Raw genomic sequence first — 72,089 nt, forward strand, 5'->3', positions numbered from 1 at the left:
TTCCTGCCTTAACTGAACTGCTGGGATCACAGGTGTGTACAACTGTGCCTGGCTTACTCATTACCTATTATGAAGGGACCAGTATATGCTGATGACATAAAATGTTATAGAGGTTTCTCCCTCACTGGAATTCAAGAAACAGACATCAGTGATTGTTGCTAATGAAATTTTCATCCCTATAAAAAAAGCAAAACAAGCAGGCAATGTCACACAATACCCTACCCTTCTTTCATATTAAATAATTTTTGAATGTGGAGAATCGATTATGTTATTGATGAGATGAAGCCAATTTTGGCAATGTAGATTCTCAATTCCATTATCTTTGGTGTCCAGATGCAATTATTTTACTCTAGGGAGAGGGGCTTTATAAAAGATTCAGCAAAAAGTGGGCCCTCTTCATGAATAGCTATTTGTTTTCCCATTAGCAAAAGTTATAGCATAAAATAAGTCCAACATGGTACAAATTACTACAAACGTCTCTACTCAAGTTTTCAGTCTTGTTTGTTATCAGGATAATAATTTCCACACTTTACTTCCTTTTGGGGGGCATAAAAAAGTTTTTGAGTTTTTCTGGGTAATTTTTTCAGCTTCAAAGTTTGTTTGGCCTATATGGTCCCAATCTTTCTTTGAAGAAAGGACAAGACTCCAGCGACTCTTCACATATTCATGTTGCTTATCACCCCATAAATGAATCTGCTTGGTAGGGCATTTTGGGGCTTTGTGCTGATTATCCCCCAAGTCCAAGGTGTGTGTGTGTGTGTGTGTGTGTGTGTTTTCAGGCTTTCTTGTGAACTCATTCTTTTTGTGGAAACTGTTGGATAACTCAACCCTCCCTTCTGAGTCAGTTTGGTTATTGAACTACAGTTGTAATCAGCAGCATATCCATTTCTCCACTTGCTTTAAGTGCCAACAGTACTTTCTAAGCTTGTATTACTCCACTAGGCAAGGGCCAGATGTTATCCCCTCTAATAGCAGCAACATCAACTCAGCTGAGGTGAGGTTCAGCTTCAGAATTCCAACCTCACTAAAAATTTGGATTAGAATGGTATTTGAACTCACTCTTTCCTTCCTTCCTTCCCTCTCTCCCTCCCTTCCTCCCTCCCTTCCTTCCTTCCTTTTGATGGGAGTCTTGCTATGTTGCTCAGCCTGGCCTTGAACTTCTGCCCCCAAGCAACCCTCCTGCCTCAGCCTTCCCAATAGCTAAGACTACTGTGTAGTCCATTGTTGAACTTTTTTTTTTTTTTGAACAACCCAGCAAAATAAAATTCCGATTTATTGTTGGACAACATTGTTTCAAACATACATCAAACAGGCCAAAACAAAACAAAAAACAACAACAAAAAAGAAGTAAAAAAGAAAACTTTCATCTTTGGCCTTTTTAACCATCTCATACAAACCAAGTACTTACAGCACAGCAAAAGTACATACACAAAATGTTACTGGAATGCTCAGAATAAGTTTTTTGTTGTTGTTTGTGCTTTTTTTTTTTTTAAACATAAGTGTCCCCCTCCCCCCCCCCCCTGCAGCCCCTTTGAGATTGTAAGGAACATGGTCACATCACAAATCAAATCAAAAGTAGGACAGAGAACACTCCAAAGGCAGGTTATCTGAGATTAATAAAATTGTTGATCCCTAACAATATGTACAAAAATATAAAATGTAAATAAAAATTACAAAGTTTCCTTTTTAAAAGTACTTTAAAGAAAAAAAAAAGCAGGGCTTTGGAAGTTTTGTTTCTTTTTTGCTTTGCTGTTGCAAATTCACGCTGTGGTTTGGGGCAGGGGTAGGGGGTGGGGTGCCATCTGCGGCTTCAGGGTGACCGGGTTTAGATACTGAGATTCTGAGACTAGAAGTGGAGGATGAATAGATGAATAGGTCTCAGCGGCTTTTTTTTTTTAAGTTTTACTTTTTCTGTTTTGCTGTCTAGTCATCCTCATGGTCTTCTGCTTCTTGGTATCAATACTGTCACGCTTGTCATCTTCAGCTGCCGCTTTGCCTGTAGCTGCCCCAGCTCAGTATCTTCACTTCAATCCTCTTTCTCTTCTGCTTCTGCATCTTCCTCTTTGCTGGGCTCCTGCTCCTCAATTTCCTCAGTAGCATTCTCTTTACCATGGCGTCTCTTTCCATTCTCTGCCTCCTGCAGACTTCCTTCTCCAGAAGTCCTTGGGGGTGACCGGGAGCTGGTGACGGGGAGTAGGCATGCGCGTGAGCCCAGCCATGCAGCAGGTTTAGAGGAGAACCAGCGTGCGGGGATTCTGGTGATCAAGCCTGCTGAGTCTGCGGTGGCGGAGGTGGTTGTGGCGAGCCGGGAGCTGAACCTGGGAACCATGCCAAGATGGCTTTTTGGAGTGGGCTGTTGAAAAGTTTTTTAATTGTTATTTGCTATGGTTTGGATTTTAAATGTCCCCCAAAGGCTCTTATGTTAAAGACTTGGTCATTAGCCGCTGGCATTTTGGGGAGGTGGTAGAAGCTTTAGAGGTGGGGCTACCTGGAAGGAAGGTGGTCTTTGGCTCCCTGCCCCTGGAAGGAGGGTGCTGGGACCGCTGTCCCTTCTTGGCTGCCATGTGGCTAGTGGCTTCTTCCACCACTTACTCTCTGCCACGTCCTATTGTCTTGCCACAGGCCCAAAACAATCAGGCCAGCTAACTGTGGACTAAAACTTTGAAACCAGGAGACAAAATATACTTTTCTTCCTTATGAGTTATTTATTTTTGTAGTACTGGGGATTGAACCCAGGGCTGCTTTACCACTGAGCTACATCCCCAACCCTTATTTATTTATAGTTGTAGATGGACACAATACCTTTATTTATTTATTTTTATGTGGTGCTGAGGATCAAACCCAGTGCTCTACCCCTAGGCCACCCCCAGGCCTCCCTTTTTATTTTTTATTTTGAGTCAGGGTCTCACCACATTGCCTAAGTTGACCTTGACCTTGAGATCTTTTGCCGCCTCCCAAGTTGCTGGTATTGAAAGAGTGCAGCTTGGCAGTAGGCATCTCAGGGCCCAAACCAATCAGTTTGAATGTACCCCCCTTCTTAGGATTGACCTATCACTCCCGCCCGACCTGTTCCCTTCAATGAATGTACTAATCTTGTTTAAGAATTGTTGTTTGATTTTCCCGCGCCTCATGATGATTTGCTCTGATGTATGCAAAGCCTCCGCCCTCCCCAAAAAGTGTACTTAAGCACTGCTCAACCCCTGCTCCGGGCTCTGGGCTGCTCTCCCTTCTTGAGTGAGCATGGAGTCCCAGTGCGCTGGATCCTCAACAATAAACCCCCTTTTGCTGTTGCATGAGCCGGTCTCTTGGTGGTCTCTTCCTCCGATGTTCGCCGGACCCTTACAGTATTACATCTGTGCACCACCACACTTGGCATAAATTGTCTTTCACAGGTTGTTTGTCACAGTGATGGAAAGCCAGCACATTATTACTATTGAAAACAGAGTATTTGGCTTATCCTTGTTCCTGGTACAAGGAGACTTAAATCTTGGAGTTGCAGGATTGATAGGAGTGTTTCTGTAATTTTTCTTGGTCTTCTTAGACCACTACTGAATTAATGCTGATGAGGTGACTCAGGGTGGGGCCCTGGATATTTTCAGAATGGACTGGCCATGCTGATCAACCCTGTGATTGGAAGGTTGGGATTTAGAGCCATGCCTTATCAGTTTGACCTTTGGAATTGAAATGGTACTGGGGATTAAGTTCAAATCATGCAGCCAATGATTCAATCATCTCCACATAATGAAACCCCAGTATAAACTCTGGACTGCTAGAGCTTGGGTGTGCTTTCTGGCTGGTGAGACACACTGATGTGCTGGGTATACATTCCGAGGACATTGAAAATTTCAGATCTCCTCTGATGAGTCTGTTCATTTGTCTGATTTGTGCCTTCTATAATAAAGCTGTAATTATAAGTATAGCACTTTCCTGAGTCCTGTGATTCATTCTAGTGAATTACTGAGCCTGAGGCAGTAGTGGAAACCTCTACATTTGTAGACAATTGGTAAGAAGTGCTGCTGTACAGGAACCCCAGAATTGGGCTGGTGTCTGAAGCGAGGGGAGCCTGCTGGAGGACTGTGCTTTTAGTCTGAGAAATTTGACCTAACTCTGGGTAGTTAGTATTAGAATTGCATCGCACCAAGGAATTTTCTTCTACTTTTTAAAAACAAAAGTAGAAAAATTTCTTATATTTACATAAGAACATATGAACACTTACTCTGTCAATTGTCCAATTAATTTTATTCTCAAGGTTAGTGTTTTATAATAGACTTCCAAGACCAAATTATTATTTTTCTTTTTTAGAAGATTGAAATGTAATATGATGTTCCCTTAATGGGGTTATTTAATCAAGCCACTGTTGCAACAGGTTTGAGTTTATAATCAGCAAAGTTATTTTTAGTTTAAGTGGAGATGAAATTATCAGGTATTTTAAGCAAACTTTTCATGACTTTTCTAGTAATATCAGGTTGCAGGGATTTTTAGGGACTCTGAATATTGAAGGTCTAAGACAAGAAATCTGCAGAACCATTGGAAAAAAACAGTGGTGCAGAAGGTTCAATGAATACAAGATACAAGAGTGATATGAAAGTGGTTGCATCAACTTATTTTAGAAACTCAGAAAAAGAGAGAGGAATTTGGAAAGCACTTCCATGTCTTTCTCACAGAGTCTTATAACCAAATGCTTTGTATACAATGGATACTGAGTAAATGAGATGCTATGAATGAGACCCTGAAAAATTATATGAAAGCTTGATGTGAGTCCATGCATTAGTAGTAGAGCCAGGATTAGATTTTTTTTTGTTTTGTTTTTGCAATAGCAAATAGCTTTTTTCTTTGTGTGAACTGAAGACTTGGATACAGGGAGCTGGAAGTAGTTTAAAGAATTGTGGCTTCTAATACATGCTTTGGAAGCATCTCTACATTTTGTTTCAAATTGGTGCTTTACATACTATTGCTTCCAACATGGCCCCAGTCTTGAGGGGTGGAGGACATAAGACAAAGTCAAACAGTCTTTTCTGTCACCCCCAACCCCCTGCACTGCCCCATGAAGAATGGAGAGGAATCCTTAATAGAGAATGTGATGTTGGGATCAAGACAAGGCAAGTATTGAATATAAGAGAAAAAAAAGGTTTAAATCCAGATATTTAATAAATTATGAACACAATTATATAAAGCCACAAGGAGCTTATACCAAGTCCTTCTCATTTTCTTCCTCAAAAGTGGCATTCCAATTTGATTATGTAACTATTAATTTAGAAAGGAGGTGATATTGGAGGCTCTGAGACTATATTTTTTTCTGTTGCTTTATGTTAATAATGATAATTAAAAATTGGTATGTACCCACCACATAGTTGTATGAACTTTAGCCAAAATTGGTCTAGAAGGCAACGACAAGTGGAAAAATGTTCACTTGATAGTAAGATGAGATCCCTTTTGTGAGGAAACAAGGCATGGTGACATTTCTTGAAGTGTGTCTGTCCTGTTCTAGTCAGCTGTGTAGGTACAAAGAGTGATACAAAATGGTTACATCAACTTATATTAGAAACTCAGAAAAGGAGAGAGGAATTTGGAAAGCACTTCCATGAAGCCTTCAGATGACAGTTGTTGGCATCTTTAAAAATGCCCCTGTTGCTCAGAGGTCCTGCGTATCAAGGGCACAAACTTCAGGCAAAGTTTTTCCAGATGCTTTACTCTTTAGCCTGCGAGCATCATGAAGAGGAACCATGGAATGTGTTTGGACATAGAGCTTTAGAATTCCTTCAGCTCCACAGCATCTGCTATGGAACAAAAATCTCCAAACAAAACAAATTATGAAACACCCACTACTTGAACCAGAAGAGACTCGCCTTTTGAGGCCTGTTTAATTGAGCCATTAACACCTAGGCAGGAGCTGCTGGAAGCACTTGCAGCTCACTGGGCAGGCGAGGCATGTCATAACGGCCTCATAAACACACCCAATTGTCTCTTATTCTTTAATTAACATCTTGTAAAGTTAACAATATAATTATGATTGAGCCAAATGAGAAATGAATTGGTGCTTTTGTCTGTATGAAGCATAGCTTCCCCATGGAATTAAGGAATAGTGTAGAGATAGAAGTGGGTGGCTGATTACATGGAGAACAACCAAGTAGTGTTTTCAGCAGTTTTTTTAACCTTCTAAAGAAAAAAAAAATTGGAATTCTAGTCTTCAGAACTAGGAGAAAATAAATTTTTGTTTTTCAATTACTCAGAATCCGGTGTTCTGTTATGGCAGCCCGAGCAGGCTACCACATTATATAGGGCTTTGACTTAAAATGTTTTGACTTCATGATATTTCTATTGGGGTGTAATGCCATTGAAAGTCAGACAGCATCTATGTATTTACTTCTCAAGAGCCTGCAGGGCCCAGCTAATTTGGCCAGCCTGCTGATTTGACCCGGCCCACTTATGTACCTAGGGAATGGACTAGGAGTCAGCTCTGAGTCTGGGCTGTGCTTTTTGAAGCAACTTAACAGTTTTCCATGTGCCTTTCATCTTCAGCCTGGGACAGTGGGCTAGTTAGGGTCTATCCTTCTCACTGTGTTGGCAAGAGTACAACATACACATCCAAATTTTTTTTTTTCAGGATCAGATTTTTAAAGTCTCTTTTTGCAACACCTGTTGGCCAAACAATTCAAATAGCCAAATTGGGAATTGAAGGGTGAGAAAATGGGAGGAAGAGCAAAGTCAATGGTAAAAGGCACAGTCATAGAGAAGGCTGGAAACTTATGAATCAACTGACCTGTTTGCTTAAACTCCTTAGCAGAAGACCATCTTATCATCATTGCTGAAAATTTAGATGGACCTGGCCTTAGAAGGACTACATATGGAAAGATTTTCTAACACTGAAATTTATAAAATACAGTACCTAAGTTATGACAAAAAATTTAGGAAAAATATTACTGAGAAATGTAGTCCTTCCACCCCATCTTTATCCTTTTAATACTCTCACAAACTTAAATTCACACCAGTGGGGAGTGGATAAAGGTTAATCTGTGGTGTAAAAATTTGTATAGGAAACAAAATTTTCTAGAAAGAATACAAAAATAACCCAGAATTTTTACAAACATTTTATTGTGAAATTTTCATTCACTTGATAGACATTTTTTGCATAAGAATTATCAGAGGATAATTTTTTTGTATATGTGATCTCATTTATATCTTAGATCTAAGTCAACATGAAATTCTACACTTTCAGATTCACTTACAAATTCTGTTTTTATATCTCTTCACCTTCATCTTCAGCATCATCCAATTGATTTCTTTATAGAGTTACTGTTCACCCACAAACCACAAAATTTATATGCATAGAGAAGAACCAGACATCTGATATGAAGGAATGTTAATCAGTCAGCTAGGCATACTAAATACCTAAGTGGTTTTGCAAAATAGTTTACCATCCATGTCTTAGAATTATTATATATTGCTCTAGTTCAGGAAACTTGAATGACTTCCTGAACATTTCACTTGAGTAGTTCGGCAGCAAGACCTGGTCTGTACCCTCCTTAGCAACATTTAGTAGCTAAGGATCAACTGAGCGTGTCGAAACACTTGACATTTTTATTGTACTTATGATTTTCAGTATACTCCCACATTTCTTTTCTCATTTTTCTTTAAAACAATTCCCCTAAAAAGAAACACAAGTTTCCTAGTTTTCCTCTTAATTAGTAGGTCAGGAATCCCGATTTTACAGATTTAGTTTCATTGTACTTAACAGAATCACACTGCCCACCTTGTGGCTGAGATGTAATCTCTGACTCCTGGAAGGAGGCTTTCTCCTTGTTCCCTTGAGCACTAGTGCAGAAGACTAATTTTATTCTTCAGGTGGGAGTGGCAAATTTGAAATCAGAGCACAGAGCAACATGCAAATCATAGAAAGGGTTCATTGTGAGTAATAAATAAATATATTTATTTTCATTATGCCTGTAAACATTGATTTTTTTTTCTTGATGGTCATATGTTTTCAAGTGAATTTTTAAAGAAAGTATGACAGGAATCAATTTCTTAAATAAAATTTCTTAAATAAGCATTGCCTTAAACAATTATTTCTTTAAAGAGCTAATTTTGGGAAGCTTTTCAAATCCTGTCTTTATGAAATTTTTAAATGTAAACAATATATTCGGAGCAACAGAGCACAGAATATGAGGAAACAAATGTAATTCTGCAGAGTTTTTAGAATGATTTTTGAACTGAAACTCCTATTCTACCAAAACAAAACAAAAAACAATGACAACCATAATTAAAAGGGGGAAAAAAGGGGAAAAGAAAGAGGTTTATTTATGGGGCTATGGAGACAACAGCAGAGATGGTGATGGCATCATTTGTTTCTCCTGCCCTTGGTTTTAAGATAGACAATTCTCATGTATTTGCTGATAAATTGTCATTCTCTGGAACTTTGCTGATTCTTATAGGAAAAGCCAAATCAGATGGGGCATATTTCAGATTGTCTTCTGAACCAGCAAGTCATGATTATCATGCAGGGTTTCTGTCCCTCAGCTTCTGCCTGTCTCAGAGAAGCTTGCCCTCCTCCCCATCTCCTGCAAAGCTGGAAGATAGGGTGGAATGAGTGATGCGTAAATTTCTTGCTTTTTTGCACTTAATACCCAGCCAGAGAAGTTGGGCTGGGAGAGCGATTCAGATGCTTTGGGAGCAACGATTGATGGGTAAAGCTTTCAACTGGGTCATGTTGACCAGTTTAGAGTTATCTTTGAATTTATGTTGTATTTAGAAACAAAGCTGGTATTAGAATTCTTGATATCAGTATGAACTGTGCTAATATCTTTTCAAAATTGGGAGAGGATGGCATGGAAAACATTTTTCAAAGTAATATTTTGAATTCATAGGCTATAATCTCTGGCTAAATTTCCATTCCAGGTCCTCAGGACTACAAATGAGATCAGAAAATGCTTGGTATGCAAACAACCAATAAAACTAGACAAGGTCATGTCATCAAAGGCTCTGTTTCTCCCACCTCCCTATTGCTCATGCTTTTTTAAAATTTCAAATTTATAGACAAGCTGAAAGAATAATACAATGAACTCTCATATATTTCACTCAGATTCACTAATGATGAACCAAACACTTTGATTCATTTAATATCTCTCTCCACATATTATTATAATCAATATTTTTCAAGAACTATTTTTGCATAATTACAGACAGTGTGGCCCTCTAGCCCTAATCTAAATGCTTCAGCTGCATCTCCTAAGAGCAAAAATATTCTCTAACACATTCAACAACACAACGATCAAATCAGAAGAGACTGATGTAATACTATTATTCAATATATGATCTGTACTCAGTTTTCACAACGAGCCCCAATAATATTTTTTATTTTTTTAAAATTAGTTATACATGACAGTAGGATGCATTTATGCACTTTGTTATATCATACATAGATGAGATATAATTTCTCATTTTTCTGAGCATACATGTTGCAGAATCATATTGGTCATGCAGTCACATATATACGTACAGTAATAATGTCTGTTTCATTTTACTATCTTGCCTATCCCTACATCCCTTACCCTACCCTCCCATCACTTCCCTCTAACTAATCTAAGGTAACTCTATTCTTCCCTAGTGCCCTGCCGCCTTATTGTGAATTAGCATCCGTATATTAGAGAAAACATTTGGTCTTTGGTTTTGTGGGATTGGCTTATTTCACTTAACATGATATTCTCCAACTTCAACCATTTACTGGCAATAGAGTTTTGTTTTCAATTCAGTCTGGACATACACTGCCTTTAGCTGTCATAGCTCTTTAACTGTTTAATTTAAAATAGTTCTTTAGCTTTTCTTCCCCATAATGTTAACATTTTTGAAGCACAGGTCATTTTTTTTTAAAGTATATACTTAACATGGCTATGTCTTATATGAGCATAAGATTCAGGTAAAACATTTTTAACAAGAATAATATATAGATGATGCAGTTTTTCTTAATGCATTACAAAGGGAGGTACATGATACCAATTTGTCCCAGATGGTAACATAGAATATTTGGTTCTATGTCTACTGTCTTTTTCCACTAAAATGTTATCATATTTTACCCATGTAATTAAAAAATAATCTGGGATAAAATGCTTTGAGGTGGTGTAAATATCCTCTTCCCCATCAAACTTTCTCCCAATAATTTTAGCATCTATTGACTAGACTCATTTGTATCAATTATTATTATGACGATGTCTGTAAATGGTGATTTTAAAAATGTTATCACTCAAAAGATAGGAAACTTTTTTTTTGTACTGAGGCTTGAACCAGGAGAGCTTTACCACTGAGTTACATTCCCAACCCTTAAAAAACTTTTTATTATGAGACAGGGTCTCATTCAGTTGCTTAGGGCCTCACTAAATTGCTGAGACTAGCCTTGAACTTGTGATGGGTTTTTGGGATTATAGGTGTGTGCCACCACACTGGGCCAGAAGATAAGAAAATTTGATATTTTATTCATATCAATTGGGAGGTGATTTTGTTATTCATAACTGGAGCACTAAGATTTAAGTAACTTCTTAAATGCAAAGTCAGAATTTTCAAACTTCATCCTTTACAGTGGTAATATTGATAATACTGTATCTCTGCTACTGTTACTAATAACTACTGTTTATTAAATGATTATTTTTGTGTCATCCACAATATGAAGCATTTAGATATATTGTCTCCTTTGGCCCTCATAGTACCAAAGAAATAGGTACCATTATTTTTTTCTAATTTCCAGAAGAGGAAACTGAGGATCATAGTTTGATCTTGAAAGGTGATTTTGCAGCACAATCCATCATTTGTACTACAAAGTAATAAAATGGGAAGGAACTTGTTATGGTTCAAATGTGTTCCCTGAAGTTCAGGTGTTAGAAACTTAATTACCAATGCAGCAGTTTTGAGAGAAGGGACCCTTGAGGGGTGGTTAGGCCATAAGAGCTCTGACGTCATGTGTGGACTAATGTTCTTTTCAGGGAAGTAGGCTCATTATCACGAAAATGGATCTTTTATAAAAATGAGTTCAACACCCTTGTTCACTCCATTCTCTCTTACTCTCTGTCATTTGCCATGATGAGGACCATCAAGAAGGTCCTCATCCAGAACTGTGCATATAAATTTCTATTCTTTATAGATTATTCAGTCTATGGTATATTGTTATAGCAATACAAAATAGGTCAAGACAGGCTGATCTGCTCTGAGAATGTGACTAATATCTTTATTTTCCATTTCCAAAGTCAGCTATATTGTTACATATCAATCTCACTGTGGATAAGGGCTGGAGTATTGACTAGCACTTAGAGGTAAGTCCAGCCTCCTGATGTTGTGAAATGGAATACAGTAGTCTCTGATTATCCACAGTTTCATTTTCTTTGGTTTTAGAGTTGCACACACTCAACTATAGTCCAAAAACATTAAGTGGTAATTTCCAGGAAAAAAACCCTTATAAATTCTAAATTATGAGTCTTTCTGAGAAGCATGATGAAATCTCATGCCATCCCACCTGGGATGTGAATCACCACTTTGATCAGCATATCCATGTTGATATATCTACACTAGTCATTTAACAGTTATCTTTGTTATCAGATCTAATGTCATAGGTATCACAGTGCTTGTGTTCAATTAACCCAGAAAGCAACAGTATTGAGCAAAAGAGGCACCAAGGGGATAAAGCATGGAAGGACAGATTAACTTTGGTAGTAAGTCACAATGCTGCAGAGCATATTAAAAAAAACAAACAACACAATATAATACATACAGATGGTACCTGAGTTATGGTAGTTTAACTTATGATTTTTTGACTTTCCAATTTGTTTTTAAGGAGTAATCACAACATAAATGAAGGAACATCTGTATTGAGTTTAGTACTATCCAAGGTTTCAGGTCTCTACTGGGAATCTTAGAAAGTAGCCTGAGATAAGGGGAAATGACTGTTACAGAAACTGATGTAGCATGATGCTGTGGTTTTTGAAATGCTATCAGTATTAGTAGAAGGCATCTTTTTTCCCCCTGTAATGTGTGGTTTGGGATAACTTTTTCCTCACTTTCCAGTGCTCCTAAGGGAGCTAAGCAATACTTAAACATGCACCAGGAAAGTCAAATGTTTAAATGCACATGGATTTAAGGAGAATAAGCTATGAAGGAAAAGAATGGGAAAGTAAGTGGGATACAGTGGTGGGGAAAGAGGAAGACATTTGAGAAAAGTGAGAAATTTGAATGTGAACTTCATAAGAGGAAGAACCCCCCCCATATCTATTACATGTGGAGCAGAATCTAACACATAAGGGGGACTGAGTGAAATTATTGAACAGGTCATGGAATTATGGGCAACTGCTGAATGGATGTATATTACAAGGGTTAGGGCAGCTGAAGAGTCACATCCATTCCAATTCAGGTGCAGGAGCTGAAAGCCCCTAGTGAGCAGCATCTGTAGGATCTGCTTCAGCTTTTACATGGAAGGTACATTCTTGCCAGGCATTCTCTACCAATGACGAACATACAGTGGGGCATACTGGGGTCTGAACACAGGGAAGAAGCCATTTCTGCCCAGTGTGATCTTCTCTAAGAGTCATTTTGCTCTGAAGTTCATTTTTAGGTTGGTCGATCTGTCTGCCAGATCTGCATTATGATCTTAGGCTCTTTTTGCCCAATCCTGCTTCCTCTTTCAGAGATACCCTCCCCTTGCAATTTCTTATACTTTTAATTCTGTTTTAATGTATTCTTGCTGAAGGATCAAAATGACACAAGGGGTGACATTGTGCCTTGAAGTCTCATCATTCCTTTAATACAGGACAAATAGTCAGATTTTTAGTTATTCTGGGTTCAGTCTTCCCTGGTCTCAACAGTCTTTGTGGTGGAGGTTTCGCATCCAAGTGTGATTACAGATTAGTGTTAGAACATGAACTGTTATTTCACCTGTAAAAGAAGATGGGTGCAGAAACTGAAAATAATCATTTAGAAGCTTTCATAACAATTTCCCATTTAGTATGACATTAGTGACCAGTGAACTGGTTTTCTTGAACAGTATATAGATTAGTTTGGATGTTGTTGAATTCATATGGTTATCCCTGTTGTATGAACTGTGTATTAGGCATGTGCAGCAGGGCCAAATTCCAGACTGTGTTAATATTTTTTAAATATTTATTTTTTGTTTTAGGTGGACACAGTATCTTTATTTTACATTTTTTTTTTATGTGGTGCTGAGGATTGAACCCAGTGCCTCATGCAGGCTAGGTGAGTGCTCTACCACTGAGCCACAACCCCAGCCCGTCTATGTTAATATTTTAAGCTTAGTTTGGTAATAGTGATCCAACAATGTATAATCTGGAGTTACTTCTTTCACCAACACATAATTTAAAATTAATAACTTTAAATAAAAATTGTTGAAACTGGCAACTAATGGATAATTGATGATGAATTTTGAAAATATGGCATAATTTGTTTCATTTTAGAAAAAAGTTAAGAATTGATATTCTTAGTGCCTTGAAACAGCTTTAAAATCTCTTATTTCTATCAATGTACCTATGTGAGAGATTTTTTTCTATTGTTAATGTGAAAATAGAAAATTTAAAAATACATGGTATCCCCTGCAAACTCTTCAAGCAGCTGTCTTTAATCCAAGTATAGAAAACAAACCAGAAACAAGTTCATTTGGCACTTTAAGAACTTGGCACTTTAACTATTGACACTCCATGATTGTGTAAAGCACTAGGCATTTCATACATGGAATTGCAATTTCATGAGAAACTTTTTGTTGAATTATGAAGGTGGAACAATAAAAAGTTACGGATGTCAAATAGTTCAGTTCGAACAATATGTAATTTGGGGAATTATTTTTTTTTCTTTGAAATGCAACTTTACATGTACTGAAACGAATAATTAAAAACCTGAGATTGTATTTTGCACATCTTTTTTTCATTATTCTGGTAACTCATTTTTCCCGTATTTACGAAAGTATCTCTCACCGATGTACTGGAAAAATAAAGAACTCATCCGTCACCACGTAAGTGGCTCTGAGGCTAATTTTGAGACAGAGTGCCGTGAAGAACCAGGCCCCGGAACACTTCGGCCAAAGCAAAATTTTTAGTAACTAACATTTCTATCCTTAATTTGTATTTAGACAAATACAAGTCTAGATAAAAGTGCCCGGAGTCCCTCCTCAAAGGAATTTCACGTAGCTGGGCGGAGACACTCGAGAGCCCAGTCTTCCGGAACTGAGTAGAGGGGCGGGGCGTGTAGCGTGAGGTCATCGGAGAGCGACGATCGCCCTGCAGGCAGAGCCGGCGCGTTACTGATGTCATCATCGCCCGACAGCGTTCAGAGAGTCTGGAGTGCACGGCTCAGAGGTATTATTCAAAGTTGGGGTTGAGTCTTTTAGGTACGCCTGCGAATGTCTGCTTCTCTGTCCTGGATTACCCTATCGTTTTCTGGCCAGACCGGGAGGATTCGGGTCGGGGCTGCCTCGCCTTCCTGGAATGCGATCTGTCACGGCCGAGCTTTGCGAGTGGCATTCGCAGGACCCCCACTTCCGCTTGTCCTGGGATTCCTTGCCGACTTTTGCTTATCGTAGCCCCTCACTTTCCTCTCTGGTTCCGTTTTCTTTTCCCCCTTCGCTCGTTAACTCTGCCTTTCAAATATCGGAAGGCGAGAAATAAAAATATATGGCTTCCAAGTGAATTTTCAGCCTTTTCAGCGAGAAGGGCCAAAGTGGAAAGTGTAGGGGAGTAACTTTCCTATATTACCTTCGTTTATCAATCGCATTCATGATTGCAGATTGCCTGCCGCTGTTAGATCAGCCCATCTGAATAATGGGCTAATTTCACTTTTCAGCTGAAATCCGTAGTGAATAATTACAAAGCAGTTTTCTTTTTCAGTGTGAGTCAAACTTCTGTTAGCAAATAACTTACGTGTCTTTATGTTTGTTGACTGCAATTAAATTTTGGCTTGATAAAGATGTTTCTATCCGAATAAGATGATTTTGGTTCGTTTATTCACCTATTTGGACTTTTTAATAGTAGACTGAACCAAGACTTAAACCATGTTTTTGATTCAGAAATAATAGGTTTTATCCATTGAAGTTCAGCGAATAGTTTGTGGCTTGTGGAAATGATAGAATTCATTTTTTTTGTTGGAATATAAAATGACAAAGTGTGAATCATGGATTATCAAAATAATATGAATAGCTGCTTTCAAATTGCCTCACAAATCAGAGGCATATACTTTTTTTTATTAACAGCTTTTAACTTTTCATATGGCTCTTCATGTATATTATCTCATCTATTTCCAAACATTTGATTCTTTAAATATGACTCTAAATAGTCCACATTGGATTAGGGTTTTTGGTCATTTTCAGTTTAATAAAATAATACCAACTATTACTAGCAAATGTTTTGAGTGTTAACTGAACCAAGTACTGTTTTAATAGCATACCTATATTATTCATTCAATTTGCACAAGAACCCTGTATAGTATTATTGTTAATTTAGAGAAGAGATGATTGTAATAAACAAGTTTCATGTATTTTCAAAGGTAATTTTGTTGCTTTGTGTTTATAATTTTGAAAACTCTTTAAATTACATTGAAAAGAAGTAAATTGCTTCCAATCTGATGTAATTACTTATCTCTATTTTGAGCAACCTCCTTGTAACTTATATATTTTTTATTATAAAACTTTGGGACATATTTGTTTTTAGAATTTATTTATTAGAAAAGGAAGAATCTTTTATTTTCTCATGGATTGTATTGTATTCATGAAGGAGAATTACAGATGACACTAACATAGACTCAGTTTGTCCAAGACAGCAATATTTATTGAGAACTTGTATGTACATTTCACTATTATTTTCTAAGATAATATAGTATTTAAAAGAACATCTGAAAATGTTTCTCTAGTTCTAAAAAACAATGATATGTATGTTGAATTTTTTTCTCTTAGTTCATAACTGTGTATAACTCTACTTGGTATAGAGATGGAAACAGTCCCCAAATGTACAGTATGACATTTTTTCTTTTGGGTTCATGTAGTAACTTCCTAATAGCTGTAGGTCCAAACTACAATCTGATAAGATTCTCTAAAAGTTGGTTCCAGTTTACTTTGATTGGTTTTAATCCATAGAAACTGCTTTGGAGTTTGAATTTTAACCTCTTTCTGAGTTAGTGATCTATGATGCTGGGTAGCAGTAAGATAGTTCCCAGTCAGCCACATGATCATGAGGGTAAACAACTGATACTCCACAGTGAACTGTATTCAATGAATTATGTAAGATATGCAGCATTTTATTATAACAGAGGCATAGTATTAGAAGATTTTGCCCAATTGAAAGCTAAGTAAGTGTTCTGAGTATCTTTAAGGTAGGCAAGGCTAAGCTATGTTTGGTAGGTTAGATATATTAAATACATTTTCAACTTGTTATTTTTAACTTAAAATGGGTTTATTGGTATATAACCCCATTGTTAGCTGAGGAGTATCTGTAGTTATTAAGTACCTAGTATCTGTAGTTGGTAAATGTCTATATGTGACAAGATTAGTGATATGGAGGTAACAAATTTGATTCAAAATCCTGCCTTGAAGAAAGAGCCTAGCAAGTAAACAACAAATGAGAAGTTCTGAGCAAAGGAACAATGTGATCCTGACTTAAGTTTTAATAGGATCACACTGATTGCTGTGCTAAGAATAGCTTATTGGATGATGGGGTAGATGAAAACCAGGAGACTAATTAGGGAGATGTTGTAATAATTCAGATGAGATGATAGCATCTTAACTAGATGGAAAGAAGTTAAGGTAAATAGCAGTACAATTTTGGATGCATTTTGTATATGAAGCCAACAGAATTTGCTTACATATTGAATGTGGTTTGTGAGAACAACATAATTGTCAGTTTTGAGCCTGAGCCACTAGAAGAGTGGAATTGCCTTTTACTGAGATGTGGAAAACTGTGGGAAGGGCAGGCTTGTGGGAGAAGATTAGGAGTTCAGTTATGACATGTTCAGTTTGAGATATGTTAGTCATCCAAGTGGAGATGTTGAGTAGGCAGTTGGATATATGGAGTCTGGAGTTCAGGGGGAGTGGTTGTTGCTCCAAACATTTGGGAGTTGTCATTGAACAGATGGTATTTAAAGTTGTGACTTTGGCACTAGTCATTAAAGCAGTGAATGTAGATAGAAAAGAGAAGCAGCAGCTGAGCCCTCAGGTGTTTAGAATTTTCCTATTAGGAAGGTGAGGAAGAACCAGCAGGAGGCAGACTGGACAGCCAGCAAGGGAAAAGGACAATTTTGAGTCAGGTATCGTGGAATTCAGGGTGGAATAATGTGTTCAATTTTGTCAGATGCATCTGATGGATCAGGTAAAATGAGGATTGACACCTTTGGATTTATCGAGATACATGTGGAATATTACTGATGGGTATGTGATATGTGATAACTCTTAAGTCTGGAGAAGCAGTCACACACCAGTATATAACTATATTATGGGTGTATTCAGAGAACCTTGAGAGTGAAGCTGAGGAACAGATTACTTTTATTTGGGAGATATGGAAGTCTTTTTACAGAGGAAGGGGCATTTGATGTGGATAATAAGTTTGTTTAGGGCCCCCCCCCCCCCCAAATGAGTAGAGGTATGGGGAGGACTTTTCCAAGTAGAGGGAAAGGACTGTGAAACGACTTCCCTTCTTTCTCTTTCTTCACAGCCACACCTACCCGTCAGCTATTTTATGCTTTGGCAAGTCTTCTTTATATCTACTAGCCAATTCCCGGTTTTGGGTAACCTTGTAGCTCCAGGCCTACTAGGTAACTTGTGGGGATTTTAGTTATGTAGTTAATGACAGGAAAGAAGTTGAGTGTGATATTAGGGGGTGCGGGAAAGATGGGAATCCAGGCTGGAAGTGTGAGAGGGATAGACTTTGAAGGACCTTCTGTGTTGTGTAAAATAAGATTTTTTTCCCCCTAAAAGAATAAGGAATCATTGTAGTGATTTGTGAGGGATGCTTGTCCATTGGATTTCGATTCCATTCCACTGAACTTTACCACTTATTAGTCCTGTGACCTAAGTCCCTGTGGTGTTGTCAATAAAGTGCGGCTATTATCTGTTCCCATTTATAGAGTTGTCATGAAGACTCCCCCCTCTACTGTTTTTGTCCACTTCACTGTCATTCAGAATACTTTTTTTCTTCTTCATTTTTAAGAGTACTTTCTTAAAAGAAGTACTCAGTCTACCCTCAGATTAGGTCCCATGCATTAGTTTATAGCCTCAAGGCACCATTCATTTCATGTCATTGTTGTAATTTTATATTTCTGTGATTATTTGATTAATGTTTATCATCTGTACTAAATGTAAGCCTAGTGCAGGCAAGTTTTTGTTCTGTTATGGTTTAGATATGAGATTTTCCCCAAAAGCTCATGTGTGAGACAGTGCAAGGAAGTTTAGAGGTGAAATGATTGGGTTATGAAAGCTTAATCAGTGCACTAATCCACTTGAATGAATTAACTGGGTGGTAACTGTAGGCAGGCAAGGTGTGACTTAAGAAGGTGGGTAATTTGGGGCATGCCTTTGGGGTACATGTTTTGTTCCTGGTGAGTAGAACAGTCTGTTTTTTGATTGCTTTGTCCTGGGCTGCTTTTCTGCCCTGATGTTCTGTCTCAGCTCGGCACAAAACAATGGAGTAGGCCATCTGTGGACTGAGAACTCTGAAATTGTGAGCGCAAAATAAACTTTTCTTCCTCTAAAATTGTTCTTGTTACAGCAATGAAAAAACTGACTAAAACATATTCCAAGTTTCAGGACAATATGTCATCAATACTAAATAAATATCTATTGAATAAGTAAGTCCTTAATGTCTGGCAGGTGGTAAATGCTCAGTGGATGTTATTCATTTACAAGGCATTGTGCATTGTGTGCAGATGAAGGAGTCAAGGATCAATAAAAGAATTGCCGGGTAACTGAGAGGTGAAACCAGTGGTGGTTGGGTAGCATTAATTTGTGTTCTTTTGTGAGTTTCTTTAGGGATGTTCAGTAGGCCCAGAGCTAAAATGGTTACCAGGACTAAGAAGTAGCTAACAAGGCCAGAGAAATGTTAAAGATTTCCAGAAGTAACTTGGAAATAGCTGACTGGGAGGAAGGGAGCCAGAAGAGGCTTTTGTACCCTGGGAATAGAGAGAATATGGCCTTTTGGTGGCTAGAAAATTTAGATGTAAGGAAGTGAATACATTCATATGGTTCTTTGAATATAATAGAACTAAAGTATATGGGTTTCATTTAGCTGCTAAGTAGTGGGAAATGACACTTTATCTGGCCTATTGGGGAATAAGGTAAATTTCAAAATTTAAGATAATTGAAGTTTTCATTTGTAAACATGTAATTATGTTACTCAATTCATTTAAAAATCAATTCAGAGAATGTAATATAATATGCTCTTGTGCTCATACATACAGTCATCCTGTGTGTGTGAGAGGCCCTGGGGAGTACATCACTATGACACAGCCTACTCAAGGAGCTTGTAGTCAAACGGAAAGTCAAGTAAATAAATAAACAGACATTATAAGATAGCGTTTTAATTGACATGACAGCTTGTAGGTGTGTTTATCCATATAGAGAGAATGGAAAGAGGGCACTCAGGAATCTTCATTGGCTAAAGTGAAACCGTATCTTCAAAGAGAAGCAGGATTTGAACAAAGTGGAATTGCAAGGGCATTTCAGTACAGAGAACCACCTGGTGAAAGTTTAGAGAGAGAATATGGTGCATTTGGAAAGCTGCCATCAAGTCTTCAGTTAGAGGATTGGAGGAGGACAAAAATGAGGTTAGACATGCAAGGGCCACTTTATAATGACCTAGTATCCATGCTTAGGGATTTGGAATTATCTTCTAGATTGTGGGGAACTATTGCAGAATTTTAGGCAGGGGAGTACCATGATAGGACTATTTTTGCAGAAAAATCATGTTTTGTAATATTTTGAAATTGAGAGTGGGGAAAAATTGGCAGTAGGGAGACTACTCAAAGGCTATTGAAAAGCTAGTCAGAGAGAATGTAGGAAAGTCTATGGTGTAGGGACATTAAGAAAGCCATAATGACAGAAATGGTTGAATTTGGGGCCTGAGAGTCAGGAGTGACTTGGGGGTTTTTGCCTGGGCTGACACTCAGAATAGAGGGGAGGAGGTAGCTGATGATGTCAGTTTCAGATGTGGTGCTATGCCCCCTTATTTTTCTCCTGTGGGTACTTGGTTTCTCTAATCAGTGAGAGGAGGGGCAGAAGAGTGACAGTATGTCCTGTAGGGATACCAGCTGCTGGGCACTGTGTCCCCCCACACCCTCTTCTCCTTATTCTCAGCCAGATCTTACTGAGCACATTTTCTCATATTCTCTCCATCTCTGTCTGTCCTTGCAGGAAGAATAGGTAGAAGGGCAAGGAGGACAAAGGCAGATGAGTTCTTCCTCCTTTTTGGAAGTTTTCCTGTGCACAGCCTTAGGCCCTTCTGTGAGGAGTAACTAAGTTAAGGTGTATGGAGTGCTGAGAATAGGGCCTGGCAAGTGGTGCTTTTCAAGCTATTGCTGGATCCTAAGGTCATTGCTTGATCCTAGGGTCAGAGTTGCACAGTGAGGTGTTCCTGCACTTTCCCTGCAGAAGTAATAGATAAATCAGTAGAACTGGGAAGAATTTCTGATATAGAAGAGGCTTTATTTTAAGCCTGCCTTGCCTTTAGTTAGGAACAAAGCAAGTGGTTTAGTGTAATGAGGGCAGTTATTCTTATTGCCTTGCTCTCAGTGTTCACCCTAACCCATTTTAACAATAAAAAGCTGCTTATTGGTGCTTAGGGATGGGGAATAATAGCAGAAAACATCCCCACAATGTTCTGGAGGGGCAAACTATTTTCTAATAGGAAAATTGGATGAAAAAAGTCACATTTAAATAAAGATCTTTTGTGATTTAAAAAAAATACTTGTATTTATTAAAAATCAGATATTTTATAAAATATACCTTTATTTAAATTTGGTGGTTGTTTATTTTATATTACAAATTAAAAATTTTTTGAAAAAAAATTAAGAATTAAATGAGTCCGCTTTGATCGTATTTCCTAATCCCTGCCCCTTCTCAAAGGGTTAAGTATCTATTTCCTTTATAGATCTCCTTCCAAACCCTTTTTTATGTATATGCAAGTACAGATTTAAAAAAAACCCTGAAGACATATTTTAGGCACATTTTTGGTTATTTATAATGTTCCATGACTTTTTTCACTTCTCATTGGGTGTCATTGCACATAGACTTCTTTAATTTTAATGGTCATATAGTATTCCCATGGACCGATGGATGTTACTGTAATTTGTTTAACCATTTCCTTATCAATAAAAATTTAGGTTGTTTCTAGTGTTTTTGTTGTAGTTTATTTGCATTCAACAAATTTTATTGTTTATTGACTACCAGGAAGTGCTTGTGAATAAAATGCAAATCCCTGCTCTCATTATTAATTCCTTCTTTTGGTGGTAGACAGATAATAAATTAATAAAAATTTGATGGATGTCAGATGCTGTTAAGTAACATAAGGGGTGGAAGGAGTTGGGGAGTGAGGTGAGGGGAGTGCATTTTTAAATGGGGTGGACAGGAAAGATTCACCACTAGGTGACATTTGAGCAGAGGTCTGGTGAAGGTGGTGTAATGAGCTCTGGAGCTGTTGGTCAGGGAGGAGGAGAGGAAGGCAGCATTCTAGGAAAGGGAGAAAGAAGTACAAAGGTCTCGAGGTAGACCCATTTCCTGATGCCAAGTGAGGAAGAGCAGTGGGGCTGTTGTGGCTGGAATGAAATGAGCAAGGGGAGAATGGGAGGGGATGAAGTCACAGAAGATGAGCATTGTGTTTGGACCTCTTTTTACACTATAAGTATTTTGTCTTTTATTCTGAATGAGGTGGCAAGCCTTTGGAAATTTCTGAGTAGAGACGTGGCTTTTTCTGCTTTTGAATGGTCACTCTCCTTTCTTGATAAGAGACTGTTTTTCCTAGCTGCAAAGAGGCCATTCAGGTGGCTTTTGCAACAGTCCAGGTAAGACATGAGGGTGGTTTGCACCAGGGTGGTAGCAGTGCAGTGGTAGGAAGGGATTTGATTCTGATTTGATATATGTTAAAGATGAGGTGAGAATAAACAAGCAGGGATCTCTGAAATTTTGGGTCTAAACTGTTAGAAAGTTGGGCCTCAACAATTGAAAAAATTGTCTTGAAATGAGATGGGGAAGACTGTCATAGACAAGATTAGGAATTTGGTATTGAGCCTGTTAAAATTGAGAATTTATTAGCTATCCAATCAGAGAAATGAAGTAAGCAGTTGGAAATGTAAATTTAGAGTTCTGAGGAAAGATCAGGGCTGGAGACAAACCTGGGAGTTCTCAGTTAATTGATGCAATTTAAATCTCTTAGCTCACCTAGGAATAAGTTTGATAGAGAAGAAAAGAGGCAAGGACAGTCTTTGGGCACTTCAAGGTTAAGAGGCTGAGGGCAAGAGAAGAATGCATTAGAGAGACCAAATAACCAGCCAGCGAAGTGGAGGAGCAACCAAGAAAATGTGATGTTCTAGAAACCAGGTGGAGGGAGATGATGTCAAATGATGAGAACTGAGAGTTGGATGTTGAGTTTAACAGTGTGGCAGTATGAGTGACCTTGAAGAGCAATTGCTAGGAAAAAAGTAGGGAGTCTATTTGGAGGGGATGAGAGAAAGAAAGGAGAAAATAAGAGACTGTTAACATAAGCAACCCATTTGAGGAGTGTTTTCTAAAAGGGAGAAAGGAAATGGGGCTGTAGCTAGAGGGTGTGTTAGTCAGCTGTAACAAAATACCGAAGACAATCAACTTGTAAGGAGGAGACGTTTATTTTGGCTCACAGTTTCAGAAGTTTCAGCTCATGGTTACTTTGCTCTAAAGCTTTTGGGCCTGTGATGAGTCTGAATATTATAGTGGGAAGTAACAGAGCAAAGTTGTCACTTCATGGTGGCCAAGAAGAGAGGGAAGGAGGGGCTGGTGTCCCAATACTCCTCTTAAGGGCATGCCATGCTCATGACCTGACTAGGCCTTATCTCCTAAAGGTTTCACCACCTCACAGAAGTGCCATAGGCTCGGGTCCAAGCCTTCTAGCCTATAGGCCTTTGGGGGACATTTAAGATTGAAGCCATGACAGAGAAAGACATAAGTCATGGTGTTTCTTTTGTTTCTTGTCTTTGATGGAAAAATAAAATATTTTAAGCTTATGGGTAATGATCTAGCAAAGGGAAAAACTGATGCAAGAGAGTGGGAAAAATTCAGAGAAGAGTTTGAAGCCGATTTTAATACATTCACGTACATATTTATAAGGATTTCTGTAGGCCAGATGCTTAAAAGGATTTCCTGAGTCAAAGGGCAAGTGTACTAAAAATGCTCTACTAATTTATATTCTGCCTAGCATTGAACATTCCTTATTTTTAAAGTTATTGCCAACCTAGTAAGTGATGATAATCTGTCTAATCCTTTTTTATATTTTGGCAAGTATTTTCTCCTGGCTGTCTTTGGCCTTTTAATTTTGCTTATAGTATTCTTTTTACCATGTAGACTATTTTTCTTTCAGTTTTTATGTATTTAAGGCTGTCAGCCATTTCCTTTTAAAATATTTGAGTTTCATTTGGATGATATAAATAATTTTCCTTCTTTTTAAAAATTTTGAGCCACAGTCATTACTAAGTTGTCTAGGCTGGCCTAAAATTTGTGATTCTCCTGCCTCAGCCTCCCAAATATGATATTTTGTATAATCTTCTAATATGGTTATACATTTACATTTTTAATTCATCTTGAGTTTCTTTTTTGGATATTATGAAATAGGCATTTAAATTTTCCATTTCTTTTCTATATTCTTAAACAGTTAAATTCCATAAGAATAATTGCTTCCTAAAGGTCCTCTAGGTCTGGAGCCTTTCCAGAGAGTAGGTCTTTCACTACTTTGTACTTTTTTCCCTATAGTTAATGGTCTAAATACTTTCTTCTGGTTTTGGTAATTGATTTTTTTCCCTCCAGAACATCATTCTTTTTATTTATATTTTCAAATTTATTGGTTTCAAATTGTATGTAGAGGAAATGCTAATGAGTCTTTATTTTAATTTAATTTTATTTTTTTTATTGGTTGTTTAAAACATTACAAAAAAGCTCTTGACATATCATATTTCATACATTAGATTCAAGTGGGTTATGAACTCCCATTTTTAACCCAAATACAAATTGCAGAATCACATCGGTTACACATCCACATTTTTACATAATGCCCTATTAGTAACTGTTCCTGGGAAAGCTGGGAATGGAACCACCATTTGACCCAGCTATTGCCCTTCTCGGACTATTCCCTGAAGACCTTAAAAGAGCGTACTACAGGGATACTGCCACATCGATGTTCATAGCAGCACAATTCACAATAGCTAGACTGTGGAACCAACCCAGATGCCCTTCAGTAGATGAATGGATAAAAAAAATGTGGCATTTATACACCATGGAGTATTACACAGCACTAAAAAATGACAAAATCATGGAATTTGCAGGGAAATGGATGGCACTAGAGCAGATTATGCTTAGTGAAGCTAGCCAATCCCTAAAAAACAAATACCAAATGTCTTCTTTGATATAGTGAGAGCAACTAAGAACAGAGCAGGGAGGAAGAGCAGGAAGAAAAGATTAACATTAAACAGAGACATGAGGTGGGAGGGAAAGGGAGAGAAAAGGGAAATTGCATGGAAATGGAGGGAGACCCTCATTGTTATAGTAGAGGATAGGAAAGGTAGCTAATGAGTCTTCTCTGCATGTGCAGTAGATCCCTGTACTTTCACTTTCATGCAGGTGAGGAGTGCTGGAGCTACCCTTTGGTTTAGCTGTTTTCAGCCCTTATGGTCCTTAGGGGTTATTCCTAGATTCTCATTCTGATTTTTTTGAGAAGTTCCTTGGCTCTGCTTCCTATCAGAACTTACCTGCTCTGCTTACAGAATTTCTGCTGTTGAGGTCTGTTGATGGGTATGTGACCTTCTTAGTTTCCAATGTTTTTATTTTTATATATTTTAATTTTTTCTGTCATTTTGGAGGGATTTCATGAGGGATGAAAGGTCAGTGCATATTTTCATTTAACCTTTTGGGATAAGAAGTCACAGTTCTTTGCTGTATGGTTTTATTTTTATTATAGTCATTTGTTTAGTTGCTGGTTGAACAGTAGTTGGATAGTAACTTCACAGCTCAAGTAGTGACAGGTGATTTCATTTTTTTTTTTTTTTAATGAAACCAGAAATCTTGGTGGAATATATTCATTGAGAAGAAATGTTAATTTATTATGACTAAATATTCAAGTAGTACTTTTGAAACCTAAAAGACATAGCATAACATTTAGAACTATAAGGTGCCTTATAAAGGTCATTAGACCAACTGCCCTGTTTTATGGATGAGGAATTTGAGGCCCAGAGAGAGTCAGCGATTTATCTAAGGTGACAAAGTCAGTGATCAAGCAAGGTGGAAAACCCAGTCTTATTACTTCCATTCTGCTGGGCTCTTTGCTACTATTCACTTTATTGCTGTTCTCTTTAGCCATGTAATAAGAATTTTTGTAACCTAAAGATGTTACGCATGACTTGGAGTTGCTTCTGGAATTTGGTCTTAGGTACTTCATTTAATACATTGTGTGGATTTCACTTTTTCTCACATAAATATTAATTATTGTGATTTAAGTATGAATTTTCAAAGAATGGACTGTTAGGGTATGCTCTACTCTAAGTGAAAACCATATAGTTTATTTTTTCTTCAAGTTTATTATCTGCTTATAGACTTTATGAGATTTATGGACTTTGTGAATTTCTTATTAATATTTTAAAGAAGCTCAAGGAATATAAATATAGGCTTGAGAAATAATTTTGGTGATAAATGATCAGTGTTTTTCAGACCTAAGATGTCTAATTTTTTAGTTTAATATAACATCCTGCTAGATCACCACTTAAATTTAGAAAGGCTAAGATATGTAAGCTTTTCAAAGAAAAGTACTTTGCTTATTTTTTCAGCAGGCATTAGGAGATGTATTTTGTAAATTTCATTGCTTTTCTTGGTCTTTACTAAACTTCAACAGAAAATTTTTAAAATGTAGAATTTTGATTATTGATATCTCATATTTGTAATCAAGTTTTTTTTAAAGAGAGAGAAAATTTTTTAATATTTATTTTTCTTTAGTTTTCGGCAGACACAACATCTTTATTTTATGTGGTGCTGAGGATCGAACCCAGCGCTACGCGCATGCCAGGCGAGCGCGCTACTGCTTGAGCCATATCCCCAGCCCCTGTAATCAATTTTTTAAAAGTATTGAACATTTGATATGTGTAGCATTAGTGGACAAAAGTGGGTTATTTTCTTTTTGTCCTCCCAAGCAGTTTAAGAAGGGAAGCTGGAATAAAGTTGCTCTAGAATTGCATTCTGAGAATATTTGTTTAATTAACTGCTTTTTTTAATCTTTTAGTGCTTTTGAAATAAATGAAATTTTTATTTTTTGGCAAACTAAAGAACAAGCTCTGTTTCCATTATGAACTCTCAGAACTAATTTTTTTCCAGTTGGTCATAATGGCAGATGAAGAAATTAATGAAGACTATCCGGTAGAAATTCATGAGTATTTGTCAGCGTTTGAGAATTCCATTGGTGCTGTGGATGAGATGCTGAAGACCATGATGTCTGTTTCTAGAAATGAGTTGTTGCAGAAGGTATTTTAAGAATGTAATTCCTAAAAGTGAGTTTCATAAGACAGAACTTTGTCTTATGAAACGTATGTAAGAAACAACAAACAGATTAGTGAGTTTTGCTTCTTTTTCCTTTGATTTCAATTTTTTAAGTGTTTGGTATTTTGGGGGGGGGAGAACAATAAAACTCCAGCCTTAGGAAATACTTCCTAACTATATTTTCATGTTGATTTGGTTTTCAAAAACAAGGAGCACTTACAGCATCCTTTTTGACAGACTCTATTTTTGACCTTTTAAGTATTACAATGATGTTATCAGGGTTTCTGGAAACTCTGTAGGACAAAAAGAGTGAATTGACTTTGACAGTCTAAAACAAATCTCATTATGTTTCTTCTGTCTTTGGTATTGCTTAAGCATGTTAGCCTGCTTCTTATACATAGATGCATCATGTACAGTGTTTATATTGAAAAATTGCTTTTGACATACAAGTCCAGATGATAACTTCTGAAATTAAAATAATTCAGAAGAATTTTTCTTGGATTATATTCATTCCTTGTTTAACTAAAGATGATACTCTGAAGTGAAAATTTGTGGGCAAAAATCACTGGTTAAGAAAATTTCTTTTTGTAAATTATGTCCAGATCATATGGTTATTGCATTATAGGAAGTAAAAAAAAAAAAAGCATATTTCTTTGATATATTGTGCTTGGTGAAAGTTTGAAATGTTATCTGATGGTATTCAAAGTTTGTGTATTTATTCTTTCTTTTTTTGCTCTCTTTTTTATTAGTTGGACCCGCTTGAACAAGCGAAAGTGGATTTAGTTTCTGCGTACACATTAAATTCAATGTTTTGGGGTATGTATACTACATTGGAGTTAATTAGAAAGCAAATATATATTGTGTTAAAGATGATTTATTTTTTAAATGATAGCAAAATATATGTTTATACTGTATAGTGATTTTAATAGATATTTAATTTTTAAAAATCAGAATACTGGGATTCTATGAGCCACACATAAATTTAATACTACATAGAGGATGAATAATTTAAAATTTAATTAACCATCCAAGTTGCTGTCCTTTTTTTGTGAATAATTGGGATTTCTTTAGTTGGGGTGCTCTTATTAATGCATAACACCAATTTATTCCATGAAATCTTTCTCTTATAGTTTATTTGGCAACTCAAGGAGTGAATCCTAAGGAACATCCAGTAAAGCAGGAACTGGTAAGTTTTCAGTTAATTTATTTTCATTTTATATATGTATTGTTGTGTTTCTGAAGTTTCAGTTATACTATCTTTATCATACTAATCATGGAGAACAAAATTAGAGTCAAAATTATAGTGAGTCAGATCTTACACGTCTTTATTTTTTCTTTCTCTTACCTTTGTCAGAGAATTGGTGTTCCATATATTATATAAATCTCTGGATGGGAAAATGTTAGGGTTCTAGTAATTATTTATAACTTTCATATTATTTTTCCTATAAATTCTTAAAATCCTGTTCATCTCTAGGGCTATTTTTTTTTTTTTTTTTTTTTTTTAACTCTTACACAATTCTTAAAAGTATATTCTAGTTGATTTACTAGCAAAGACGGGAAAGTTTCTCCCCCACCTTTTCAATTCCTCCATTAATTCATTTTCTCAGCAGTAAAGAATCCAGTTCAGCAACAAAGCTAAAAGCTTTTTTGGCACCAGCTGTATGTGTACTGTCCAGTAATTCTGCATTAGTGACATATTTACAACCTGTAATAAATCTTCTAGGTTTGTCTTTGTATTCCATTTAGATGTATAAGTATAGTATATAAGGTCTGATATCTTGGAGTTTTTGCTGACTTCAAATATTAAATCAAATCATTCAATTTGAAGGGAAAAATTAGAAATCAGACTTATGGTTACCTTGACTTGGCTTTATGAATAAGAATATTAATAAATTTATTTTTTGTGTTTGTAAAACATAAAGTAGATATATATATATTTATATATATGAAATATACTTGACTTTATATTCTTGTTCTTAAGTCTTATGGTAATTGATATGTATGTTATTTACAACTTAGTGAAGCACTTGGTCATTTATTTATTTATTTTTTAAAAGTGTATACCAGACTTGTCTTCATTTTTTTAATGTGTGGACTAAGGCATTTTCTTCTTTTAAATTCCTTGAAGTAAAAATAAATTTATCTTAAAATTCAGCAATCGTGAAAAATATTTAAAGCAGAAGCAATATAATATGCAGATTTTGGTTTGACCAATGATACTGGTTTTAAACCTTAAGAAACATAGGTTGTATCATCTGTTTTCCACTTTCTAGTACAGACTTTACATTTATAAAATATCTTTTTTTCCTTTTAATGCAAAATTATTTAGAGTACTCTTTGTAAAAGGATGGGATCATTTGTCTTCTGCCTCAGAAACCACTGTGTAGAGAGTACATTAATATTCTGAACAGAGTTGGCAAATAAAAAGCATACAAAAACCAATTCCTCTTTTCTGACCTTGTTACAGACATTACTAACTGATCACAGAGTTAGTGTTTTGCTGTATATATCATAAATGGGGAAAGGGTTTGAAAATTAATCACTTTATTCATTCAACACATATTTGAATCCTGCTGGGAGCCAGGCATTATTTCCAAGTGAGATGATTCCTCATTGAACTAAACTGAGAAATGTGGCAGACACCATACTGTATGAGATGGAGGGAGACAAACAATAAACACAATAAAATAAATAATAAATGTATATGACTGTAGTATCTTAAGAAGTTTTATGTGTTATGGGAAAAAAAGGAAAATATGAGCAGGGAAAGGAGGCTTAGTGTTCTTGGGTAGGATTACAGTTTTAAATGGAGAAGTCAGGGCCTCATTGCCAAGGTTAACAGTTGAGCAGAGAAGAAGAGAGGAAGTGGCTGTGTGGATATTTGAGAAAGATCATTTTAGGCGGTGGAATAATCAGGGTGAAGGCCCCAAGGCAGGGCTGGGTTGTGGGTATGCTGCCCTTGGTGTCTACTATTGTAAGACTGTGACTTTTATCAGAGAAATAGGGAGCTAGTAGAGGATTCTGAGCTGAGTTTCTAGCCTTTTACAGCGAAAAAATGTAAGGTTCTACATTTTTCTTTGTATGTTTATGTAACTGTTTTGATTATTTTAGTGAAACTTTCTTTTAAGCAGTGATCAATCATTTAATATGCTATTTTATGACTGTCATCAACTTTATTTCTCCATTTGAAGTATAGGATAGCCATTTATGCTGATTAATGGTCTCAGAAGATTCAAAGTGGCCCAGTAACGTATTATGTTTCTCACCTTGTAAAGTCTGATTAGAACCGTATATTTTATTAGAAAATTTCATGCACTTATCAATCAAAATCATGAAATTGAATAAAAGAGCTCGTATTTTCTTTCTTCCTATTTTAATTGTGACACTGGACAGTAATAAAAAATAAATGGCTAAATACTGCCTCATCTATTTTCTGTTTAGAAAAACCAAAGGAGAATTTCGTTTGTATGTTACAAATATATGGGAACTCAGATTTTAGATTTTAGACTTTAGATACAAAACAGTTACTATGTACATTTAATTTAATACTAATTTGAAAAATTTATAACTACATATGAACAATTCAGTGTGTTAGTAGTGGTGTGTATGGTTCTTTCTCTTTGAAAACACTCAGAACACTTCTGAAATGACTTTTTAATGTCTGTCTTTTTCATAGACTGTGAACTCCAGAAAGCATGGAGCATGTTTATCCTGTTCACTTGCATTTGCTAGCACCATGCATTAATAGGCAATAAATACCTATCTGTTGAATTTAACTGAGGGTATAGCATGATAAAACTTGGTGGTGGTGAACAGCTCAGTAAATCCATTGCCTTTTTTTCTTTTTGTTTCTAAGGAAAGAATCAGAGTATACATGAACAGAGTCAAGGAAATAACAGACAAGAAAAAGGCCGGGAAGCTAGACAGAGGTGCAGCTTCAAGATTTGTAAAAAATGCCCTCTGGGAACCAAAACCTAAAAATGCATCAAAAGTTGCCAATAAAGGAAAAAATAAAAATTAAATTTTTAATTTTGATGTACACATATACAAAAAGTACATCATTTTTATTGTTTCACAAAATACATGATTATGTGACAATGTAAGATTTAAATGTATTCCTTTTTAAATTCACATATAAATTTAAACTTTAAATTTGTAATGCTAAATACATTTATCCCCCAAAAGACTAAGTTGTCTTTATTGATTTTCCTGTAGAGCACCATGAAGTTTTTAACACTGTGATATATATTTTATATTTAAAGTTTACCATCTCTTTTGATGAGATACTTATTTCTTTATGTTGCTCAATCTTGAAAATATCCCTTTATAAGCAACTGTGAAATTTAAGTTAAATGTTCTTTGTATACATTTGTACTATTTTAAATGAATAATGACCTATGAAGTATGTATCTGTAGGCTGAAGTTATAAGTCCATCTGTTTTCATTATATGATATTAAGAATGAAATGACTTAAAGGTCTACTTTTGTGTGTGTGTGTTCTTAATTCATCATGTTTTCATGATTTTAGGAATTATTGCTTTTTTGATATTCAAAGAGTGAAATTAAACTAAGGTCGTACTTTAATTCTTGGCTTGTTGCCTCTATGTCCCATTTAAAATAAAATATATTCTAATTAACTTTAGGTGGAAAATAAGGTTGTATGTTGATGGCTGAATTTTGGCCTGATGGTTGTATAATAAAGGTTGTCAATGGTGTGTAGTCGACCTGGTTATTTTTCTCATTTGAGTAAATATGCCCTCCAAATTAGGAAGATAGGTTTTAGAATTCATTCTTCGGTTCTCCTGATCTAATTCTTTCAGATTATTTGATTACATGTGGCTAAGGCAGCATTAAGTATATACAAGTGTTTTGGAACAACTTTCTTTGTTACATAATGGCACTTAAGCAGAGGAGAAATCCAAAGGAGATTACACTATGTTCATGTTCTGATTTATTTTTCTGATATATTTGTTACAGAGAATTCTACATATTAAACCTTTTTTGAATGTCTACGCCCATGAATTTTAATTATATGCCCTTAATGCTTTCATTCTTTGAGTCCACATCATTATGTGCAGGATTGCCAAGTCTAGTAAAGTACTTTAATTTTTGAAAAAAAGGAGTTGTTAAAATTTTCTGTGTAATTAATTCTCTATAAGTAATCTTGAATAAATGGATTTCTTGATTTATGGTAGCAGATATTGGAAATGGTCTTAAAATATAATGGATTTTGTGAAGAATGTTGAACTCTTTCTGTGATCCGCAAAGAAGTCACTGATGGATGCAGAAAGTCTTGTGGCTCTGATGGCAGACACTTTTTGAAGTGTAAGAACATTTTTGAACATTTTTAGTTATTTCACTCTTGCCACCTTCACTCTCAAATTTCTAGCTGCTTTTATAAGTAACTTCATGAGAAAAACAGGTGTTAAGATCAAATGTAGTATGTATATGGTTTATTGCAAAGAAACTTATAACTTGGAATTTCTGTGTAATTTAAACTTTCTTAGAAAATGTTTTAAGTGGAAAATGTCATAAAATGGTAGAAAATCATTAGCCAAATTATTGGTTTGTGAAAGTCCAACTCTACATTTTGTTAGGTTGGAGATTCTTAAGTAAATAATTATTTTAATGCTTATTAATAGGAATAAAAATAGCTTGAGCATATTCCATTTTATTAAATGTAATTTAAATTTAAATTTATTTATAACAAGGGACTAATTGATGGTAGTGCGTTGGTTATGTATTCACTCGTTGTTTGTTTATTCCTTCCACAAACATACTTAATGACATTTGTATTGCCGGAATCTGTGCTAGGAGCTAGGTTCCAAAGAAGACAACTCCAGCCTTTATCTCATTTTTATAAAGTATTATAAGAAAATTAGTCTTTTATTTCAGTGTTTCAGAATTACTGGAAAATTTATGACAAATTGTGCTCATTAGCCTTAGTCAGAACCATAAAGGGTGATGGGTTGATCTATTCAACTATGATGCAGTTATTGTTAACACAGTTTCTTCCAAATGACAATCCACTTTAAGTTTAGATGTTAATTACATCTTTTATTAATCTCTTTGGGAATTGAGAAGTTGGAGAGGTCACGACTATTGATATTTTAAAGTTTAGAATTATAGACTATTAATCTCATCCTGAACAATGAGATCTTGTCTCTTAATATTATTCTAAGTAAAAGTTTCTTGTTCATAGTTGCAGGATGGGAATTCATTTCAGCAAAGTAGAATATGCTAAGAGAAAAATTGAAGCTTGAATTATGGTTTACATTCCAGGAATTAGGAGGTTATGTCAAATTGATGGGTTTTTAAGAAACTGCAGATTAAAAAATTTTTCTACTTAGCTATTAAATCTGGATGGGTATTATTTCTAAATAAGACTTTTAAAATCGACTTGAATGTAGGAAATGCTTAAAAATGGACAATATATTGAGTGTAGATACCTTTTTCTTAAGTGAGTCATTGGAAAAAAAGGTACTTGAGGACTCAGTTAATGATACAGTTAAATCATAATTTTATGTAATTATCAAAAATTCTGATAAATTTATTTCTGATAATTTATACAAAGTGACATGAACTGAGAAAATTTAAATTTGAGACTCATGAATAAGTTTGGTATATAAAGGGAAGAAGAAAAAACACAGATGTCTCATTTTTTTCTTTTATAGCATAGTTAGTAAACTTGTTTGGGTAAATTCAGTGGCTCTTTTACTGAATGCTCTTGGAAGCAACCTATTTTATGAATGTGATGTGAATATATTTTACTAATGTAAACATTTCTCTTGTATTCTAATGTAAGATTCTTCAGTTTGGAAATATTAACACTATTTTATTTATATGTTAACATTTTATAATTGTCATTAGCAATCATGTTAAGGGAAAAGTATAGTGGACTATAATATAGTCCATTATATGAATTTGTTCTTCTTGATTAATTTGCTATTATATCACTTAATAACAGGGTTTTAAGAAAATGCTTTGAACATTTTTTGTTTGCAGGTTTGTTTTCCTATCAAAGGGAGCTAACAACACAGCATACTCCTTGAAACAGCATCCTCTGACTTGATGTGCTTTTTTAAAGTGCTTATTTTTGTAAAACTATCCAGAAAAGGGAAAGCTATAGTGGTAGCTATTGGCAATTGAAACTTCAATTTTTACTTCCACCCTCCTCCCATCAAGATTAAAAACTAACCTGCTCTGGTCTTAAAAAGTAGAAAGAAGATGCTGGATTTTACTCCCCCTTCTTCCAATAAACCTAGACGTTTAGCAAATGTATCATGGCAGAATAGCTACATGCAAGATGTCAATTTCACAGTGATTTATTTCAGACAGTATACCAAATTTGATGGTAGAAAAATAAGCTTTTATAAATGAAACATTTAAAAGACTCTTATTATTTGCTTTTCAGTTTAGTGTTGCCTTTAAGGTACACCATTTCAGTTTGGCAGCTACAATAAATGACTGGAGGAAATTGAAGATGATAATTCAACATTTCAAGATGCTGCTGCTGAAATGAATATAGACCTACCCAGGGCTTGGATTTAAAGTTTATAGTCATGATATTTTAAAGCCAAGTACCCAGGAAATTCATGGTGATAAGATTTGAATGAGATGATTAGGAGAAATAGGGAAGATTACCTTCAGTTCCTTGTTATGTAGGTATTATCTATTGAGGTGCCATGTTGAAAAATTTTATTGCTAATAGCTTGTTATATACAATTTGCTATAGAGGACAATTCATCTTGGTTCTCCTTATTCAAAAAGGTTTATTTATTAAAATAAAAAAAATATTAGAACAGGAATCACCCCCAATTTAGTGCTATAGCAATGGATTACTGATAGGCCATATTATAATGTACATGGCTAATGTTTCATTTGGTGACCTTTGATCTACTTATTCCTTGACTTGTTTAAGTTGAAATCATTTGCTATTGTAGTTCTGATGCTCTAATTTTTCCCTTAAGAAAGGAATCATTATTTAAATGTATGTATGGTAGCTACAAGTTTTTGTGGATTTTGACATTTATGGCTTTTAATATTTGTGATTTTTTTACTACTTGTGAGTGACTTTTGGAGCCTGGGAAGTATATAATATTAAGTAATTTTGCCGGGGAATAGTCTTAATTCCTGCTCAATTTCATGCAGGGAGGTAAGACTCTGCTAATGAGTCTAGCCAGCCTCTCAACATGCAGTTTTTTCCCTTCCTTGTGGCCTCATTCACTCAATCACTCATTCAGTAAATACTTATTGAACACCTGTGCACCAGCTTCTCTTTTAGGCACAGAAAATTTAGAAGTTATGTAAACATGGTTGTAGTGCTTGGGAGCCGTCACAATTTCTTTTTTCTTTTTGTGGTCCTGAAGATGAACGAAGGGACTTGCTGAATGCTTAGAAATGCTTGACCATTGAGCTACACCCCTTGTTCCAAATTTTTTATCATGTGAAAAATGGTTGCTATGGGTTGAATTGTGTTTCCCCAAAATTCATATATCGAAGTCCTGAGCCTCAGTACCTCATGTTGTTTATAAATGGGGTCATTACAGATATCATTAATGAAGATAAGGTCATTAGGATGTGTCCTAATTTGATACAAGTGTCCTTATAAAAAGGGGAAATTGGACACAGGCAGACCACACACAAGGAGAATACCATGTGAAATGAAGCCAGAGATTGGGGTAATGTTTTTCTAGGTTAAGGAACACCAAAGATGCAGCCAGCAAAGTACCAGAAGCCAGTTGAGAGGCTTGGAACAGGTTCTCAGTCCTCAGAAAGAACGAACCACGCTGACATCCTAGACCTCCAGCCTCCTCAACTGTGAGACAGTGCATTTCTGATGTTGGAGCTACCGTGTGCAGCACCTATTGGATGCTCTAGCAAACAAACACAAAGCCCATTAGACGAAGCTACGAAAAACATGAATAACCTGGGTGTGAGAGTATGGATAAGATACTTTGACACAAGGTGAAAATATCATTTTTTGGGAGTGGCTGGGTGGGGGGTGGAACCTGGAACCTATATAAACTTAAGGGGAGTATTTTTGAATTTGGCAAAGATCTCAGGACTTCTGCCTGGATATGTCAAGGGTCTGTTACACTCTTTCTGAAGCCAAATGTACAGAATTTTCTAACATACTGTCAGGTGTGATTGAGTGCCATCTTTTAAACTTTGTTATCTTGTTTGAAGAAACTCATTTCCCTGAAGGAAGGAAAACCCTGTCAGGATTCCATGGAGAGGAGATTTTCACCAGCCTATTATTATCACGGGCCACATGGTCCTTGTCCTAATGCAATGCAGCAGCCAGATTCAAATAATGAGTATAAATATATAAAATATCTTACACAAGTTGTGTGTCATTTGTACTCTCAGATGAGTACATACCACTTAAAAAATTTCACATGGAACTCATCTGGATAGAGATGTGTTTTTAAAATGTCTTTTCTCCCCCTCACAATTTTTATAGTGCACTATTAAATTTTCTTTCTTTAAAGTTAGAACATTCAGAAGTGGGTTACTCTTTAATGATTTGGGCCCCATTTACTTTTTAGTATTGTATACACTGTGTTTTGGTTTTCAGCTTTTAGAATCAGTTGGTAGATAAAACATGATAATTAAGAATGTTTTAAGTGAAATGGACCTTGAGAATGTAAAAGTAAAGGTATAATAGAAGTAAATTTGAGACGGTGGAGAGAGAAGAGGGCATTCTTACATGGGGCAAAATTCAGTTGCCAGACAAAACTGATGAACAAATAAGGCTTTAAGGAGGTTTTAAATTGCAAAGGTAGCTAGGTGCGGTTGCACACACCTGTAATCCCAGCGACTCAGGAGGCTGAGGCAGGAGGATTGCCAGATTTGAGGCCAGCCTCAGCAACTTAGTGACATCCTAAGTGACTTAGTGAGACTCTGCCTCAAAATTAAAATAAAGAGGACTGGGGATGCATATCTTAGAGATAGAGCTCTGGGTTCAATCCCTAGTACAACAACAAAGCAATATTATTCTTTTTAGTTCTACCAAAAATTAGAAGGAATTTTTCTGTGTATATTTATGAAAATACTTAAGTGAATCCCACCATGTGCCCACCCACAAGAATGGGGTCCTAATTAGAATAAGATATCCCATGCTTGTATAATTTTATCAAGATGGATTCTACTGTAATGTATAACCAAGAAGAATCAGTTCAAAAAAGATCTATAAGCAAAAAAAGGAGTTGGAAGAGAGTAGTATAAGTTAAATCCTAATTTTTCAGGGGGGGGGAGGACTGTAAATGCTGCCTAGTAATATAACAATGTAGGTAAGTGTTAAGAAAGTGATGACCAGAATTAAATGCAGAAATGGTTTAAAAATGGCAATCCCTAGCATGAGCAGAAGGGAAGTAGGAACACAGGGTTTTGTTTTATTCTTGGTTTTTGCCTTTTTGTCATATATATAAAATATAAAATATATATATATATTTTTGTCATATATATATAAAATATAATATATAAAATATCTTTGGTGAAAAGAAATGAGGAAAAAGGTGTACTGATCAGTTACAAAATTCGTTCAAAGAAGCAGCATGACCATTAGATTCTCAGAGAATACAAATTAGTTTTTGAAGTTTTAGGCACAGAACTATTCAGTGATGGGGAAATAATGTAAGAACACTTATGTCCTATTGTTCTATAAATAGGATACCTATATAAACTTAAATTGAGGATTTTCATATGTGCAGGTTTTTATAGGTGTCCTATCTATAGGATGATGGGACATGGTTTAAGAGTGGTAGCAAATATTTCACTGTTGTATCTGTGCACACACATAGAGCTGCGGTACATGAAGCACAGTATCTAGACACTGAATAATTTCCTAGACCTGGGTCCTGTTTACTTTTAGTTTTAGGTAAGTTGCATTCCAGATAAAACCAGAAAACACATCTTATTTGAAAGTGTATCTCTTTTATTCTGCTTTCCTCTCTATTTTGAAAATTCCAGATATTTAAGTTTAGACACACCAGTGGTGGGGTTATCATATGTAAGTGACAGTGCAATCTTTGCCTGAGTGTCTTAATACTAACTTGGAACAGGGTTTTTTATTGGACCTAATTTTCACAGGGGGAGGCTAGTTTCTGGGATGAGTGCTTATCAAGTGTTGTCCCACTTCAACCCAATTGGTTTATAAATGTCAACTGTTTACAATCTATTATCTCACTTGGCATCAGAAGTTACACTTGGCTGAGAGGTAGTGAAATATAAAACTTTTTTAGAATTCTAAGAACAAAACAAAATTAGGGCTTAAGAAATTTGAATTGCTAGATTTTTATCTATCACTTTTTAAAATTTGTCGAAACACTAATAAATACAAACCTAATAGCATTTTCTTAATTATTGACACTGCTTAAAATTTTATTTTAGCACAACTTGTTATTTGAAGTTTCCCAGGTTCATCATGTTGCCTGCATATGTAACAGTGTAAATTAAATTTTGTTCTTTAAGCTAGGCCTTTAAAGTAATTTAAAATAATTTAACCAACATTGAAAAGAGATTTTCAAAAGCAGATTTTGGAACTAGTGTTAATGTATGTTTTGATCCTTTTTCAGGAGATACTATTTAGACAGCTCAATACGTGTCTTAAATTTTGATGTATTAAGCTTAATTCTTGTATCACTGCTTTGAAATTTACAGAAACATTTGGAATAATCATTGTAAGCTATAATTGTGTGAAAATATTTCATCTTGTATTTCCCTTCCCCATCTTATGTAATTAAAAATGAATTAGTAACCTTAGTTTTTTAAGAACAGTTTTAGTTTCATAAAGGCTGGTATAGGAAGTTCCCACGTACTTCTCTCCTTACACAGGTACAGATTTCCCCATCTTGCACTCCAGAGGTACATTTCTTACAGCTAATGAACCTACAAAGTCTGTAGTTGACATTAGGGGGGTCTCTCTTGGTGGTGTTCATTCTATGAGTTTGGATATACATATAAGGACATTCAGCCCCCGTTGCAGTTATAAAACCAAATAGTTTCATGCCCTAAAAATTCTGTGCTCTGCCTGTTCATCCCTCTCCCCTCCCTTTCTACTGGCAACTACTAACTTTTTACTGCCTCTATGGTTTTGCCTTTTCCAGAAGATCACGTCGTTGGGATGCTACCATAGGTAGCCTTTTCAGACTGACTTTCACTAAGTAATATGCATTTGATTTTCCCCAAGTCTTTTCATGGCTTGGTATCTCATTTCTTTTTAACATTGAATAATACTCCATTGTCTGGATGCATCACAGTTTATTTATCTTTCGCCTTCTCAAGGACATTTTGTTTGCTTCCAAGTTTTGGCAATTATGAATAAAGCTGCTATAAATATCTGTGTGTAGGTTTTTTGTGTGGACATTAGTTTTCCATTCACTTGGGTAAATATACCAAGGAGCACAATTGCTGGATCATATGATAAGAATATGTTTAGTTTCCTAAGAACCTGCCAAACTCTTTTCCAAAGAGTCTGTCCCATTTTACATTCCTGTGAGCAATGAGTGAGTTTCTGTTGCTCCATGTCCTCTTCAGCATTTGGTGGTGGCGCAACAACTGCCCTTCATTTTTGTAGCATTTCAATGAAAACAGATTTAAGGGATCCAATGAGATGTAAAAATCCTTAAACTTCTTATGTTAAAATTGGAATGGAGTTAGTGTATATCCTGAGATCCTGGGACCGGGAACATTTTATTCAGAATAAGACTTGGGCTGCAATATAATCTGTCTTAAAATTTCTTAATTTCCTTACTCATTGGAAGATATTTTCAACTGACTTTCTACAAGGCGCAGTATTAGAATCCTCTTCCACAAATAGATATATATATATTTTTTTTGTCAGAGAGAAGTAAGAAAACGGCTATTAACATAGTTGTAAATCATAATTGAAATTATTGGGGCTTTCTTTTTAGTAATATCTTTACCAATTGTTTTGAATATTTTTGCCTTTTATTATGAGAAAGTGAATTAAGTGGGGGTAAGCATTATCTTAAAATTCCCCCTGGATTGTCATTTTCACAGCTTGGACCCAGACGCGGTGTCTACTTTCCTTGTTTCCTGTCTGGAATTGAAGTGTAGGCTATTATATTTAAGAAATGATTTGCAACTAAGTAAAAGGATTCTCCAGCCATCCCTTCCTCTGTATAGTAATAGTGTGTATATTAATGTGCTTTGTGTGTCCACATGGGAGGATGTGTGCATCTGGGGCTGATGTCAAGCCTTTGCCCTTACCCAGGCATTGTTACCTCATTTGTGATCTTAACAACAAGCAAACTGAGATGGGTGTTCATTATTTTTTGGCTTACCGGTGAAGTTACTGAGATGCAGAGAGATTTTGTCCAAGTTACTCGAGCAGAGGCCAGGATGGGAGTCCACTCTAGAGACGGTGCTTTAAGCACTGGTGTCCTTGCCCTCAGCTTTACTGCCAACCAATGGAGCTACACGTGGAGCACGCTCTAAAGGACAGGACCTGTCAGTCATGGATGCTATTTGCTGATTGGGCAAAATTGCTCAGAATTTTCAAACACTAGCTGGTTTCAGTTTGGGTTTATGTGGTATCAGTGATAAATTTTCACACAAACATTTAAGCATACTTGGTTGGAGCTGTATCACATTTCTGTCAGTGGGTTTGTTCTCTTGCTAGTATCAGCAAGGACAAAATCATCTATCTGGAAAGCCATTTTTGATCATGTTTGACAGTTGGTCCTACAGCTCAGACCATCTTAAAACTATTCAAGAAGCATAGTATTGACACACCTGGTTATATTTCTCAAAGTCATTCTTTCCTTAAACTTACTCTCACCACCTCTGGCTGTAAAACAGGCTGTTTATAGGAAATAGTAAGGAAGTCTCCCCATCAGTAGAGAATTGACTAACATTTAAACTGTTTCTTTCTGCCTGTTTTCCATTTATACCCAACTACAAATAGACTTTCATCATCCTCTCCTCCTCTTGATGATCTTAGTGTTTTGATGGAACAGTTGATAAGAAGGAAGTTGTAGTAAACAAATGCTTATTGAGTTCCTACTTTCTACTTGCCTGGGGAAAAGAGGAAAAGAGAAGTTAAAGAGTTCCCACTCTCCTTTGAACTTAAAATCCAGGGGAGATTTTCCCCCTGTTTAGATGTATCATGAAGGAGCATTTTATAGTGTATTACCCCTTCAAAATTTATTACTTTAAACAATTTTATTTTTATACTTTGGGGTTTCTTAAAGATACACATTTGTCTTTTTCATGCCCATACACTCTACTCTATATGCTCTTCTGCCCCATTTTGGGTTTGTCATCATTGCACTTACTAGTAAGAACCACTGGGTGGCAGCAACAGAACATAGAAGCTTTTCTGTTCTGCGTTTGTGAACAAAAAATGAAGTGAAAGCTATTCTTTGGATTTCATGGGTAATGGAGAGGAAAAAAAAAAACACAGTGATTAAAACTTGACAAGTAACTACAGCAGACGAGACCCAAATACCTCTTTTGTTTAAATATATGTTACCCTAAGTGTATATATTAAATTTGTGCTTTATTATTACCAAAGCAATGTCGTAAAGTTTTCCTTTTCAATTTCTTTTAGTCACAGAAATACCTTTCAAGATTTCTAAGCAATTATTTTTTCTAATAATGGTGAAGAAAAAACCCAAGCCAGACACTAGAAAAACTTGTTCAGTAAGAACTTGTGAACAGATTCTCAATGTCCAGGAACAAAGGAACAAAGTCACTTTTCTTGATAACCTATTTTAAAGTGCATTCTTAGAGAAAAATTGAGTTTAGAGATCTTGTTCATAGACAAGTGTTTGTTTTCCTTTTTCTTTCAAAATTTGCTTAGCAAGCAGATTTTAAGTAATATGAGATTCTTGGCAAATTTCATACCATTCCTATATACTTAACAGTTCTAAGCTTTGTTCTAATCTAATGTTTAATAATCTAGAGGCAGCACCAAGATTTTAAAAAATCATTTATTTTTGCACATCTGAAATTTGCTTAGGTGCAAATAAAGCTTCTTATTTCTCCTGAATGTTTTCCAACCTTATTATTTTATTTTAAAATAATCTTATCTTTTGCTTTGTGTTTACCTACCTGACAACTTCTAAATCAGTTATAAAAAAAAATTGGCCAAATTATATTGTTATATTGTGTGCATTTACGAATATGTAACAACAGAACCCACCAATTTGTACAACTCTAATGTCCCAATAAAAAAATGAGTAAATTAAAAAAAATAAAACCTATTCTAAATATATATATATAACTGCAGAATAGAAAGGTTGCTTTTGTCCACTCAGCTGAGACTTGAATGAAGCCCAGGTATTCTGGGGCTTATTCTTGAAAGTTGTGAAGGAACAGTGAGTTTGTTTCCTTGTTTAGCTTGGGGCCTTTCAGTTTCCTGGGAGCCTGCTGACCCCTTCTTGATTTTATTTCTTGTTGGCATTATTATCATTTCTTGTTGATGTATGTATGATCAGTGAACTTACGTATCTGGACTTAAGAGAACTGCAGTTTAGGGCCAGGATATAGCTCAGTGGTAGAGCTCTTTCCTAATAAACATGGGGTGTCCTGGGTTCAATTTCCAGTACTGAGAGAGAGCTGAAGTTTGGAAAATCGGTAGGTCTTTCTTCCCTAATGAGGTATATGGCTTCAGGAGCCTCAACATTCGCTCTCCTTTAACAATATAAAAGTATAGCTGCTAACCTTCCCGGGCTTGGACTCTGACCGCCAATATCTACAAACCAGAATAAGGAGAGTGAGGTTCTTATTTTCATCATTCCTTCTTCTTGCAGCATTTTTTTTTTTTTTGAGTGAGGAGGAGTAAAGGGAGGAGGGACATTTTTACTGTCCCAATGTAAGATAGAAGCTAGATTTGCATGAAATATATTTAGTTTCTTCTTTAGAAACTGTGGAAAGGCACTATGCTGAGAGTCTAATTTGGTAATTTTAATTGTCCAGAGTATTTGGGAGCAGAGGGCTGTAAATTTCTAGGAAAGAAATTTCTGTACCATTCTTCAATAAAAACCACTTAAAATTCTCCCCCTGTGTCTATCAGTGTGTCACATGCTTTTTTATTTATTTGTATTGACTTCCTGCTAAAGGAAAGTATAAGTAGAATGAGACAAAGTTCATTTTGAAAGTCAGTGGTGATAACACTGAACACTGATAACTATAATAACTGGATGTATTTTAAGAAAGAAACTAGACTTGTCCTTAAATGTTTGACAGATAGTGAGTGCTCAACAAATGTTTTCTAGATGGTGAATGAATGTGAAATAATAACCAAATATAATTTGTACCTGCATTTCTAGACCTACAGATAGAGAGCTATCTGTCAAGTTGGAGTATTTATTTTGCTCCAGATTTATTATTTTTAGGGGCATTTTAAATTTCATCAAACTGAATATCTAATGTTAAGTCATTGATTCCAGAATACATCTTTAGGTAAATATTGCAATAGAATAATTTCTAGAGTGAGTTGTAGAATATTGGAAAAATATAACACAGATTTGACTTTTAGATTCTGTCAGTGACTGTTGACTTTGGATAAATCCCTGAACTTCTGCACCTACTTCTTCATCTATAGTGGGCATAACTATGCCCTTTTTTCTCCATTGACTGAACAAATTTCAATGAAAAGGAATCAGGAATCAGGTTTTTAGAAGAAAATGCCATTTAAAATATTTTGTTGGCAGCACTAAAATTTAGATGATATTTTACATCAAAACCTGGATGGAAAAGTTTTTTTTTTTTTTTTTCCTATTTATTCTCTATTTTTTCTGGTCCCAAGTAAGAGTTCTGAGTTAACAGTTGAAGAGGACATTTCAGGAAGTTAAGAGTTTTCAGACCTTGCCTTTGGAAATTTCTCTGGGTGAAATCTCGTCCTAGAGTCTTATCTGTTCCCTTTGAGACAGTTAACATTTTGCTAGTTTGTTTGAGACTATGGCCAGTATTCAGAAGGGTCAGGCAGTAAAATATTTCTACCAAAAAGCAAAGGAATTTATTTTATGTGGAAGTGGCAATCTTTCTCTGATTCTTTTGGAAAGAAGTTCACAGTATAAGGAATAGATTCCCCTGCTTTTGTTACTAAAGAAAACGTTCCTGTTGACCCCAGGGCACTATCTAGATGGAGCAGTGATTCAGCTCTGCTTCCCAGCGAGCATCACTCCAGGAGCTCAGAAGAAAACATCTTCCTGTCCAGGCCCCACCCCACACCAACAAATCAGGCCTTCTGGGGATGGAAGCCAAGTAGCCTTGTTGTTGGAAGCTCCCCAGAGTGTATCATTGTGGATCCAGGGTGGAGAATCACAGAACTAGAGATTGCAGTAGAGATTTGCAAGTTGGCAAAGGCTTAAGCCATGAAATAGCCCTCAACATCCATTACTTTGTTCTTGCTTGTATTATCTTACTTTTCTAAAAGGGGACTGTAATTTGAAGACAAACAAAAACCACACTAACAAAGATGTGCTAAAAATTGTATAGCTAATCTTGACAGCTAACCATGACCCTCCCTGGGACCATGGGACCTCCCTTAGCTGCAGTACTGAGAGGGAACGGTAATTCCTTCCTCCTAGCCTATTCACTATGCCATTATAAGAAACATAAAAATGAATGTAAGGCCTGGGTGCGGTGGCGCATGCCTGTAATCCCGGCAGTTTGGGAGGCTGAGGCAGGAGGATCACAGGTTCAGAGCCAGCCTCACAACTTAATGAGGCCATAAGCAACTCAGTGAGACCCTGTATCTAAATAAAATATAAGGGCTGGGGATGTGACTCAGTGGTTAAGCGCCCCTGGGTTCAATTCCCAGTACTAAAAAAAAAAAAAAGGAAAGAATGTAAGGTTCATCTGAACCATTTTAGATGTTGTTGAAATTCTCAGATACAGACACAAAATGATAAAAATAGTTTTCCCAACTTGAATATGAGCCCACTTGATAATTATAGGTCTTAAGAAGTTAGTGGATTCCCTATTATTTCTGTAACTATAAAAAAAGAAAAAACTTCATATCTCAAAATATTCAAATAATTATGCAAAATCATTTGTGTATAAATAAAAGCAAAAACACATTCCAGAGATAGCAGTTGTAGAATCACAACTCTCAATTTTGTTCTGTGATGCCAAAAACATGGACTTACGAGGTAGTAGCCATGATTCTGGACTTGAGTTGACCTCAGCTCTCTGGGTTGTTAAAAATCTCTTACTACTAAAAAGTACACATAAAAAAAAAAAAAAGAAAACCAATCTCTTTTTTTACTTTCATTTAACTTAAGTTTCCTCACTTATAAAAACATGATGACCCTGGCGAGCCAGACACCCTATCTGCTACTTCTAAGATCCTAATCCACTTATCAAATCAACCCTGCTGTGGAGATGAGAAATTCCAAGTAGCCATAGACCTGCTTTAGAAATATTCCAACTACAGGTCATAATTTTTGCTGAATGAGTAGAAAAGAATGTTGATGTCATTTAGAATCAATTGCGTTTGTCCCCTTTTATGAGGACGATAACGCAGACATTGGATTAAATTTCAAGGCTGTCCTGGAAAGACACATTACACCGAGAACTGGGAAATATTCTTTTCACTGATTATGTTACAGACAGTAATGTTTAACATGGAACATAAATCAGCAAAATAAATGGGCAAGAGTTGGGTATATTTTAAGAAGGAAACTAGCCTTATACGTAAATGTTTGACGTATACTGGGTGCTTAACAACTGTTTGCTAGATGGTGAATGAATGTGAAACAATGAACAGGAGTTTTTCATTCTCTAACACTAATTTGGAGAGGTGCTAAAGATCAAAGATTTGGTCATAAAATACATTTTTGATTTAAATTGGATTTCTTTAAATGATTAAAATTTGGATACAGTAAAATTGGGAAAACTCATTATTGGACAGGAATGGAAAATTTTAACTAGATAGTACTTGGCCTAATATCTTGGGTAATGATTTTGAAAAATTTTAAACATTTGTACCAAGCTTTAAAATATCCCAGTTTTACTAAAACCGCAATCTCAGTGAGTAACTCCAAGGTAAAATTTTCCCATGGAGTGTACATCGGTATGCATGATTATATCATCAGTTATGACAAAGTTTGTGACAATTATGCACAATTTTTAAACGATTTTGAAGACAAAGTCACATTAATATTCCAATATAGCCTCTTATTTAAATTACTACTTTCTAAAAGAGATTAATTTGGTCAAGTGAGTATTTGATTCCTATAAATTGAGTAACTGAGGAACCATTTGGGAATAGGAAGAATTAGAAAATATCCTGTTGTCTAACTCCTCTTTTTTAAGACTAAAAAGAAAGGAAGAACCAGGTGCAGTGGGGGCATACCTGTAATCCCAGTTGCTCTGGAGGCTGAGACAGGAGGATAGCAAGTTCAAAGCCAGCCTCAGCAAAAGCGAGGTGCTAAGCTACTCAGTGGGACCCTGTCTCTAAATAATTAAATATAAAATAGGGCTGGGGATGTGGTTCAGTGGTCTAGTGCCCTGAGTTCAATCCCTATAACCCACCCCCCACCCCCCGAAAAAAAAGAAAAGCGATTATATTTAAATGTCTTCTGTAGCTGATGTGGTGGTGCATACCTGTAATCCCATCTACTTGGGAGGCTGGAACAGGAGGATTGCAAGTTTGAGGCCAAACTTGGCAATTAAGGGAGATCCTGTCTCAAAATAAAAATTTAAAAAAGGGCTGGAGATGTGGTTCTGTGGTAGAGTGCTTGCCTAGCATGTAGGAGGCAATGGGTTCAATTCTCAGTATCACAAATAAACAAACAACAACAACAAAAAAATGCCTTCTGCCCTTAATAAGAGTAGACTAAGTAACTGTGTTGATAACAACTTGAAATGCTGGGGCAATAGTCAGCACAGTACCTGTAATCCCAGTGACTGGGAGGTTAAGGCAGGAGGGTCACAAGTTCGAAGCCTGTCTAAGCAACTTAGCAAGACTCTATCTCAAAAGTACAATAAAAAAAGAGGCTGGGGATGTAGCTCAGTGGTAAAGTGTCCCTGGATTCAATCTCTAGTACAAAAGAAAACAAAGCAAAACAAACAAACAATAACAAAAAAACCCCACCACTGGACCAAAACAAACCAATAAACCAACAGAATTTGCTTGAAGATCCAAGAAAGCTAACAAGATATAAGAGCATCCTAAAGCCAGGATCTAGAGATGGAGCAAATCTCAGAAAGGTGTTCCAGGTTGTGGGGCTAGTTTTACTCATTTTCCTGGAGATAGAATCTTAAATGTCAAGTGGTCACGTAATGGTTTCAATGCCCATGAAATCAGGGCAACAGGGTTAGGTGTCCAGGGTTTACTGTGGTTAGGAAAGAGTTCTGGTACCTCTTTCTCCACTTCGAGTTAGGTCCACAAAGAGCACAGAAAGTTAATGAGAAGTTGATACTTGCTGGTGATCTAGAATGTTAATATTGCCAGGTACCAGGTGAAGCAGATTCTAATCCTCCCTGGATAAATAATATTACCAAGGCTGCAAATCTCTTATACAAAGAATTATGCAAATATAGTAGTGAGGAAATAATAGCAACAACAACAACAACCCAAGAATACAAGCAATAATAATTGTTGGCGAAGATGTGGGGGAAAAGGCACATTCATACATTGCTGGTGGGACTGCAAATGGGCACAACTATTCTGGAAAGCAGTACGGAGATACCTCAGAAAACTTGGAATGGAACCATCATTTGACCCAGCTTTCTCACTCCTCGGTTTATATCTGAAGGAGTTAAAATCAGCATACTACAGTGATGCAGCCACATCAATGTTTATAGCAGCTCAACTCACAATAGCTAAACTATGAACCAACTTAGATGCCCTTCAACAGATGAATGGATAAAAGAAAATGTGGTACATATACACAATGGAATATTACTCAGCATTAAGGAAGAATGAAATTATGGCATTTGCAGGTCAATAGATGGAGCTGAAGAATATCATTTGTTGAAGATCCAACAAAGCTAACAAGATATAAGAGAATCCTAAAGCCAGGATCTAGAGATGGAGCAAGGCTCAGAAAGGTGTTCCCAAAGAACCAAAGGCCAAATGTTTTCTTTGATAAGCATATGCTAATCCATAATGGGGTGGGTGGGGGGAGAGAATAAAGAAACTTTGGATTGTGCAGAGGGGAGTGAGGGGAGGGGAGAGGGTGTGGGGATGGGAAGGATGGTGGAATGAGATGGACATTATCACTCTACATACATGTATGATTATACTATCAATGTGACTCTGCACCATGTACAGCCAGAGGAATGAGATGTTGTGCTCCCTTTGTGTACAATAAGTCAAAATGCATTCTACTATCACGTATAACTAATTAGAAGAAAATTTAAAAAATAAAGAATTATGAAAATACAGTACTGAAAAAATGATAGTAACAGCAACAACAACAACAATAAAAATCCAGGTAAGAATGAAAGTCAACAGGAACAACACAATTGAAATGGACCTGCAAGGGCTCCGGATATTGGCGTCATCAAATACAGAATATAAAATAAATATACTGTGGTAAAGATGTGGTAGAGGACAGGGTTGAGAATGCTGCAGATGGGGAAACAAACAAAAAAATACCCAACAGGAAATATTCAGCAGAAAATTTAGTGGCTGAGATAGAAAACTAGTAGTTGGGTTTAACAGCAGATTGACGCAGTTGGTGAGAGAATTGGTGAACAGCCTGATGGGAGAAAGGAAATACCCAAAGTGAAATATGCAAACAAAAGGATGGAAAATCAGAATAGGGGTAAAAGACATGAGGATCAAGTAAAAATTCTACCTTATGGGCAACTGCCGTTCCATAAGATCAGGAGAAAGAATGGAGTGGGAACAAAATTTGAATACACTGTAGATAGGAATTTTTCAAAATTGAAATTCAGCAAGGCACAAAGGATGCCTACAGATCCAAAGCAAGATAAATAGAAAGCAAGATAAATAAAAATCATGTTTAGGCGCATCATGATAGTATTAGTAGAAACCAAAGTTTAAAAACAAAACCACTTAAAAAAAAAAAAAGATTGCCTTTAAAGGAGCAACGGTTTAACTGACAATTGACAGAAATGATGGAAACTACAAAATAATGGAATCAGATTTTAAAGTGCTGACAAAAGGGAATGGCCAATCCTAAATTCCAAGCTCAGTGAAGATATGCTTCAAGAATGAAGGAGAAGACTTTTCAGGCAGGCACTTATTTTAGGGGATTTGCCATTAGCAGCTGCACACAAATGGAAATCCTAAGGTACTCTTTAAATAGAAGGAAAATTATTCCAGATGGAAGATTTCCTTCTGTTTAAAGAATACTCAGATGGAAGTTTGGAGTTAAAGAGAAGAATGAAGACAAAAGGGAAAAAATGGTAAATTTAACTGAATATTAACTGAATAAAGTGGGAATAATATCTTACAAATTCTGTTGGATTTTGCTGTGTGTGTGTGTGTATGTATGTGTATGTGTGTGTGTGTGTGTGTGTGTGTGTGTGTATGTATGTGCTTTGAGACAGGGTCTCCCTATATTGCCCAGGCTGCTCACAAATTCCTGGTAATGGTAATCCTCCCACTTCAACCTCCTGAGTAACTGGGTCTACAGGCATGCACCATCATGCCCATCCTTGATGGGGTTTTAAACAAATAAAGTATAAAAAATAGATAAATGCATATAAGTTAAGGATAGAGAGATGAATATTTTTTTTAAGGAATTGAATGTTTGAGGCCTTTATTTTGATCAAAGATTACTTGGAAAAGGTTTTTTAAGGTCCTTTGTTTATCAGAGGGTAAAAGCAGCTATTGGTCTGATTTTGATAAGTTAAAGGATGTATGCTGCTATCTAAAGTCACCACTCACAAGGTACCTAACTTAACCAGTATGGAATAATGATGAAAATGCTTCCCTACCCCCTCCAATCAAATCTGAAAGGAAGGAAAGAAGCAAAAACCAAACCTTGGTATAGACAGGTGAAGTGAAAAGCACTAAGATATAGATTTCATCTAAAAGAACCAGTCATATCAATTACAAATGAACTAAAATTATCAACCATATAAAAATTTAAAACTATATATTATACATATAAAATATATTTTTATATATAATACATTTACATATATTTAGTTGTCTATCAACTACGACCTGATTTCTGGAATTCTCAGCATTTGGCCAGTTTAATTCCTCTATTACCTCCCCATCCCTCCCACAATGAATTATTTTGAAGTAAAGTGAGACACGGTGTCATTTCATCTGCAAATACTTCAGTAGGAATATTTTCTTAGGCATAACATAATATAGTGAGCAACATAAAGAAACTGACATCACTTCGCAGAATCATCAAATACATATTTTCGAATCTTCCCTCTTGTTCTTATTAAGAAAACTGATATACAGTTCCTGTTTTCCTCCATGATGTGGTTTAACATGTTATTCCATCTCTCCATTACTTGTAAAATAGTAACAGCATGTTTGAGGTATGGTCTAGACTTTTTTCTTTATAGGTGGTGGTGCATTCTTTCTGTGGCATCCAAGAAAAAGGTACATAACATCCTTTTCTATTCTTTTGTAACGTGATTTGCCAGTCATTTTCCCATCAGCTGTTCATGTACTAGTTTTTGCAGCCATTGGTGGTAACTGCCCCAATTCATTTTTTGCTTATGGGTTGCAAAATGGTGATATTTCAATTATCTGATTCTTATTTATTTATTGTGTGGAATTCTTTGCTTAAAGAAGACATGTCCCTTACTCTTGATGTAGTTCATACAGAGAAAAAAAGATAAAATTCTGACTCCTCCATTGTTTGCCAGACTTCAGAATAACATGCTTATTCTCTAATAATCCCCAAAGGGAATCATTTTTTTTTAAATATCATTATCAGCTCTAGATTTTTCACTTTTACTGTGAAACAATTTTTGTAGATACTCTTCTTTATGAGGTCTCAGTTATTCCATCTTTGAATAGTGGGAGCCTTTTTAAGTTGCCATAAACTTTTGAGAAAACCTTGGTGGGTCTGTAGCTTCTGTCCATCACAATGATTTGCATTATGTTCTTTTCTGTTCCAAAGATAGTTATTTTGCTTTTCAGCCCAATTTTATATGTTTGTTTTTCTGGTTTTATAAACTTAAGATTGCTTTCTTTATGGAGCATCAACTCACTTCACCATCTTGATGGAAAAGTCTCTAAGAAATATTGACATGATCACCTACATAGGCGATACCTTCAACAAATGAACTGAAATTTCAGTGCATGTTGGCATTGGATAAAGGTTTCATGATCATGAGACACAAGGAAGGAGACAAAAGGTCCACACAGGATCAGGCTGAAGGTTTGTCTGTCAGGATCTCAGGAGGAGCACCTGGGCCCCAAAATTCCATGTTTTGCTCTGTAGCCTTTGCCCCAGGTCAGCCATAGAAAATGTCTGTGTTCTCATGTAGAAGGTGAGTTGGCCACGCTCAATAAGTTATTTTGCCTTTCATAAGTTTTGACTTAGTAGACTCTTCCAGAAAATGTTATGTATGAATTCTTGGATGAGGTGGCCTATATATATCTGGTGATGGGAATAAGCCCAAGTAGACAAAGAGCTCTACTCTCTGCCCTGAGCTCTGTCTTGTGAGGTGTGTACTTTATGTGATAATAACATACTCAATGTTTTAAGTTCTCATATTGCAGAAATAGCTGTTTGCCTTTTTGCTTCTGAAGAATCCCTTTACTTGGTTCATATTAATTATTAAATTGTTAAGATCTCAAACGGATGTAGGTTTCTAGTTAAAAAGGCACATATCTTATCCTGAATGAAATTATCTAAAAGGACAGATATGTGTTTTAGGCATTGTTTTGGATTTTGGTTATTATCATCCTTAACTGGCATTACAAAAATCTCCACCCTTTCTCCTCTCCAAGTGTTCATGATTAATCTTTTAAATTAGAACTAGGTAAAAAGTAAACAAATATACATACCAATGCATAATTATACCTTTATTTATTATTATTATTTTTAATTAAATAATTAATTTTATGGTAGAATGCATTTTGACATATAGTACGCAAATGGAGCACAACTTCTCATTCCTCTGGCTGTACATGGTTCAGAGTCACTCCAGTAGTGTAATCATATATAGGGTAATAATTATGCTTATCTAAGGTACTTTTGAAATCTGAATGTTTTCTTTAAATTTACTTAGGAATGCAACCTGTATTTCACTCGGCTAAACTCCCTTTATTAAACTGAGGATAGCACAGAACTTTCTTTTGGTAGGAAAGATGCTAAAATTGATCCTAGATCAAAACTGAATTTTTATGACTAGGTTTATAATTTAAGTCAATTCACCTTATGGTAGTTGTTGGAATTGAAACTAGTTCAACTTTTGAGAATATCACATTAATTTAGAATTCATACCTCTCTTTCCATTTCTAAAAAGACTGAACATATCTTGCTTTATTAAAAATAAGCCAAAAAATAGGAACAAAACGAAACACAGACCAGCTAAATCTGCATCCCTCAAAATGCAATTTGGGTACTTTGGCAACTTGTCAAAAGGGATTGGATGTCATCCTAGATTCACAGAACCAGAATCTGGGGTCCAAGAACCTGTTTTTAAATCACACTTTTCAGGGAATTCTTGTACACAAAAAAGTCTGAGGATCATTGATCAAAATGGAGGAGGGAAAGTTGATGTCATCAGGAACCGGAGATAAATAACCTGATCCAGATAGTATGACCATGGGTTTGGGCTGACATTTCCTGGAAATTAAAGGGAAAAATTTTCTGCCCCCTCCCCCCCCAAAAAAAAAAAAGCTAATAAGAAGTCACTTGTCTTAAGTGGTTATAATCTTCTGTGTCCAGGACTCTACAAGTTCATCAGCAGAGTTCATGTTTTAAGGAATTACACCCTGGTCTTTGTATAGGAAACCCGGGAAGAAATTGTGGTCAATTTCCTACACCGTGATTTTGTGAGAGTTACATTACAATCCTTTAACTGCACTATCCATTGTCCACCTAGAAAGGCTGAGAGTATATGTTAAGCTTAAATCAGGGAAGGCATTTCTGTAGCAGTGAAGATAACACCACTTCCTGTTAATTTACTCTATTGCAATCTCACCAGCGAAGGGATGGAACTTGGACACTTGGGAGAAGAGATAGTTGGCATGTTCTTTACATTATTTTAGTCTATTAGTCAGATATATAGAGGGAGCATTTGGCAGAATTAAAGCACGGTTAACTCTTTACTAAATTCCCTAGTAATTTGTTTTTGGTAAAAGTGGCAACCATATGCTCTATAATCAGATGTGTCGGGGCAGAGTCATCACTGGATTGTGAAAAAGTCTCATCTGGACGAAGAACCAAAGCCCAGAGTACAAGCCTGGGAAGCCTGGAGCTTAGATGTGGATGCTGTAAAAGTAACCCCTAGGTTTGTGAAGAGTTTAGAATCTTGTACAAGTCCTTCTTTGGAACCAAGCTTTGTGCAAAGAAGAAATTTTTATTTTTTTACCAAAACCTTTAGGGCATAGGCCAAATACTCTATGAAAACCAAAACATTTTTTAGGAATGACTTTAAGAGTAATCCCTGTGGAACAAATATTCTCAAGAACTCTATCTTAATAAGTTGGTTCCAAATAACCAAATAATGTTGGTCTGCCAAGTGGACTATTTTATGACAGCCTACTCTAACTCACCTCTAGGTAGGATTGGTGTTGAACGACTCCTTCAGGTAGTAACAACTGCTGCTCTGACCTCTTGTGGTTGGGGTAACAACACTGGGGCAGCACTGTCTTCGAGATATTTTGATCATAGATAACAGAAACTAAGTAAATTAAATGATCTCAATAATGTCACATTAACAAGTGGGAATTTATTACATATATTCAGAGAAGAAGAAGAACGTAATTGTGTGTGTGTGTGTATATCTGTCCCGAGAAGTTCATTTTATATGAATAGAGCATTAAAAAGTAAGGTGTTTTAGTCATCTTTGTGTTGCTCTGACCACAAGACCTGACAAGAACAATTAGAGGAGGAAAAGTTTATTTGGCTTTACAGTTTCAAAGGTCTCAGTCCATAGATTGCTGACTCCATACCTCTGGGACCCAGGTGAGATAGAACAGCAGGGTGGAAGAGTGTGGTGGAGGAAAAAAATTGCTCAGGTCCTGGTAGTCAGGAAGGAGAGAGAGAGAGAGAGAGAGAGAGAGAGAGAGAGAGAGAGAGAGAGAGAGAGAGAGAGAGAGAGAGAGAACGAGTGCTCCTGAGAGAGCTCTGCTCACTAAGGACCAGGGACAAAAGATATGCCTCAAAGGCACAACTCCAGTGACCCACCTCCTTTAGCCACACCCTACCTGTCGGTTACCACCCCATTAATCCATGCAAGTGGTCTAATTAGCTGATTAGGTTTAGGATCCCACACAATCTGATCACTTCACCTCTGAACTTTCTTGCATTGCCTCCCACATGAGGAGACACATCTAAACCATAACATAGGTGATAAAAGGAGGTAGAAAGTGAAGTATCTGATGGCTGATATGCCTACACTTCCTGGCAATATTGTGTATGCATCCACAAACACCAGGCTTTGGAGAATGAGGTCTCACTAAATGGACTGAGAGCTCTGATGCTCTAACAATCACTGAAACCACTTAATTTCCCTGCAGCATCATTCTTATCTTGGCTTGAGTTACTTTGCTGATAAACTTTTTTTTTCTTAAAGTGTAACTTAGGTAATACTTTTTATAAGTCTTCAATTTTTCAAATTTATAGATGGGTGATCCAAAGGCAGGCTGGAGGGATCTCTGTCAACTTCTTCATCATATTGCATCTGGGAACTGTGCATGTAGTCACTGGGAATGTGGCTGAGAACACCCTTCAGCTTAGAGCTTTGTGGCAGATGAGATAACAGGTCTATAGTGACCATGCTACTCGACCATGCCGTGGGTAACTTCTATCTCTTGTTGGATATAATATGATTCTGAACTGCTTAGTTCTTGATTTTGAAGTGGATAGTTTAATTATTATCAGTAGCAACATTTAATCTCATCTTTTAAAATTTTGATTTTTGTGGTTCCTTTTGGTCTTTCTAGTATGAAAATATTTTATTATTGCTACTAGTGTAATAACTGGCCATTATAAATATTTAAATATGGGAAACACAACTGAGAGAATGAAAACACACAAAAATCCCATTGTAGCAGATGGTGAGGTCCCTGACCCATAGCCACTAATCAGCTCCATGCACACCAGCCTGTCATTGACCCAGCAGCACCTGAGACTCTTTGCCTGAGGGTTTCGCTTGAGGGAACACCCTACCTGTGCTGGGCCAGCTGGAAATACTAGGGAATTAGTATCCCTTGGATTAGCCATTGACCAATGACACTCGGCTTCTTTGCCTCTTGCTGGGATAACTGAAGATACAGTTCTGTATTATCTCCTGGCTTCCCTGGTTGGGATTAAGCTCAGTTGTCCTCAGTGATAGCATGCTTGATGAGACACCCTTCTCATTTGCCACTCCTTATCTGGGGTTTCCAGAGATCAACTTCCATATGAACTACTCATACTCGTTCCTTGTCTCAGGGGATTCTCTCGGGGGAGACTTCACCTTAGATGCTCAACATCCAAAGATGATTTAAATTTCCATTCTTTTCAGGTGGATCTATACATAGTTCTAGGGTGCTCTTAGGATAAAAATGTAACCTCAGATCCTGCCCAGTATTTAGAAACTGAGTCTTAGGAGTAGAGTTGCTCATTTCCTCCAGGCAATCATTTATCAAGGTTCCTTCAGCTTAGCTCTTGCAACATATGGACCTGTTAAATTATCTATTGGGGGCTGTCTTGTGCATTATATAATAGTTATCAGCATCACAGGTTTCTACCCACTAGATGCCCAGAACATTCCCTACCCTATTTGTGATAACCAACAATATCTCCAGACATTGCAAAATGCACCTGAGAGTCAAATTTTCCCCTGGTTGTAAAATCACTGAGTTAGATCTACTGAATGTAGGTCTAATGTGATAAGTTTGGTTAGGGTACTAAATGGCTTTCTGATTATCTAGCAAAAAGAAATAAGCAGATTGAAGATGACCTGAAACAACAACAACAACAAAAACAACTTTGGAGCTATCCCCTTGACACTACCATCTCCCCCCAAAAAATAAGATTAAAAGGCATATGTTAGGAAATTTCTTAAATGGCAATGAGGATTCACTGTTGGCGATAGTTTGAGAGACTCCTTAGAGAAGGTGGCAGCAGGCTGGTGTCCTGAAGTAACTTGGCAAGTTACCACTGAATTTCTTAGAGTGTAGAATGGACAAGCAATTTCATGAAGACCTGGGTCCTGTATGGAATAATCCAAGCTGTGGAATGAACAGAGAGCCCTCTGCCATATTCATACCTTTGTCCTTAAGGTCATGGGTTCAGACCTCCCTGGAAAGGAAGGAAACAAACCATTATCAGGCAGCCTGTGACACAGCAGCCGACTCTCCTCTAAAGACAAAAAAAGCAAATGCTTGGAAAATGTGAAGGATACAGCTGGGCATGGCCTGATGTCCTTCATGGAGATGGTGTTAACCTGGAGGGGCCCAAAACCCCTGCATCCCAGGGCAGACCTGATAGAGGAGGACAAAGATCTGGGAGTACAATAGGAGTAGGAATTCCCCGGGGGTCACCTGCAGGGTGCAGGTGCTTGGGTTTTCACCTGCCTTGCTTCTGGGAGTTCAGCACAGTGAGAAACAATCCTAGGAGCAAACAGAAAGATAAGAATTCTTTGCACAAACAAGCATCAAATTATTTCCTAGGGCAACAGAAGGTGGAAATTGGACAAGTGTTTAACAAACTTTGTTTTCACACCAGGTGTCAGAGATAAGATTGTCCCATGCCTCGGAAAATGTTGGGGGGGGGAAGGAATTGATTATCACCTAGTTGATGATCACTCCTGCCCCTCCCTCAGTTCTAGTTCATAAAGGCTTGGCAATCCCTTTTCACATGCCCTAAGACCAGACTTCTGAACTTATCCGAGCTGTACTTTTACTCCTGTAACAGAAAGGGGATGTGATTTCCACTTTTCTAATTCACCTCCTCACCTTTTGCTGCGTTGGAAAACTGCAGAGGCTGATTTTATCCTCAATTTGGAAACCTGGAAAGGCACAGGTGTTACCTGGAACTTCAATCTTGTTTGGAATGATTGGACTGTCACAGGAAATAAACTACAGCATCCTTGGTTTCACCGGCTGCCTCACTGGTACTCAAAGCAAGGCTTCCAAACCATAGATCACCATCACCTGGAAACTTATGATAAACATGCAGATTATCATACGCCAGCTCAAAGCTATGGAATCTGAAACTAGTTAACTAGTCACTAATCTGTGATTTAACTAGCCCTCCAGGTGATTCTGGCTTACATTTAACTGTAAGAACCACTGGGGCATGTCATGGAGGAAGAGATAAACTAAGAATGCTTCAGCCTCTAGTCTCTGACTCCTACCTGTGTTCTTGCACATGGGGAGGGGCCTTTCTTTCCCTGGTTGCTAAGGAGACTCTGACACCAGGCTCTAAAAGAAGACTAGAACTCAGTCCCCTGTGTAGCACCTGGACATAGGTCGTGTGAGTGAGGCCCCTGGGGTAGCTACCTCTATGTAAAAGCTAACAAATGCCTCCTTGAAATTGTCATCACACTGCCTGCCCAGGCACGGTTCTGATGGGCAGACAGTGGTGCCAGCATGGAGAATGCTTCTTCTGCCCACCCTGAAACAAGTGAGAATAAGAAAAATGGCTGGGCTGAGGATATATATAGCTCAGTGGTAGAGTGCTTGCCTCATATGCACAAGGCCCTGGGTTCAATCCCCAGCATTGCCAAAGAAGAAAAAAAAAAAAAAAGAAAAGAAAAATGGCTATCTTCAATGAGTCCCAACAGTATGCCCTTTATTAACAAATTGCATGATCCAATCATCACAACTCTTTGATAGGTACTCGTTATGGACTGCATGTACCCCCCACAATTCATATGTTGAAGCTCTTATTGCCAGTGGGCTGGTATTTGCAAGTGGAGCTTCTGAGAGTAATCAGATTTAGATGAAGTCTCAAGGATGGTACCCCCATGATAGGATTAGTGCCTTAAAAAGAGAGGCAGAGACCAGTGCACACCCCACCATGGGAGGACTCGTGAAACGACAATCATCTGAAAGTCAGGAAGAGAGCTCTCCCCAGAACCTGACTGTGCTGACACCCTTATCTCAGACTTCCAGCCTCTAGAACTGTGAGAAATAACTTTCTGTCATTTGAGCCACCTGGTCAGTGGTATTTTTGTTATAGCAGCCTGAACAGATCAATATAGTACTATTATTATCTCATTTAGAAAGGAGAAAACAGATTTACAAAACACTAATAATCTGGTTTACCATACTAGTGAGCATCAGAGTAAATTTGAGTGTGGCCTGAGTGATTCTGCTCCTTTTCAGCTTGAAGGTCTTGGATTTCCTGGTTGATGAAGGGTTTAAACACTTCTTTTGACTGGAACCTAGTGATGTGGTCCTCTTAGTAACTTGTTCTTTGAGTCTTTCTCAATTGCTCAGGGCTGAAGTTTTCTGGATGCCACGTCCAGTCCAGTTTGCGAGAAGCTGTACCATCCTGCTCAGTTTGGAGGTGCTCCAAGGCACTTGCGTGGGGCTCAATCCTCTCCTTTCCCTTTTAGCCTAGTGGAACTCACTCTCTCTCAGGACTTTCTGAGGTACCACATGGTGGATGCTCTGCCCTGTAAGCAGTTCTCCCTCACCTTCCATAATTACTTTTTGTCTAATTTGTTTTGGTGGTGCTGGGGATTGAACCCAGGGCTTTGTGCATGTGAGGCAAAGCAATCTACCAACTGAGCCATATCTCCAGCCCATTCTCTTTCATTTTGATGATGCCTTTATTCATTCTAAGCATGCTGGTCTGTCTCTTAAATGCTGGACTTGCACGTATGTACTTTTCTGTCCCTCGATGAGGGGCTCCTCCCCTGTATGATCAAAATGACACCAGAACTCCTGTGTAGTGCCCTCAGTGAGGTTAAAGCAGGCATCTGAGACAAAAGCCCAATTGGATATCTTTTGTATCTGAGGAAAGGATGTGTGTGTGTGTGTGTGTGTGTGTGTGTAGACACTTGCTATTGGCAGAGAGGCAGTGCTGCTCTTCTGGATATTTCTGTGTTTGCACTGACATTTCGTGTTTGCAAAACCTCACAGCTTGATGTGTTGATCCAATAACATCATCAAGGGAGTGAAATAAAAATACCCAGAAGATTGGCGAATAGGAGAGCCAACTGTGTTGTCACACAAAGCATTGCTAAAAGGAAAAAAAAGAAGAAGAAGAAGAAAAAAAAATCAGGCAAGAAAAAAGTTCAGTATGCAACAGGATGATGGCTGCCATTCTGAGTTTGCCATGGGTTTCTAATGATAGGCTTTTAGCCTATTATAGTTGATTGACACAGAACTTATTCACAAATTAAGAAGTGCTCATTCCTTGAAATATTTTGGACATTATACCAACTTTTTCTAGTGGGCTGTTGAAAGGACTCTATTATGCCAGTCTGGCTTGGAACCCAGGAAATAAACTGGCACTCTCCAAAGTTAATAAAACATCATTTGTCATAGGATTTGCAGGTGTGACTCAGTTCCGGAATTAAAATATACAATAAAAGCCCAGGACAGATGAACCACCCTTTGCCAAAGCTTAATGAGTCTTCTGTAACTGGCGTGCTCTGAGCAGTGTGTAATTTGTGTGCTATCTAGGTTTGAAATGTTCTGTTTGTGTGAGCTTTAGCCTGTTGTTCTCACCTCCACGTAGGTTGCTGTGGTCACTGGGCAATGCACAGGAGAAGCCCCTGATGTTTTCCTGGTGCTTGTTGGAGTTTACCCCACAGATATTCTTTGGCACTTCCTGACTTCTGTCTTGTAAAGAGGAAATTTGTTAATTTCTCTTATTCATTCATTGGGATGGGCTCAAGGCAGTTGTGGCAACCACAGTGGCAAAAGCCTGAGCTTTTTTTCTGCATGAAGTGGATTTCAAGGGTGACTGTCCAGAAGACCATCAGTTCCCATGGGATCTGCCCCACAGGGAGTCAGAACCAGCTGGTGTCCCCAGGATAAAGGACTTCTACCAAAGTACTCACAATTCTGATAGAACACTGTTTCCATCCTTTTTAGTCATAGGAAACTTTTACACTTGCAAATTATTGAGGACTCCAAAGAGATTTATTTAAGGTGGCTGTTTCTATTGATAATCATCATGTAGGATAGGAATTAGGAAACTCTGGCCCACCACTTTTTTTTTTGTATATAAATTTTAAAAAAACCCATTCATTCATTTACATATTACCTATGGCTGCTTTCATGATACAATGGCAATGTTGATTTGTTGTAATAAAGTCCCATGATCTGTGAAGCCTAATTTATTATCTGTCCTTTGCAGAAAAATTGGATAATACTTGATAAAAATTAAAATGAACAAAGTATTTAAAAAATATTTATTAATTCATTAAAATGTCAATTATAAAATGATTTCAAAATAACCCGTCCTTTTCTTTTAAATTGAAAAAAATAAACATCTATACTTTCCCCAAGTTGTTCTATACTTTTGAAAATGCTTTGATGTCTGACTTGATAGAAGCAACTGTATCCTCCTATTTACTCCTTCATGTGATCCATAGCTGTGTGAGGCTTTGATTGAAGTCAGCAAAGAAAATGCAGACTCAAACCTGTGTGTAGTTAGACAAGGGAGGAGTAGTTCAACAATCTTTTCAGGTATTTATAGATATTCTTCTTTGACACTACAATAAATTTTGACAAGTGGTAATTTCTAGGAGGTTGCATGTAAAATCTGAAATCCCACCAATGAAAATTTTATACCCTATAACTTTAAAATCCATTGGTCTAATTTTCAGTTTGAATGCTCTTATACCTATGTTACATTCAGTAACACCATGCATTAATTATTTTGAAGATATTAGTTCACTGAGTTATGCAGATCTTCCAACATGTTGACATGTTTAATTTTGTACCATATCAGAATCTCACAGGTGTTAACATCACTACCAAGCTCATTAAAAATCTTTAAGCTGTTTAACTCATGGTAGTGCATAAATTTTCCAAAATTCAAATTTTTTGCTTAATAGTGTGCCTTATATAACTGGCATCAATTAGTATTGGTTGTTTTCCCTGTAGAAATGGGCTAATTTCATTCATTTTTAAAAACATTTCTAACAAATACCCAATAACAAATACCCAGCCATGTAAAATAATGTCCCATTAAAAAAGAGGATAGTTCAGCTTGCAGCTCAAAACCACTGCACCAGAGACAAATAGACTTCAGTAGGCAGCAGACATTTTTTTTTATGTGTGTGCTTCCCATTTGGTGACATAGCATATTAAAAATACATATGCTCAAGGTTACACATTAATGAAATTAATATATATATAAATATTGACACTTCCATATATATATTACATTTTCAGCATGGTCATTCTTTTATTTATATTTTGAAGTCATTGGGCAAGTGCTATATCACTGCCTTACATCCCCCAACCCTCATCAAAGTCATTTTTACATAAAACTGGCTTTCCCCCACTTGTCCATGTGAAGAACTCAGTGACCACTCAAACATTTTGGTTCCCCTGCCTTGATACATGCTGGAGTCCCAGCAGTGTTACTTCCCATGGCTTTTATACCACCTGTGTGAATGTCAACACAGTAAAGAAGTAATGTCTCCCTATTATTAGGAAAATAGGTTGATATTGTGGATCTTGAAAGTGGATCTGTGGACCACATTTTGAGAACTGTTGAGGTAGAGAAAAGGAGGGGAGCAAACAAAATCAAATCCCACTGGTCCTAGAAGTAGCTGCTGCTGGGGTAAAGGGTTCCATGATGAAGTCTTATTGGGGAATACAGTGGGGTGTGATACCTAGTGGGAACTTTCTGGCACTCATTGGAGTTAAAGGTTCTGAGAAGTCCTCTAGAAAATAGACTTTTTAAACTTTGCTTCTCCTAAATGCTTTTGAGCAAAATATGCATGGATACTCTAACCGTGGCCCTATAGGGTGTAAACATGCCTCCTGGGATTTCTCTGAAAAGCAGGCTTTCATGAGCTGGGAGTGGAGTATCAAAGGGGACTGGAAAGGAAGGGTACCTGGGCCCTCACAGGCCACTCCTGGGTTGTCTTCTCACTCATTTTTGAGCTGTCTTCCTGAAAACAAAGCCAGTGACCAAGCCCACTGGAGAGAAGGCTGACAACTAGGTCCTGCCTCGCTCAGGGCCCTCTTGCCAACTCCTTGTAGAGAATGCCAGCGGATCTGCAGGACTGTGTTTTTCACATGGCTGAGAGAGTTTGAAGAACAGAACTGGGCAGCAAGAGCAGTGAAGTCTTCCCCGAGGAAGAGCATACCCTGAGAGGGTGTACTCTCATTGGTGCTGAGCAGCGAGAGGTTTCTCTTCCAGGTGGTATTTATTTGTTGGTTTGCAACCTTCCTGGCCCTAGCCCTAGGGTACTTGGTACAATTGAGCGCACCCCTCTTTTACATTCTGGCACTGGGAACCACAGCACTCTCATCTGCACCCCTCTGAGCTGGGGCAGGCCCTTCTGGGGATCATTCTTCATAGGATTGACTCCATACTGCCTACCCTTGGATTAAAAAACTCCCCTCTGGAAGAAAAATACTGAGCAGGATGGTTTTGCCATCAGTAAAATGGAATTTCTGAAGCTTGATCATTAGTATCACTTCATTTCCATCCTGAAAAATGCCTCCCATCTCCTATACTCTGAATTCGAGGAGGAATCTTCCAAAGGCACAAGAGGCAGGAATAGAGCCGGGCTGTTATCGAAGACTAGGTAAGAGGGCCTCAGAGAGGGAGTTGGTACATTGGAAATGTTGGTACATTGCAAATTCTTTGTCTTACTCGGGTGGGGTGTTAGCCTGGGTAATTAGGATAGAGGAGGGGAGGGCAGTGGAGCCCCAGGTTCCAGCCTTCTTCCTTCTTTAATTTGAGCACTCTTGTTTTTCCTGTTGTGTAATCGGAATTTTGGCATAAGACTTCATTTAAAACAAAAACTCCACTACTTCAAAAATACACTGGAAATCTCCAGCAGACAATTCTAAGGTTCCTTCAATCCATAAGTTTATTCCATGCTCCTAGTAGTCTCAACTTCCTGATAATTTCCCAGTAGTTTCGTAGTTTCCCTGCATTGGGCCCTTTGACCATACTCGGTGACACATGTGTAGAAGGCAGGGAACTTCTATATACTTCAGTTTTCATCACAATGTCCAGCAGAAGTGCTGTCACACTGGCCTTCAATGACCCTTGACAGAGTATGGCCGAGAGCACTCAGAGAGGGGCTTCTGAGGCCTGTAGTTTACTTATCTCTGAGAACTGGCCTGTGAGTGCATAAAGCAGGCAATGAACATGACCCTGAACTGGACAGGAGATCGGGTTCTGGATTCTGCTCACAATTCACTAGCCCTGGACCTGAAACTGTGCACATAGTCTCTCTTGTCCTTGTTTTTATTTTCAATGAAATGAAGAACTTGTTTTAAAGCTGTGTTTCCCAAATGTAGGTCACGCAGAACACTAGGAGTATTGTAGTTATGTCTAGACTGTCCAGCAGGCCATGGGCTGAATACATAGTGTCTTGCACATGTATAATTATTTTTCATATGTATTTAGAATTGGCTGTGAATTATAAAATGCAGGTTCATTATAAAGTGTTATTGAATTCATAGAGGTTACTAATGACAAGCATAATGAAGACTAACATTTATTAAATGCTCTCAAGGTGTGAATTATAGTGAGATCCTGGCTCACTATAGGTTGAACTCCCTGACCCTGAGAAGAGAATTTGTATGTAGAGGGTTTATGCTGGATTTCACCAGGGAGCTGGGAGAAGCAGGAATGGGGGAAAGAAGAAACCTAGCGAGGGTGTAATTTGAGGGGAATCTCAGCCTCAGTCTCAGACTGAGTGCATGGGGTGCTCTGGAGGGTGGAGTGTTTTTAAGAAACTGGGCTTCACATTCCTGCCCATGTCAGTCACCAGCTAAGGATCCCCCCATTTGGGTGATGTAATATTGGAGCACATAAACCTCCAGGTAATTTTTGTGTGTGTGTGTGCCTTGACACAAAGTAGCTTCAGTGGCCTTCAGATCATTCCATGACAAGAGCTACAGACTGTTAGATGATGAAAACAATAATACCACCCCACCCCCTCCCCAAAATACCGAACACCCCACTCCATATATAATAGCCAGGGGATGGAGGCTTAGGAACTATGACAACACTTCAAGGAGGTCTGGTGGCATGCTGATAGTACCTGCAACAACCTGACATAAGACTGATTCCTCTTCATTTTGCAGGAGAGAACATGGAAGAACAGGGAGTTTAGCAAACTTGCCACACAGCTGGTAAGGGGCAGACCCAGGAGTCAAAGCAAGAAGCCCAACTTTGCCTAGTGCTCCCTGCTTCTCAAAATGCAACAGGAATTGTGTGTGTCATCAAGAAAATTCTGGGAAGAAGTTGGCAAGCCTGGAGGTCCTGTGTGGTGGTCTAGCATTCAATGAAATTTTAATCGCTTGCCAGTTTTGTGCTCTGATTTCAAAGCAATTTCAAGGGCAATTTGGGTTTTGATTTTTTTTTCTGTCTTTACAATCATCCTGACGTAGGCAATTTTAATCAAAATCAAAAGATCCCAACATAGTTTGTTAATAGCTAAGAAAACAATGGCCAAAGGTGAAAGATTTTTAAAGAACTACAAGGCACTCTGGTTGGCAGCATAATTGAGAGATGGCTATTTGGATGGGAAACAATGTAATTTGGATTCTAATTCAGCAAAATTACTTAATTGGCAACACATGCTTCTTGAGTGCAGCAGGAGAGCAGGAGGGTGACTTTCAAATGGGGAACATACGGGAGTGGCACAAGATGGCAGATTCCTAAATATGGTGAAAGATTTTCTTTTGTTCAGTTTAAAATTCTTGTCACTTAGTGGCACAGAGCTCCCATCATGGGCTGCTTTGAGAATTCCAAGGCCTGGAGGAGCATTCCACAATCACACTGTATTCAACACAGTAAATGGTTGAGGGCCCTGGGGGAGGAGGTCTTGGCCTAGACTCAGTGGTTCTCAGTCAAGGACAGTGTCCTTCCTCATTCCAAAGTTTTGGGAAATGTGGGGAGAATCTTTTTTTGTAATCATGACTCGATTACCTTGAGGTGAGGGTGTGTGTGGGCTACTAGTGTTTGGTTTTCAGAGGGCCAGTGCTGCTAAATATCCTACAGCGTACAGGACAGTCCTGTTCCAAAGGAAGTATCACCTTATGTGCCAATGGCACTGATATTGAGAAACCCCAGAAGGGAAAGTGATTTCATAAAGATAATTATCTTTACATGTGAGACAGAATGGGCTCTGAAAGGACTTACACTTAGGCCACATACCTCCCCTAAACCAGGTGTGAGATTAGAGGGAGGCAGAGCCTCTCAGCTGTTAAGGCTGCTCAGATTGGAGTTGCCCATGCCTCTCTGGTGGTGAGGCCCTTGTTATTGAAGGTAATAAAGTAGAGGCCACTTGACCACATGCAAGTCATATGGTTGAAGGGATATCCAGCCTGGAGGAGAAGATGGATTAGGTGACCTCTGTGAGTGAATCACCAAGATGATAGATTTCCGCATACTGTTTATTATTAGAGTTCCAAGGGAAGTTTCTGAAGATAGGAATTAAAACTGAAAGTCACGCAGCCAGTTCCAGGCTGAGGGATTGAGAGGCTGAGCTGAAAGAACAAAGTCTGTTATTAAGAGAGGAAGAGAAAATGCACTGTATAGGAGAGAATTCTGGGTGGGGGCCCTCTCTGTCCTGATTCCTGTCTCTACTGCTAACTCCCTGGCTAGTGTGTTCCTGCACTTCTCATGTTTTTTTTTTTTATATTTATTTATTAGTTTTAGTCAATTATACATGGCAGGAGAAAGCTCCATTTGCACACAAATGGAGCAGAGTATTTCACTTCTCGGGTTGTGCATGAAGTAGAGTCACACCATTCATGCAATCATACATGTACCTAGGGTAATGATATCCATCTAATTCTACTGTCTTTCCTACCCCTTTGCTCCACCCCCCTGCCCTTTGCCCTATCCAACGTTCCTCCACTCATCCTAACCACCCCTCTTATGGATTACCATGCACTTATCAGAGAAAATATTCGGCTCCTGTTTTTTTTTTTTTTTTTTAATTGGTTGTTCAAAACATTACAAAGCTCTTGACATATCATATTTCATACATTAGATTCAAGTTGGTTATGAACTCCCAATTTTACCCCAAATACAGATTGCAGAATCACAACCATTACACATCCACATTTTTACATAATGCCCTATTAGTAACTGTTGTATTCTGCTACCTTTCCTATGCTCTACTATCCCCCCTCCCCTTTTTGAGATTGGCTTATTTCGCTTAGCATGATATTCTCCAACTCCATCTATTTACCTGCAAATGCAATAATTTTATTCTCTTTTAATGCTGAGTAATATTTTATTGTGTATATACGCTACAGTTTCTTTATCCATCTATTGAAGGGCATCTATGTTGCTTTCACAGTTTGGAAATTGTGAATTGTGCTGCTATAAACATTGATGTGGCTGTGTCCCTGTAGTATGCTGTTTTTAAGTCTTTAGGGGGAGTGGGATAGCTGTGTCAAATGATGGTTTCATTCCAAGTTTTCTAAGGAATGAAATGGTTTCTACTGCTTTCCAGATTGGTAGCACCAATTTGCAGTTTCACCAGTAATATATGAGTGTGCCTTTTCCCCCACATCCTCACCAATATTTATTGTTGCTTATATTCTTGAAAAAAAAAAAAAAGAATTGCTCCTTGTGTTTTATCTGCATGTCAGGTGATGGTACTCTTGATTGCTCAAACTCTGTGACTCTATGGTTTGAGAAGAGAACATGTTCTTTCTCATAATTGCACTGTGGTCCTACCCTCTATGTGATGATATTTAGAGGTCATTAGGGTCAGATGAGGTCAGGATTTGGGGCCTTTTCTTAATGATGAAATTAGTGGCCTTATAGGAACAGATATTTCCCTATTCCTGACCCTCTCCTTCCCCATTCCCATCCCTCTCCCTCTCCCCATTTTTGTACAAGAAAGAGGTCATGTGAGCACACAAGACAGAGGCCACCTATAGCCCAAAAGGAGACCTCATCAGAAACCAACCAAACTAGCATCCTCATCTTGGACCTCCAGCTTCCAGAACCACAAGGAAAAATACCTGTTGTTTAAACCACAGACTATACAGTGTATCACTATGGCAGTCTGAGCTGTCAGACACAGGCTTGAAAAAGCAAACTGCCATGTTGTCAGAGGACCAGATGGCAGGAATAGCAGGTGGCCCTCAGGAGCTGGGGTTTTTGTTCTGCAGCTTGATGCTCTGAATTCTACTAAGGACCAGTGAGCTTGGAGAAGTTCCTCAGCAAATGCAAATGTAGCCTGGTGAGACCCTGGGCAGAGACCTCAGCTAGTGATGCTTGGACTCTTGATCTATGGAAATTGTGAGATTAAATAAGATGGGTGTTGTTTTAAGCCATTAATTTTGTGATTATTGGTTATATAGCATAGACTACTGACACATAGGGCGTGTTGGAGATCTGCTTTCACTTAGGCATATAAGATTTGGAGTTGGGTAGCCAGCCTCCCCTTACTTTTCTTCTTAGTACTACTTAACTGAAATTTTGCATCTGTATGATTCACATTAATTAATCTTGGGAAAAGCAAGGAGAATTTGAGTGGCTGCATCATTAGACATCTGACTGACAGTATATGGAAGGCATTTCTATAGTGAAGCACTTTATATGTTACTATGGATTGAGTGCTTAGGTTCCTTGAAATTCATAGGTGGAAATTCTAACCTCCAAGCTGATGGTGTTAGGAGGTGATTGGGTCATGGCAGCAGAGCCCTCAGGAATGGGATTAGTTTCCTTGCAAAAGGGATCCAGGAGGGAACCCTTCCCCTTCCACCATGTGATGACACAAGGAGAAGACGTTGTCTATGAACCAGAAAATGAGTGAACCCTCACCTGACATGGAATCTCCCAGAGCCTTAATCTTGATCTTAGCCTCCAGAACAGTGAGAAATAAATTTCTGTTGTTTATAAGCAGACTGGGTACACTGATACATATTTTCCTAATAAGATAGCTCAAGATGAGTTTAACTAGGAATTGCAAGGTCAAAGGGAGTAAGAAACTTTTATCAATTTCATGGTTTAATATAAAGAAATGATGCTATAGAAGACCAATAATTCCTTTCTGGATAATATTTCCAATTCCTTTTTCCTGTTGCTGATGGTTGCTCTTTATATACTTTCAAATAAACTCCACCAGTGGCCTACATATGGAAGTATATTCGGTCACCAGGAGGTTATCTGGACTTCTCTCCTGGGGAGTTGAAAAATCTGGGAACTCACCCTGTCGCTTCCAAGTTTCAGTTCTTTCTGGACTCAGTATTAGGTTGGAAGAGTGCTGAGATTTGATAGAAAAGAAAAAGGTCTCTGATTCTCTCTCCTTTTGCGTTAGAAAAAGAAAATGTATACTCCACTGGGGCCCCCAGGGATGTAAACTATGCAACTTTGATGAAACTTGATCTAGTGTCTACTGCATTGTGCAGTGCTTGATTAAGGATTGTTCCATCCGGAAAAGGAGCCTCTTTTCTTCATGACTTAGGCCCTCTTCATAATCCCTTGCAGAAAGCTGCTTTCTTTTCATTATGTGGCTGCAATTATTTCTCTGTCAAGTGCATAACCTAACACCTCTCCACATATAGTGCCAAGATTTGAAACCACGATAAGCTGATGCTCACCTTTGAAGCCATTATTTCAATCATTAGAACACAGTTTATTCTACCAGTGGACATTAACATTTGAAAATGTGTCAACCAGAGTAAGAAATTCATCATGCTCATGGACTACCTGCCAACTGATTAAAATGCAATGTTCTGATTTTCCTGGGCTTAAAAAAATGAATCTAATACCTCGTATCAGTTTACATTTTTGTCTTTGTTCAGTAGATAGCAAATTGCTTGTAAAAGCCAAATAAGTTTTAATTTTAAACAAGAAACAAGAAAAAAAAATGCAGTCTGAAGAGGGCTATGGGACCCACTGAGAGAACTCTTCCTTGAGTGTGGATGGGAGAGCTTGGTCCCCAGTATACAATACTATTTCCATCCTAGAGGGACACAAAGTTGGTCATGGTCTCTGCATTTGGGCACCTATAATTTTGAGCAGAAGTGAATCTTGTTGTGCTGAATTTCTTAGAAGACCTTAATGAGATCACCTCTGCAGTTCAACTGGGAAAGAGAAAAGGACAAGTATTACATTTCTGTCTAGCAAAAAGCCACATTTCATCATTAGTGCTTTGAAAGTGTTGGTTGAAAAAAATTAAGCACACACACACCAAACTGTTAGAGGGAAAAGTAAAAATATAAATCCCCAGGAAGCTGGAGTGTGGGGGTTAATATTATGTCAACCCAGAGATTTTCTGGATGGTTTTTGTCGTCAAGGTAACACTACATCTTGCTAAAGCTCAGGTAGGAAACCAGCAAAGTAAAATGGTGCAATTAGAGTGACCTTAACCAGTCACCTTTCAGCTTCTGCAATGTATTTGAAATGGGTAATTTTTTGGTCAGGTATTTTACAGCTTCCTGCGACCAGACCCGATCTCTTCTCATTATCTAATGCTACATAACAAACCACCCAAATCCTAGTGGCTTAAAATAACAACATTAATTTTACTCATGAATGTACAATTTGGGCAGGGCTTAGTGGGGACCGTTGGGACGTCCGTTAGGACAGCTTGAAGGGTGGGGTGAGACTCATCCGAAGATTCCTTTGCTCACATGTCTTGGGATTAATGCTGGATGACTAAAACAGTGGGGGCTAGCACAAGTGGGATTTCTTGGGTTTCTCTCTCTCTTTCTTTCTATGTTCTAATTTACAAATAAAAATTATATATATTTATTGTATACAAATAAAAATTGTACATACTGTTGTATTGTTTTAAAATATGTATACATTGTGGAAACTCTGAATTGAGCCATTAAACACATTCCTTACCTCACATACTTCCCATCATTTGTGGTAAGAACACTAAAATTAACTCTCAGCAATTTTCAAGAATGCAACACATAATTTTAAAATATAGTCACTGTGCTATCCAATAAAGCTCTTGAACTTCTTCCTTCCATCTAACTGAAATGTGTCCTTGAACTAAGGTCTCTCCAATCCCCATCCCTAGTAACTGTCATTCTACTTACTCTCTGCTTCCCTGAATTCAACTTCTTAAGGTTCCACATTTAAGTGAGATCATCATTATTTGTCCTTCCATGTCTGACTTATTTCATTTAACATAACATCCCTCAAGTTCATCCATGTCATTGCGAATGACAAGATATCCTTTTTAAAAAAAGACTGAATAGTATTCCATTGTGTATATATACCAGATTTTCGTTATCTACTCATCTGTTGGACACTTAGGTTGACTCCGTGCCTTGGCTATTGTGAATGATGTTGTAATGAACATGTGAGTGCACATATCTCATTGACATAGTGATTTTATTTCCTTTGGATATATGCTTAGTACTGGAGTTGATCATATGGTAGTTCTCTTTTTAGATTTTTAAGAAAGCTCCCTACTGTTTCCCACAATGGCTGTACTAATTTACATTCCCATCAATAAAGTACAAGGATTCCCTTTTCTCCACATTCTCACCAGCACTTATCTATCTTCTGATTTTTGAGAACAGTCATTTTAACAGGTGTGAGGTGATGCCTCACTGTGGTTTTAATTGACATTTCCCTGATGAATAGTGGAACTGGGCATTTTTCATATACCTGTTGGATATTTGTGTATTCCCTTTTGAGAAATGTCTATTCAGGTTCCTGCCCATTTTAAAATTGGGTTATTTATTTTCCTACTATTGAGAGTTTGTGTTCCTCAGATAGTTTTGAAATTCATCCCTATTAGATGAATAGTTTGCAAATATGTTCTCCCATTCTGAAGGTTATTTTTTCACTTCTTCGATTACTCCTTTGCTGTGAATCATTTTATTTTGATGTAATCCAGTTTGTTTTTGTTGCCTGTGCTTTTGAGTCACATTCAAATGATTATTGCCTAGGTTAATGTCAAGGAACTTTCCTTCTGTGTTTTCTTCTATTTTCATATTTTATGTTCAAATCTAATCATTTGAGTTGATTTTTAGTGGTGTGAGAGCAGGGTCTAATTTCACTCTTTCTGCACATGGATATACAGTTGTCCCCAAAACCATTTATTGAAGAGAGTGTCCTTTCCCCATTTGTATTCTTGCCACCTTTATTGAAAGTCACTGCCCTAATGACATGGATTTATTTCTGGTTTCCTGTACTGTGGGGCATTTTCCTATTTCTATGTGGCTTCTCCATGTTATGGCTCTATGTAGAGTGGACATTTGACAATGTCTAAAGACAATTTTGGTTGTCACAGGTGGGAGGGTGGGGAGAAAAGAAGGGTGATGCTGCAGCTAAACGTTCTACAACACCCAGAGCACATTCTACAACGCCCAGAGCAACTCTGCCATAATGAAAAATTATATGGTCCCAAATGCCAATAGAAATGAGAAAGCCTGTCCTAGGGATTTAAAAGTATCTGAAAAGCAGAACACTGAAAGTACTCATGAAGATTCTTACATTTGCATGTAGACTCTGGTTTTATTTCTGTAGGTGTGACTTAGTGTTTTTCCAGTTTTAGTGTGCAAGGTACACCTGTGTAAAGCTATGTACGTGAAACCACGTGTGATGCACTTAGCATGTGTTTTAAGAATTTCCCTGAGGTTAACTTCTGCCTTAGTTTCTTGCCTTATATATTGATCTCAGAACCTCACTTGATGTTTTACAGTAGTTACAGGACATAGCCTAGCATATCATATCATATTTCCATTTCATTAGTGAAGAAACTGGGGTTGAAGAGAAAACAATGACTTGCTTAAGATCTTTAAAACTAATAAATAGATAAACCTGATCTTCAACCCAGAATGTTCCTTTGTTCTTTCTATTCATTTATACTTAAGATATTCAACAACTTAAATAACACTAGCCAGGAACTGTGCTTGGCATTGGAAACATACACATACAAAAATGCTTCAACAATGACACTGCCAGAGTGAGAGAGAATGAGTAAATTCAAGACGTAGAGGCATAGTATAAGCTTGCTGCTTAGAGATGTGAAGACAAGTCGCAAAAAAAAAAAAAAAATCCAGCAAAAGATTACAAGTGTTTGCTTCTGGGATGTGGGGGATGGGAGGAGAGTGCTGTTCAAGCAAACCTTGTAGAACTATTTGACTGCTGTAACAGATTTTTGAATCTAGAGCAGTCGTTCTACT

The 72,089-nt window shown here is 37.2% G+C and overlaps 1 protein-coding gene across 2 annotated transcripts; it reads left to right on the forward strand.

Annotated features, from left to right (window-relative positions):
• The first annotated feature begins 14,220 nt into the window (after nucleotides 1-14,220).
• C1d (C1D nuclear receptor corepressor) lies at nucleotides 14,221-31,431 on the forward strand. Of its 2 annotated transcripts, none has more exons than XM_046422610.2 (5): nucleotides 14,221-14,336; nucleotides 26,555-26,701; nucleotides 27,466-27,532; nucleotides 27,847-27,902; nucleotides 30,573-31,431. In XM_046422610.2, exons 2-5 carry the CDS (start codon nucleotides 26,564-26,566, stop codon nucleotides 30,735-30,737), a joined length of 426 nt encoding a protein of 141 aa, XP_046278566.1. In that variant the 5' UTR covers nucleotides 14,221-14,336; nucleotides 26,555-26,563; the 3' UTR covers nucleotides 30,738-31,431. The 2 variants fall into 2 exon arrangements, with proteins under 2 accessions (XP_046278566.1, XP_046278577.1); XM_046422621.2 differs by having other exon boundaries at nucleotides 14,271-14,368.
• The last annotated feature ends 40,658 nt before the right edge of the window (nucleotides 31,432-72,089 follow it).

This window comes from Marmota monax, unplaced genomic scaffold, assembly GCF_021218885.2.
Source record: "Marmota monax isolate L192 unplaced genomic scaffold, Marmota_monax_Labrador192_F-V1.1 WCK01_AAM20220418_F8-fsc00015, whole genome shotgun sequence".
Taxonomy (NCBI): Eukaryota; Metazoa; Chordata; class Mammalia; order Rodentia; family Sciuridae; genus Marmota; species Marmota monax.

What these genes read in the sequence shown, in the direction of transcription:
- C1d (XM_046422610.2), top strand. Translation starts at nt 26,564, where the DNA reads ATGGCAGATGAAGAAATTAATGAAGACTATCCGGTAGAAATTCATGAG. An exon ending in ATTAAATTCAATGTTTTGGG is followed by an intron (nt 27,533 to 27,846) that starts GTATGTATACTA and finishes TTTCTCTTATAG; the next exon opens with TTTATTTGGCAACTCAAGGA. An exon ending in ATCCAGTAAAGCAGGAACTG is followed by an intron (nt 27,903 to 30,572) that starts GTAAGTTTTCAG and finishes TTTGTTTCTAAG; the next exon opens with GAAAGAATCAGAGTATACAT.